The sequence below is a fragment of the Mytilus trossulus genome, chromosome 3 (genome assembly GCF_036588685.1).
Source record: "Mytilus trossulus isolate FHL-02 chromosome 3, PNRI_Mtr1.1.1.hap1, whole genome shotgun sequence".
Taxonomy (NCBI): domain Eukaryota; kingdom Metazoa; phylum Mollusca; class Bivalvia; order Mytilida; family Mytilidae; genus Mytilus; species Mytilus trossulus.
Window position 1 is genome coordinate 12611550 of NC_086375.1, and position 68623 is coordinate 12680172.

The 68623-nt window shown below is 31.9% G+C and overlaps 1 protein-coding gene across 1 annotated transcript; it reads left to right on the forward strand.

Annotated features, from left to right (window-relative positions):
* Nucleotides 1-47401: 47401 nt before the first annotated feature.
* On the forward strand, nucleotides 47402-60679 carry LOC134710385 (uncharacterized). Its single transcript, XM_063570740.1, has 3 exons — nucleotides 47402-47470; nucleotides 52049-52880; nucleotides 60337-60679. Exons 1-3 carry the CDS (start codon nucleotides 47446-47448, stop codon nucleotides 60677-60679), a joined length of 1200 nt encoding a protein of 399 aa, XP_063426810.1. The 5' UTR covers nucleotides 47402-47445.
* The last annotated feature ends 7944 nt before the right edge of the window (nucleotides 60680-68623 follow it).

Below are 68623 nucleotides of genomic sequence, written 5' to 3' on the forward strand. Positions count from 1 at the left end.
AATCAATATGTGACACTATAATAAACAATTTTATTCTTCATTCTTAAGATGACCCCATAATCCCTAATGTTATTTTAGTCAAATGTTGGAGAAACGTGACCACACCTATCAATGTAATGATCTTTTAATCATAACACTTCCATGTCCTCATCAAGCAATATCTTGCACAACATTAGCTCCTGTCGAAATACTTTTTACAATTGCTGTTTTCAGACCAGAAGATTCAGACTAATTGACAAAACATTAAAATAACTAATTATTATCAAATGCAACTCTTAAACTATGCTTACATGAATATTTTACGCATGCATTATATAAACATGTAAAATATTGTTAAAAAATATCATGATGAAATGTAATGTGTAATTTAATTAATTACTTTATTTAAGTAATTGTAATTTAATTAATTACATTTTAAAAACTGTGTAATGTGTAATTAGTGTAATTAACCATTTTTGCAATGTAATGTGTAATTTAATTAATTACATTCCAATGTAATTGACCCCAAGTCTGTTTGCAGGTAACAAATCATCGTCGGTGATAAACCTTCATTGTTTATAAATGACAAATTACATTTTAGTTATTATTAAGGAAAGGTCGGGTTGTTGATACAGAATTACTATTGATCATAACCCCATTTCTTTCTTTTTAATACATACATACAAATGTTTACAAAATATGTAAGTTAATGTCACGCAACCTGTTGCTATGTATTCATGGTATTCAACGTTGCACTTCATCACAATTTTTTGTTTTTTTTTTATTTTCAAAGATCTCTTTGCAGGATACAAAAAATGAAGTTATTTGAAAAATAGGTCAAAAGACGCTGACCATACCTTAAGAAAGGGGTCTTACTTTCAAACATTCAAATTCACAGATTTCTTATTTCATAGTGTGCCAAATAATGTATAACCTGAATAATATGGGAAATATACTAATTTAAGGTTCTGTTCATTTTGTCACTTGTAATTTTAAATATAATTGCTTATATAATTTCTAAATCTTTACAGATACGATCGCAAATTTGGTAAAAACATGGATAAAAGATGACAATTTTTTTTACGAGACGAAGGGAGGTAAATATGTTTATGATACAGTAAAAGATTGTACTTGTATTTTGGTAACATCAAATTCAGGATTAGGAAAGACAGCAACCATCCGACATATCGCATTAAAACTTAAAATGCAGGGTTTTGAAATTGTTCCAGTAGAGAACCCGGATGAAATAATCAAATACAAAACAAACAAGAAACAAGTGTTTCTTGTTGATGACGTCCTCGGGAAATATGATTTAAGTCCTACCCTGTTGGAGGAATGGGAAAGAAAAAACGAAAAGCTAACTAGCTTCTTGGAGGCAGAAATAGGTTCAACCAAAATATTGTGTACACTGAGATTACACATAGCACTCAATAAAAGATTTAAAAATGCATCAACAATTCTAAACAAAAGAGTCATAAATTTAGAAAGCGAATCAAATGCTCTTTCAAAGGAGGAAAAAATGAAAATATTGATGAAACACCTAAAGTCGAGTAATTTCAGCAGAATAATTGAAACAGAGGAGTTTAAGATAATGTGTGAAAATAATTATGCATTTCCGCTTCTTTGCAAATTAGTTTCAAACTCTGAGGAAAGATTCAAAAAAAGGATTGCCTTCTTTAAACATCCGATATCACTGTTGAGTGAAGAACTCGATAAAATTAGCATTAAAAATAAGGAGCTGTATTGCATTTTGGTGATATGTATGTTGTATAATGGTTCTTTTAGCAGCAGTATATTTGACATTTACTCAGAAAAACACGATAAGAAAATATGGAGAATAATGCAAACATGCGGACTGCAAGGAAATAAGAAACAACTTGAGTATAGCGCGTTTAGTGCTATAGGATCGTATTTCACTAAGGACGGTTACAATTTCAGGTTTATTCACGATGCTCTAGAAGAAACTGTCGGTTGCCATTTCTTTACATTTAATCCTACAACAATGTTATCGGAATGTGATATCTTGTTTATTAGAGATCGGATTACAATTCATTCTAATTACGCCAATCCTAACATGGTTGATGAAAATATTGTGATTATTAAGGAAGATGAATTGAGTGGGAAACATCTCAAACCATTATATAATAGATTTTGTGAAGAATTAACAAGTGGGAGGTTTTCTAGTTTGCTGATGAGCCAAATGTTTAGGAATAGAAACTTCGTCCGTGAATTTGGAAGCACCTTTGATAATAAATATTGCACACTGAAATCAAAATATGCTTTATTGATAAATTCTTGTTTCAAGGAGAGAAACAGGATTTATAGATCTATCACCAAAAAGGCTTTAGAGATGCCACCCAAGGATGAATTTCAAGAAAGCAAAGATGCCATTAGTCGAATAATGAAGGCAAAAGATGGCAGACGAACCCTTATGTACTGGATTGTAGCCTTCGGTTGCCATGCATTCTTTGAGTATGCATGGAATAAGATGTCATTTGTGGAGCGTAAATGGATTCTAGGTAGAGATTGTACTTCTGACACCTTAGTGAAGTCCTTTTTCCCCTTAGCTGTTCTAGGGGGTTGCTTAGACATTGTAACAACATTAATTCGTTCTGGTGCAGATGTCAATAGCTTTTCAGAATTTTCGGAAACGCCATTATATATAGCAGTTAAGTCTGGTCGCTGTGATATGGTACGCTTGTTAGTGGAAAATGGAGCACTAATCAACCTCCGATACAAATTTTCAATGAATATACCAATTTCGGTAATTTCAAATAAACACGAAATGGCTAGTTTGATTCTAGAATATGATTTAAACCAGACAGAACTTCATAAAGCAGTTCGACGTGATGACTTAAGAAGTTTGAAATATAATGTTCGGTCAGAGAATATTGATTGTAAAACAAAGAATGGATGGACAGTCTTACATTACGCCGTAATGTTGAATAATTTAGAAGCCGTTAAAGTTTTATTCCATAAAGATTTTTCCAAACACGATGAGTTCAATTTTGAATATACCCCAGAATTGTACATAACTCCAAAAGTAAACATGGCTGACAAAAACGGACTGACTGCCGTCCACCTTGCAGTTATAAACAATAATATCGAGATACTATCTCTTCTGCTTTGTAATAAAGCTGACGTGAAGATTCGTGATGATTTTGATAGAACACTTTTACATTACGCAATGAGTGAAAGTGCAATAAAAGTATTACTCACTCATAATTCTCGGGTGCAATGTTTACAGGATAATCGAAATCCAGAACAGAGGAGAGAGTATGGAAAAACGCAGATGCCAGCCTTCAGTAATAAGTGTTTTAACATAATTCTAAATACTTCTTTGCGAAAAATGTGTCATGACTTTGTAAACATGCCAGACAGAGAGGGTAATACACCCTTACATTCAAATGTAAAGAGGCGCTTATTACAAGAGAAAAGCAGGGATTGTATAGAAACATTACTAGAAAATGGGGCTTCTCCTTATGTAGTTAATGACAATTTCATTCCAGCATATGAGTTAATTGAAAGTAGTTATGGTAAAGTCAAATACATAGGCAATACTTCAAACTATAGAAAATTAATCATGAGGTCTCGGGGTATTTCTGCTTTAATCGTGTTCTCTTTAGCGGTAGTGACTCTCGGTATAGCAATTTACTCATTTTTCAGAAAGGAAAGTCAAAATTCATTTGTTTGCATTGGACGAATTTCAGAATCGGGTAATATTACTTTGATTAAGCAGCTACGATCTAAATTTGTTGTTCCACTCGTTATACCAATTTTGGGGCTATCATCTTATATAATAAAGTTATCAGTTTTCTTTTGGCGTATGGTTTTGCCCTGGCAATTAAACGCATTTTGGTCTGTCGTAATACTTAGTACATCCATATTCATTCCATTCATATATGTATTTATGATTTTACTGATTCTTGTAGCACATATATGGGATGGGTTGATGTTTATCATAGAGTGTGCAATACAAATTGGTTGCACTGCCTTGATTGTATGTTCTGTCTTATGTAGTATTGTAATGATAACTTATAATTTGCTATATACTGCTATAGGATATTCTCAATACTCCTTACATTTTGATTCCAAGCACGATTTATATACACTGAACATAACAGCTTTAAATTGTACAGAATTTAATTACGATATCTCATGTACAAGTTTAGCCAATAATATTACTTATAACAGTGGTACAGAATTCTCTGCACAGTGTCATACTGACCCCAATATTACAAGATATAATTGTACAGTAACAATCGAATCAGGATTAATAGACTGGTCAGAAATAGGCCTCGTATCTTTATTTTGTATTTACTTTTGGTTAAACGTTGTTTGTGCCTACATTTTTCTATACTGTATGTTTGCCATACTGATTTTCAAATTCGGCAAAAGTCCCTTTTTTTATATTATGTATTATAGTTTGTTCAATATTCCAATGTTCATTCTTTGGTTATTTATCATGTTTTTTATGATACCAGAAGAATTTGTTTAGTTGTAAGATAATTAAGTCAACATATATTTAATAATTGTTTTTCCTTTTAAAACTAGTGAATTGATGTTTTTTTTCTCCTCAATAAAATGTTGTTTTTGAAACTACAGTTATTAGTAATATCATTAGATATTTGATAAAAGTATATTTGTTTAGTATCTGATAGAAGGTTTAATTCATTACCACGTATAGCTTCGTGAATCTTAAATCTGCGTATAATGGGCATTTACTTTGAAATAATACAAATTACATCTCCAATGATATAGTAACCAGTTAAAACATGTTCTTTCGTGAACTCTTTTTCTTTCATATCTTCAAGTTTCTAATCTGAAGCGAGTATAACCACATTTACACCGTAGGTTTTTTTGTCGTGCAAAAGCATTTCTGTGCTAATTTGATAGAATGTTTTTTCGACGTAGTCGGTATAGTTTCGGTGTGTGCCCTTTGAACTATGGCAACAGAATACGCATGCTCGAAAATCCTTTATGTGATTGGACAAAATGTTGTCATGGTGGGTGATTTGGTTGTGTTTGAAAAAACGTCTCGAAAATTATATCGTGATGGAAAGCAAGTGAAAAACTATAAATATTTGAACTACTAGTAGATGTTACAAAGATTTTTTTTTTTATTAAAGTAATTGTTTCTCCAATACTGTAGGGACTCTGTGGGATTTTTATAGGAGTATTTCGTAATTAATATCAATGTATTATTTGAATGTACCGTATGGCAGAAGAAATTTAACGTACATGGTTTCAGAAAATCATTTGACCTTTGACCCCTAGGATGTGTCGGAATTTGATGACAATACAATTTTTTTCTGCCAAAATTTCTTCATCCTTAATGCCAACTGAATATACATGTACAAAAAGTGTAAAAAATGTTGATAGCTTAGATACATTGTTTTTAAAAGTATTTTTTCTGTTTTCTAAAGCTTATGTTGTCGTTATCAGCTTTTTCAAATGATTAAAAAAGGAAATAAACAGCGATAATAGTATTGAGATTGTAAAACTGGAAAAAATAAATTTTGACTAAAATTGAACATATTTAGCAGGACAATTTTTATTTTATTACTTAAAGTTTGTTTATGTTTGTAACTGATTTAGTGGAAATGACAAAACAAATAAGCATTTAAAACTGGAGAACAGAAAGGAGAAAAGGGGGAGGGGAAAAAAAAGGGGGGGTCGGACCCCTTTTTTTACTTCTGATTTCGGAAACGAAATATATCATCATAGGGATTTTGTGATTTAATGTAATTAATTCTGGATTAATGTGTATATACGTCCAGTAAATCAGGGTTTTCATTCATTGGGTATTAGTATTGTTATAATAGAAACCCTCCCAATTTGCTTTAAGCTTCTGCCTTTAATCCCCAAAAATGTGTTTGATTTCGGCGTTACACAATCTTGTTTCAAAGCACTCCACAAAGTTATATACAGAAAAATGTCAGTTACTGTTCGCCATGCATGCAGGGGCGGACCCAGTAATTTAAAAAGATGGGTTCCCAAACTAGGACAAGGGAGGGGATGAGAATTCCAACTATATGTCCCCATTCAAATGCATTGATCGTCCAAAAGGAGGGGGTTCCAACCCCCAGAACCCTCCGCTTGGATCCGTCACTGCGGTGATAAACGATAACACAGAGCTAAATAGACTTTATATAAAAAAAAAATTGGCACTCATACCACATCATCCTATATCTATTGACATTGTATCCTGGCTACAGACTAGTTCAACAAAAGTTGCAGAGTTATGAAGAGTAATAACGTGTACAATGCACTATCAAGTAACCGACGAACATGTTTTACCTTCTTTTTTTTTTTTAGCTCAAACTGGACAACTTATTTAAGATACAGGGAATCTGCACAACAGACACTCAGACTGGTTGCTTTGAACAGTGCACATTCATCAATCAATGTATTTTCCAAAAATATAAAAACATGTAATTTTATCGGGATTTTGAGATGGGATATTGTCAAATAAGGCCCTGGAAATCGAGATGGACAAAAGTTAACTCGGAATTTAGGAATTGGACCCCTCTGAACCCCAACCCATCATAATGTAGTAGCTAGGTCTCATAGCAGTGCAAAAGGAAAGAATTTAATATAAATGCAATTTTAAATGGTTTTATATTAGTCATATTTTATGGCCTTTTAAAGAAGAGGGGCGAAAAATACCAGAGGAACAGTCAAGGATAAACAGACAAACAATCGTACACATGACACAACATAAAAAACGAAAGAATAAGCAACACGAACACCATCAAAAACTTGGGGTCTCAGGTGCTCAGGAATAGTAAGTATATCCTGTTCCACATGTGGCACCCATCGTGTTGCTCATGCTATTACAAATCCAGCGAATAGTAAAATTATGTAGGTCACATCCATTAAAGGGATTGAAGCTTACTGTTCAATGTTAGCCTACTTCGGCTCCGTGTTAAAGACAGTACTTAGATCTATAATGGTTTTTCTTTTTTGCAAATTGTGACTTGGATGGAAGGTTGTCTCATTGGCACTCATACAACATCTTCTTATATCTATAGATCGTGAATGCCATGTTAGCCAAGAAAAGATTAAATCATAATAAAAGATCAAGAATAAAATGCTTTATTTTTTTTTATTTTTTTTTGGCTTTATATAACAAGTACAAAGACAATTAAAACTAATTTTTCTAATTGTTCTAAATTAAGTCTGAATAAAAAAAATTCCTTCATCAAACATCATCAAACATCTATAGTTCCATCTAATTGCTCAGCAGTTGTTTCACAGCCTGAAAGTATAAAATAGTAGAAATAAAAACCATTTGTTCTATACCTATATAAACTCTTTTTTATTTTATAATATTAAAAAAAAAAGGCAAGGAGAATCTTCCTTGTAAAGAATATGAGATCGGTTGATGAATGCCCAGTGGCAAGTATTTCATTATAGTCAGGAGGATCAAAGATATAGATTGGTTAACTAATGTCCAGTCACAAATATTACATTATATTCAGGATGATCAAAGATATATATTGGTTAATTAATCCCAGTGGCAAATATTTCATTATATTCAGGAGGACCAAAGATATAGATTGGTTAATTAATGCCCAGTTTCAAATATTTCATTATGTTCAGGAGGATTAAAGATATAGATTAGTTTATTATTGTCAAGTGGCAAATATTTCATTATATTCAGGAGGATACAAAGCAAATATATCAAATACTGTTTAGATCTGATGAATACAAAATTTAAAACTATCTCCAGTATAGTTTTCTAAAGTTGCAAACTGATATGATGTAACATTGTCAATATAATGTATTTAAAATTAACCTACTTTCATAAAAATGTTAAAATACTAAACATATTTCCGACATTTAAAAATCCTATTTACATGTACCTTGTAGAATTATGATTTTTTTTTGCTTATATGCCTGGCTTTAACCATGTGTGGTTGGGTACATGCTGATGTTATGTTGTCAATTGGCCTGAGGTTTGCTTGTTAGAGAACAACAAAATGTCTTTCATGAGTCATTGCAAGGATTTTTGGAAATTCAGAAAGCAAATCAGTTTCAATCTAATGCATTATAATTAAACTAAGTCTCCATCCCCACTGGTCGTTACTGCGTATTTATACACCCAACAAAGGCAGAAGACACCTCACTTTCTATAGTGGGTTTTAATACTAATGGAACGATTGAAGTCAAGGTTATACAAACTTATTGAAAGGAGAAATAAAGTTTGTGTCATGCATATTTTTAATTTACATATGTGCAATTTCTTTGATTTGATCCTTTACAAATGTTCTTTAAAGTAAATGTATTTACGGAAAAGGTTGCTGCTTTTAATTAATAAGTTTGTAATTTTGGTGGTCACTGTTGTTCTTCAAATATAAATCTATGCAACATAGGTATCAAATGATTACCAGCAATTGCCATTGTAAATTTGGTAACATTTATTTATCAATAATTTATCATACTCAAATATATTGAGACATATTATATATTTTTTCAATAAATTATCGATATCAAATGGCAGCAAATGGACCTAAGATCCCGCTAACATATTTCACACCGCCACATTCTGTATGTATATGCCTGTCCCAAGTCAGGAGCATGTTATTCAGTAGTTGTCGTTTGTCTATGACATACATGTTTGAATTTGTTCATTATGTACACAAATTAGGTCGTTAGTTTTCTCGTTTAATTACATTGTCTTTTCAATGCCCTTTATAGCTTTCTATGCCGAGGTAAATTCTATTAATAATTAAAGGGCCCTTCGGTATATATATATTAATTACAAACAAGAAAATAATAATAAAAAAAAATACTGCTTTATATTAAATTGTTATTTGACAATTTTCATAATTATATTCTTTTCTCTGATTTGCCTGGCAAATAATAAAAACATTACATCCCACTGCATGAACGCATGCGTTTACTAACATTTAATTTTTCAATAAATTTCTTTCTACTTAAGTTTAGAAATATACTTGAAATTTAAGGCAAATTATACTACAAGTTTGTCAGAAATTACTGAATTGCTTCGATTTGAAAATTAATTCACATTGAAGTAAATTTACAATACAATATATTTCAAGTTTATCAGAATTTATAAAAAGTTTTTTAGTTGGAATTGAATAACGAATAATGAGAATTTAAAATATTTTCTACTTCTAATTTATGAGAATTTAATCTGTTATGTTTTTTGCAATTTAAAGTCTAGTTAAATTACATTTGACCCCATCTTTAATGAGAGTTATTTTTATAGTATACATATAGTTAGGAGTGGTTTAAAGCAAATTAGCACAATATAGCATTTATTTTATATTCAAGTTATTCTATTCTTTTTTCTTCTTTGCATTTGTTCACTGAATTATCGGATAACGAGGAAAGTTGCTATACATTACTTTTGTGCAGACATTTGAGACAACAGTTATTTAATCTTATAGGTTGGATATATCGGCTAATAAATCATTTATTAAAAAAGACTATGTTTTGGGGTCAAAGTTGCTACTAATTCTTTACTCCCCTTTCCATTATTATATAACTTCTTCAAGTTACATTGCAAATTCTAATTTTCCTCGTACATAATTTAACAATTTTGGGGTTATTAAGAAATATGGCTTTTAGTTTTCTCAATTTAATTGTTTCATAGTTTTTATGTCGGGGCTTATTGTAGCCGACTATACGGTATAGGGTTTTTCTCATCGTTGAAGGACGTTCTGTACGGTTGCCTATAACTTAAATCCACTTCATCTGAATTTTGGTGGATATACATATATATATATATAACAAGTCAAAAAGGGTACAACATCACCATAAAATAACTATAAAATATACAAATATTAGATATTTCGGATAACAGATATCCTTCTTCAATAATAGCACGATGTCAAATGAAACATGTCAATTCAAATTGAGACTCTATCAAAATCTTGATTTATACAATTTAAGCGAACGCTGGAACAATTTTAAAATTTCCAAACACACCGCAAAGACTACAGAAATATGCCAAAAATAAAAATAGTTATTTACGATGTGAAATGGCACAACTTTAGATTTCCAAAGGATCCCGGTATGCAGAATTTTTAAATTCTATGCGTATGGATGCTTTGAACTTTACTTTGAAACTGATTATTTTATTAGTTAGAGGCTTGGGATACCTGATGAGGAAAAGCCTTGGTAGTTAAACCTTAACCGAAACACCTTAAAAAACAACAAATATTTATGATAAAATATTGAATTGAACAAAATAGATTATGAAATAAAGTCAAATACTAAGAATATGTATTGGTATATATAGGATTGGTTCTGGACTCGTTATATCTCATTCAAATTGAATTCTGTGTCCACACTAGTAGAAAAATAAATTAAATTAAATTTCAAAATGCTCAATATATATATATATATATATATATATATATATATGAAATGACTGAATAAATAGTCAACGGACACTTTTGATTATTTTGATTTTTTTGTTTGAGGACTGCCCTCAATGCAGTTATTACATCTCAACTGTCACATCCTTTGGAAATCTAAAGTTGTGCCATTTCACATCGTAAATAACTATTTTTATTTTTGGCATATTTCTGTAGTCTTTGCGGTGTGTTTGGAAATTTTAAAATTGTTCCAGCGTTCGCTTAAATTGTATAAATCAAGATTTTGATAGAGTCTCAATTTGAATTGACATGTTTCATTTGACATCGTGCTATTATTGAAGAAGGATATCTGTTATCCGAAATATCTAATATTTGTATATTTTATAGTTATTTTATGGTGATGTTGTACCCTTTTTGACTTGTTATATATATATATATGTATATCCACCAAAATTCAGATGAAGTGGATTTAAGTTATAGGCAACCGTACAGAACGTCCTTCAACGATGAGAAAAACCCTATACCGTATAGTCGGCTACAATAAGCCCCGACATAAAAACTATGAAACAATTAAATTGAGAAAACTAAAAGCCATATTTCTTAATAACCCCAAAATTGTTAAATTATGTACGAGGAAAATTAGAATTTGCAATGTAACTTGAAGAAGTTATATAATAATGGAAAGGGGAGTAAAGAATTAGTAGCAACTTTGACCCCAAAACATAGTCTTTTTTAATAAATGATTTATTAGCCGATATATCCAACCTATAAGATTAAATAACTGTTGTCTCAAATGTCTGCACAAAAGTAATGTATAGCAACTTTCCTCGTTATCCGATAATTCAGTGAACAAATGCAAAGAAGAAAAAAGAATAGAATAACTTGAATATAAAATAAATGCTATATTGTGCTAATTTGCTTTAAACCACTCCTAACTATATGTATACTATAAAAATAACTCTCATTAAAGATGGGGTCAAATGTAATTTAACTAGACTTTAAATTGCAAAAAAAACATAACAGATTAAATTCTCATAAATTAGAAGTAGAAAATATTTTAAATTCTCATTATTCGTTATTCAATTCCAACTAAAAAACTTTTTATAAATTCTGATAAACTTGAAATATATTGTATTGTAAATTTACTTCAATGTGAATTAATTTTCAAATCGAAGCAATTCAGTAATTTCTGACAAACTTGTAGTATAATTTGCCTTAAATTTCAAGTATATTTCTAAACTTAAGTAGAAAGAAATTTATTGAAAAATTAAATGTTAGTAAACGCATGCGTTCATGCAGTGTGCCTTTACATGACATTTTTAAAGAGTTCGGAAAAACTGTTGAAGGTTCAGAGAAATAGGAAACAGGAAATATTTTCAAATATGCCAAATTAACAAAGAAAAGAGATATAAGTCATGATTTATTTTCAATTTTCCCATGTAGAAAATGCAAATATCTCCAGGTGAGAATCATCGCTTATTAGATCCTCTGCGTGTTTTGTCATGTAATGATGACCTCTTTCACGACTGTTTGGAATTTTGGGTCCCCAATGCTCTTCAGCTTTGTACGTGTTTGGCTTTCTTACTTTTTTTTTATCTGAGCGTCACTGATGAGTCGTATGTAGATGAAACGTGCGTCTGGCGTATTGAATTATAATCCTGGTATCTTTGATAACATATACATAAATTTTAAAATAAAGTATTAATTTCTAGGTTTACCCTTAGAGGTTAGACAACTCGACAAAAAATCAGCTGGCGTATTTGCGAGTTTATTAGGGGAAGAAGGATACTCTCATTATGAAGCTCGTGTTATGTTAGCAGGAGAACAAGGTACTGGTAAAACTACAATTGCAAGATATCTTGTTGGCAAAGGTCCAACCAAAATCAGACTATCAACTGATGGGATTGATTTATACAATGGTTTGTCATTTATTGATCGTGAGGCTAAAGAATGGATGCATGGGAAACAAGGTAATGATTTTATTTTAAGTCTGTGAATTATTTCTTAGATTTGAACATACCATGGTGACTGTGTCCAGGAAGTCTTAATATTTCATCTGCATCAATTACTAGTTTGTGAAAAATTAGGTTGTGGGTTTGAACTCCGCACTTGGTATGTTCGTTCGACCCTTTTTTTGATTGACTAGGGTTGACAGTTTTCCTGCCATAGGTCTTTTTCTTTCCAGAGACAGTGGCTTCTTTCACCTACAATTGTGTGTGTGTCGTTATTAATACCAATATATGAATTTTATCTTAAAACCATTAAATTTGGTGTTTTTTCTAATCTAAACCCTGAGTGAGAATTTACAATATGTGTAAAAAAAAAAAGTCATTTTTATCTTTGATATGATGCAAGATGACATTATACTATTTCTAAGAATCCTATCTTATTATTGGATTATGGACAATGTATTTCGTAAAGATCACGGAACGCAGAATGAAATACCAGTGCAATATTACTGAAAACAATCATAAGCGTAAAACTATAAATTCCTTTTTTTTAGAACGATATGGTTATAAGAAATATACTTTCCGCTAAATTTAAATTCATATGAAACCTCAAATTAAAAACAATGATATGTATTGGTTTTTTTTCTTACCAAATGGATAGTTTTCATTATCAAACTTATGTACATATACTTTTTTCTGAAGAAAATTCTTAAATTTGACAACATTTAGAAGAAGTTTACTTTTTTTTAATTGCTTGATTCCAGGAAGAAATTCGACGACAGATTTTCCGTATGCAAAGTGACCTTATCATGACCCTTCTCGTAAAAATCCGGTGATCGTAATACACATGGATCTATCATTAAAATAATCAATGATCTGATTGTACATGTTAAACAAGGGCAATATCCATGCTTCTTTGTTGATTGTTTACTATAATGTGGCAGTCGGTTTACTACGGCTACAAAACACGACAATTAAGTAGCTGCCATCTTTTCCATCGCATGCCAGACAGAGAGAGAAAAAAGAATTACGATTACTAGTATACGATATATTTGCGTAAAAAATTATAAAATCGTACTCAGAAGACAAGTTTATGATATATACATGCATTAGTTCAAGAATTGGATAAACATTGTTTTCACCAGTCACTCCTTTCATATGACTTTAAATCATCGAATAAACTCAAAAGTATCACATGACTTATGTTTAGTTGTAAACAAGTATTGATTTGTGGTACATAACAGAAATTCATTGACATTAACTGCTCGCTAGTCCTATTTGGTCGGTTACAAATTATTTGAGTTCTTTTTTTTTAATTATTTGAGTCATCGGTGACATTTTTGGCTAAGCTTTAAGGATATGTTTTTAAACAGACAATCCACACATTTCATTGCATAGAATATGTCCGTTATAGTAGATAAGAATTAAATTTAATTGAAGATTTGTTTTTGAAATCGGGTAATATGAACTAAAAAATAGATCATGAACGATTTTGACAGTATCTGTTGAAAAATAAAATGTGTAAATGTGGTAAAATTACCTAGAGAGACAACTGTTTTACCGTGTTCAAAGAAAATGAATTCAAGCAAATAATGGCCATCCTATTGTCTTCAACAATGAGAGAAACAAATTCTGTATATTCAGCTTAATCAGGCCATTACAGATCACACACAATTGGAAACTGTTCGTCTAAAATCTCTTATGTTTGAACATAAAACACAATTAAAGGTAATTAACAAAATCAAAGTTTTTTGGTTTCTAATCTTTTCTCCGAAAGTTGTAAGGTGAAAGGGTGAATTATATTAGAGAATAACTATATAAAAAAATATTCGTAAAATACTATTGAAAACTAAGATCTACGTTTAAATTCTGGTGATTTCTCCCTAGTATCTCATCTTTTTCAAGCACCTTGCATTAATCGTGGTATGCGTTGTAAACTGTCAAAAATATGTCTTCTAAAACTACTGGGCCAAATGTTACCGAACTTGGTTTATATATTCCATAGGTAATCTACAACAATGTTGTATAGCTGACATAAACAAAAAGGACTGACAACTCTATATAGTCAAAAGTATGTCACTTTCTGGTTGTTTCAACACTACAAAATACCAAATACCGAATAAGACCTATTAACAGGTTTGTACTAACACGAGAAACACGACGGGTGCCACATTTGGAACAGGATCGGTTTTTCTTTCCAGAGCCCTTGAGATTGCCCCCAATTTTTGGTGGGGTTCGTGTGGCTTAGTCTTTATTTTTCTATGTTATGATTTGTGTACTATTGTTTGTCTGACATTTGATTTCTTTTTAGCCATGGTATTGTCAGTTTATTTAAAATTTATGAGTTTCAATGTTCTTCTTGTATCTTTCCGACCTATATTACATGTTTTTTTTCTTTTAAAAAGTGCATTGCCCATATGTTTTGTTAATGTTAGTGCCATGTAGGTGATTAGTTCTCATCTGCTTTATAATTTTGGGCTTTTTGTCATGTCTGTCTTGATCATACCTAATAATGAAATTGAGAATGGGGCTAATAAACTTGCTAGAACAAGCTAAATGTGCACGTAATCAATACCATACAATGAACCTTTTTTAGATTGGTAGACACTGATCAACAACATCATAGTCAGGACATAAACTGAGGCGCTTTGCAATGGATTCCATGCTTTTTTGTCGAGCCTTCTATTTAGTCGAAAAAGCGAGACATAGCAATCCTACGTTCGTCTTCGTCCTCGGCGGCGGAGTCCACAAATATTCACTCTTTAGTTCTAAATTTGGACAGACGCCTTTTTTCGTTTTTGATGTGTTTTGTTATTTTATTTTGCCATGTGATTATGGACTTTCCGATTAGATTTTCCTCTAAGTTCAGTATTTTTGTGATTTTACTTTTTGTTTATGATTATAATTAGTTATCAATGGTACCAGGATTATAATTTAGTACGCCAGACGCGCTTTTCGTCTACAAAAGTCTCATCAGTGACGTTCATATCAAAATATTTATAAGCCAAATAAGTACATAGTTATATAAGATAGTATACAGAAGTATTTTTTTTTTAAATTAGAATTCCTGTTTTTCAGTATTTTACTTATAAATATACTTAGTTTTCTGCCGGGAAACATTACATTCACTCTGTGGTTAAAGTTTTTAAAATTTTGATAACTTTCTGAAACTATTCGAGATTTGTACAAAACTCGGACAGAATCTTGTTTATGATCATAAGATAGTATCAAGAAGTAAATTTTGTATTTTTTGTATTTTTTATTTCCGTATTTTTGGACATAGTTTTTCTTCCAGGAAACAATACTAATACATTGACTCTGGTTAATTTTTTTATTTTTTTTATTAATTTTGTTGAAGAGACATGTATTGTCAAAATGCGCATCTGGTGCAGAAAAATTGGCACCGTTAATGTTATTACTTCCACTGGGTCGATGCCTCTGCTGGTGGACTGTTAGTCCCCGAGGGTATCATCAGCCCAGTAGCCAGTACTCCGGTACTGGCATGAACATACGAATGTTTGTGTTATTAAAATTTGCTGCTACAAAATGTTAGAAATTATTATTAATTAAGGATTGTATCTCCTTCATGCAAAGCTCTGATTCCTTTCACGGATTTGGCTATACTTTTCGGAACTTTTGGATTATAGCTCTTCATCTTTAATATTAGCTTTGGATTTCAAATATTTTAGCCACGAGCATCACTGAAGAGACATGTATTGTCAAAATGCGCATCTGGTGCAGAAAAATTGGTACCGTTAATGTTATTTCTACCACTGGGTCGATGCCTCTGCTGGTGGACTGCTAGTCCCCGAGGGTATCATCAGCCCAGTAGCAAGTACTCCGGTACTGGCATGAACATACGGATGTTTTTGTTATTAAAATTTGGTGCTACAAAATGTTAGAAATTGTTATAAATTAAGGAAAGTATTTCCCTCGTGCAAAGCTCTGATTCCTTTCATAGATTTGGCTATACTTTTCGGAACTTTTGGATTATAGCTCTTCATCTTTTATATAAGCTTTGGATTTCAAATATTTTGTCCACGGGCATCACTGAAGAGAAAAATTGGTACCGTTAATGTTATTTCTTGTACAATCCTGGATTTGTACCAAGCTTGGACAGAAGCTTCTTAGCGATCAAAAGCTTGTATCTAGAAGGAAATGCTATTTAAATTTTGTACCTGTTTTTCCGTATTTTACTGGACTTACTTTTTTCTTCCAGTTAACATTACATACAGTCTGCATGCAGTTGGAGAGTTTAAAACATTTAATAGATTCATAAACTATCCTGGATTGATTTTTTTCCTCATTTTTGTTAAGCCTTGCTTAACAGCAAAAGTAGGAGAGACACTAGGTTCCGCGGAACCTTTACAAAACTTTGTTAACAGTTGACAACAAACAGGTGTTAGTTATTAAGAATAATTTTGATTTTGACTTTCTATTTAGAAGCACTAAATTTCTGTTTACATGCACAAATATTCCACAATTTTTGTCAATATATCTTTAGATTTCACATTATCAGAACTAGCTATCTGTAGATCATTACCTCAAAGTGAAGATGCCTTGACACAACGGAAAGTGGAAGATCAGCATTCAGATCAAGATAAAATTGTTCCTGGCGGAATGTCCAAGAGCTCGTTAACATCAGAGAGTATTTCACCAGTGGCTGATGATATTGAATACCATGACGATAAGAATGCAACTGTGAGGGGTTTATTGCGTAGTGATGAAAAATATCCAAGAAAAGAATCGATCATTATTAGTGAAGAAAGTTATCAATTACATGTTCAGAGTGAAAAATTGCAACACCAATTCAGTAGTAACGAAAAGGATATTGGGCAGCCCTCAACTGATAGAAAAACAGTTGACGAAATTCAAACTTTAACTAAAGCAACAGTAGAGCCTTTTATCTTTCAACAATCCAACGACGAACCCATACAAGGAGGAAGTATAGATATGAATCCTTTGTCAATCCTTAATGAAACTACACAAGAGTTAATGAAATTGCAGTTCCGTCAAATGTATTTTCTGGCCCTGCACAAAAAAACGAAGTATTAACTTATGCAGGTTTGTCGTTAACACACAATTTACAATATTAAATGTCTTACGGTCAATTTAAACCAAAATCGGTATAACAACTTATATAAATGAAAATAATACTTTAAACATTTCTTGCTTCAAGAGCGCTTTTCTTGATTGATGCTCATGTATGCAGACATGTAGTAGTAATAAATTAATCGAATGCAAGTTCTTTAATCACTTTAACATATATTTTATAAATGCTACAATGAATAATGGTATAATATTATAAAATAATTCAAGTTTTGTGTAAAACATTTTTAAAGATATTATTCTCAAGATAGGTTATTGGAGATCTTGAGAAAAAATTATTTCACAATTGTTTTCGCTTTTAATAAGTCATACTTTCAAAGTTATATTGAGAATGGAAATGGGGAATATGTCAAATAGACAACAGTCCAACAAAAGAGCAGAAAACAGCAGAAGGCCACCAATGGATCTTCAACTCAACGAGAAAATTCCGCACCCGGAGTCGTACTTCAGCTGGCCTCTAAACAAAAAAGTGTACACGTTCAGTAATAATCAGAGTGGAAGTTTCAAAATCATACTGCTGTAAAATAAAACAGTTCAATGTTCTTTGAATCCCAAAATGCAAAAAAATCAGACAAGGGTTACAATCCTATAGTGTTTGCAGTTTGCTGTATTAGAGAATTTAATTTATAATGACGCTAAAACATTTACATTTATGTGACAATATTGAAACACTTTTCAGCGACATGCAAAAGTTTTTTTTTTCTTTTTCTGAAAGACAATTTCAAAAATACATTAAAGGTGTTTCATTAAACAAATAAATGTTAAGTAACTCGTAATTCTTTATGGCTGTATATGTAAACGATAGCTCCCCTTTTTAATTCCAAACATAAGAATACATTCTATTGAAGAGCTTATTCGAAAATAGTTTGCGCATGAACACATCAATTTTCATTATTAATGCAGAAAATTACTCGTCACCTGTCCAGAGTAACAATTATCAAAACAGTAGTTGCGTGATTGACGTGCAGCAGCCCATTATTGGCAGTCAGCGAGTTGAAAAGGGGCACATTGAAATCAAAGCATCAAAAGAACCATATCCAGAGGGTTCAGTAAAAGAAGACAACTTATTAAGTGGAAATAAAGTTATTCACCCCATGCCAGTCATTTGTGAAACTACACCAGGTATTTGTCATGATAAAGGTGTTCTTATAATCGATTCATTTGTCCTTGCAGCAGGAAACAAAATGTTCTAATGAAGTATACAACTACACTGTGTCTGGTGTCCTGGATAACGTTCATGAGTTTCTTCACAGATTAAGATAATATTAAAACGAAATTGTAAGCCATAACGTAATAACAATTATGGCAAGTATACAGAAGAATAAATTACATTTTACTGCAAATATTTTCGTATTACCTATATTTGTCTTATTCATGGACAATTCTATATTAGTGAATATCATATGAAAATAAACGCATCATAGATACCAGGACTAAATTTAGAATATACGCCAGACGCCCGTTTCGTCTACAAAAGACTGATCAGTGACGCTCGAATCCAAAAAAAAGTTAAAAAGGCCAAATAAAGTACGAAGTTGAAGAGCATTGAGGACCAAAATTCCTAACAAATACAGCTAAGGTAGTCTATGTCTGAGGTAGAAAAGCCTTAGTATTTCAAAAAATTCAAAATTTTGTAAACAGTAAATTTTTAAATATAACCATATCAATGACAATTCATGTCAGCACAAAACGATTTTTACTACAAGAAAATACTAAGCAGAAACATATAAAATGTATGAGTATCAGTTTAATTATATGCTTATCAATTATTAGCGATAGGAAAAACAATTTTTTTTCTACGTATATATCTAACTGATGATTTCAAATGACAGGATATCGAATGATGCAAATATTAGAAAAGGTTTGGAAAATCTAAAACATCGTCAGTTTCGAAATACACAATTACACGCTTCATCAATATAAGTTTGTTTTATATATAATCAGCTTAGTCGTATACAGTGTGATATTACTGATATACCCAAATGAATTACTAATGGGTTCCAAAATTTTAAAATATTTACAATTTTATGTAATGCAGAGACAGATATAAAGTCGTCAGAAAAAACTTGCACTACAGAAGTAGTAAGAAACCCAGGCATCATTGGTAAGTTAAAGAAGTTATTTGGTGTTCATAGACATGTTGATGAAATAAAGGTGTTTATGACAAAAGAGAAACTTTGGGAGGAAACAGTTAAAACTGGGAAAAAGATGCTTCATCGCAAGAATATAGCTCCTGTAATCATTTGGGACTTCGGAGGGCAAGATGTGTTCTATAGTACTCACCAAACATTTTTGACATATCGAGCTATTTACTTGTTAGTATTGGATGGTAGTAGAAACCTTGATGATCCTTGTCTGTTCGAACAGTATCTACCTGGAAAGAGTGGGCATAAAACAGCTCGAGGTAATATATAAAAAGAACTTCTTGAATGTATATTACCCTAACACCTATAAATATCGAATGAGACCCCTGTTATGCTTGTTATGAAATGTAGTCCCTTGGTAATGTAAATGATAAAGGAAATCTTAATTCAACACTTCTTTAATAAAATTTATATCAACGGTTGATATCAGTATTTTTCTGGATAAGTTCCAAATACATTTTTTTTTGTACAGAAATTATGTCGATTTGAAATTGTATAGATCTTTTTAATTGTAAACACGTTCAGACTTGCATTTTATGTCGGATAGGTATGACAGTTATAGGGATCAATCGTTTTATCATGAATCTATTATATAGTCATTTTATAAAATTTACTATTTGCAAAAGTATGAATTATTCAAAATAATAAGGATGTACTTATCCCAGAAAACCCTAGCCGTATAAGTCACAATTTTTTTTAGAACTTTTGGTCCTCAGTGCTCTTCAACTTTTTTCTTGTTTTGGTTTTCAAACCTTTTTCATCTGAGTGTCACTGGTTAGTCCTGTGTAGACGAAACGCGCGTATATCGTATTACATTTTAAACCTTGTACCTTTTGTTAAGCTATTATTCGTGTGTTTCTCTGTCCTATATGTTCTCCCGTTTATTTTTATTGTAGTCCTGTCATGTTATGTTGTCATTTTAATGTGATATTCAACATTGCCATAAAAGAGGTTTGGCATGCCACACAACCAGGTTAAACCCACCATTTCTTTCTCAAAATGTCCTTTACCGAGTAAGGAAAATGGCTCTCCTCTAATATTTGATGCGTTTCTCTCAGTTTTAGTTTGAAAACCGGATTTGTTTTTATGCCCCACCTACGATAGAAGAGGGGCATATGTTTTCTTGTCTATGCGTCTGTCCGTCCATCCGTTTGATCGTTCGTCTGTTCATCCTTCCGTTCGTCCGTCACTCCTGCTTCAGGTTTCCTTTTTCGGTCAAGGTATTTTTGGCTTAAGTTTTGAAGTTCACTCAACTTTAAACTTAGTACACATGTTCCCTATGATATGATCTTTCTTATTTTAATGCCAACTTAGAGTTTTGATCCCAATCTAATGGTCCTCTAAACACAGAAAATGATAATGCAATTTTCAGGTTAAAGTTTTCGGTTACGGTATTTTTGGATTAAGTTAAAGTCCAATCAACTTGAAACTTAGTATACATGTTCCCTATGATATGATCTGTCTAATTTTAGGGCCAAATTAACTTAACATAGAAATGATAGTGCGAGTTGGACATCCGTGTACTATGGACACATTCTTGTTTCTCAATTGATTAATGAACTTCGAACAGCGGTATATTACTGTTGCATTTATTTATATCTGCCAGCTCATAGATTTTTTTTAAAAATAAACAATTTTACAGGTGTGTTTCCTTTACAAATAGGAAATATATTTGCTATAACATTGTTACGCTCGTACATGTTTACAGTATACAGACTTTATTAACAGGGGTGTGCTCCCTACAAAAACTGCCATAACATAGTTGTGAACATGAACTCGACCCTTCATAAAGTGTACTGTCATCACCAGGGAATTGATTGAGCGTTACCATGTGTCGGTGTCTCAACTCATTTGCAACATCTTTGCAGTCTAAGATCTTGAAAAACCAGTATAGCTGTCTGAGCTGTAATTTTACAAAGTGTCCTATTTCCGATTGTGTCATGTTTACTGAGTATTAATTTGCAGGGCAGATAATGCATGCATAGTGGGAGACCAAATGTCGCCCCTTTTTAAAGTTCGTGTAATTCCCTAAGTTTCTGTTTGTTACCTTGACTTGTTTCTTCCTTTAAGTTATCGATTTACCTTATGCCAGAAAAAATATGTGTTGCTTAGTCACGATACAATTTTGATCTCAAAATTAGTTTTTAACGAACATTTGCAAACACTCTTGTTTTCACCTAAGCAATTCAAATATGAAATAAGAAATATACCTGTGTGCGCTACTTAAAGAGATGGTCGAACGTTTAGACGTTTACTCAAAATTTCTTTTTTTTTTATATTTCTCAAATGAATTGTTTCACATTTGGGGCGTCTACGGTATGTTTTTTTTCTTACTGCTGAAGGCCGTATGTTTGCGCTATAATTACACACGTCTATTTCATTTGAACGTTTGCAGATAGTTGTCTTATTGGCAGTCGTAACACATCTCCTTAATGTTTCATATATCCGACATTCACTCTACGTAACCATATAGAATTCAAATTGCTGCAAGACCCCTTCCCCTTCTTCATTATTAGAGCCATGGTGAAAATAAGGAACTCTATCTGATGAACTCTTTTGTGTGTTTCTTTTAGGATATAACATTGTTCTAGTTGTTGATAACATATATATGCAAACAATAATTAGTTTCAAAATAAATTTCCATCTTTGAATACATGATAAGCAAATTCCAGGTCTGTAGTAAATAAAATTGAGAAAAGAATTAAAGAATACATAAAATAATAGGATTGTTTTTGTTATTGTATTTCTTTTCAATGATAATTTTATTTAGATATTGAAATAAAGATATAATTTAGAATTAATCCTAAACAAATTCAAATTGACTTCATATGTCATAAAAAGTATTCGCAAAATTTCCTAATTATAACATTGAGAATGGAAATGGGGAATGTGTCAAACAGACAACAACCCGACCATAGAAAAATCAACAGCAGAAGGTCTCCAACAGGTCTTCGATGTAGCGAGAAATTCCCGCACCCGGAGGCGTCCTTCAGATGGCCCCTAAACAAATATATACTAGTTCAGTGATAATGAAAGCCATATTAATTTCCAAATTGTACACAAGAAACTAAAATTAAAATAATACAAGACTAATAAAGGCCAGAGGCTCCTGACTTGGGACAGGCGCAAAAATGCGGCTGGGTTAAACATGTTTATGAAATATCTACCCTCCCCCTATACCTCTAGCCAATGTATAAAAGTAAATGCATAACAATACGCACATTTAAAATTCAGTTCAAGAGAAGTCCGAGTCTGATGTCAGAAGATGAAACCAAAGAAAATAAACAAAATGACAATAATACATAAATAACAACAGACTACTAGCAGTTAACTGACATGCCAGCTCCAGGTTCAATTAAACTGATTGAAAGATTATGCTTTCATCATATGAATATCAGGCACAATCATTCCCGTTAGGGGTTTAGTATCATACCATCATAACATTTATGAGAAGAACATAATCCGTGTCATGCCAACAACTGGTTTTTGAGTAAATGTGTTTTAGTTCCGATGCATAGACCCTATAAGTGAATCAATATTAACGCCAAAATATGCAATCTTTAATGACCTGACAACATTATACATGTTTTACATGCATATAATTCTTTATTTGCAAAACACACAGAAACCTATTTTGGTTATGCCAAATACATAGACAAAAACAAACATAATGAAATCTCGACAGAATTATAAAAGATATGATAAAAACAGTTATTGGTCTCAATTCCTACGTTCTGAAATATGATTCTTTTAGCAAGATAAGATGATGAATTCTAAAGAAGTCAAATGTTTATTATCGGATCATGTTGATTTTATAACTTTAATCAAATGTGAAATGGGAAACTATTTAGATAAAAAAATAAAGAACTTGCTGTAACGCACATCATGTTAAGACATACATAAAATATCTACGTTATCAAAAGAGCAGTTACGATTGAATTTACCAAATACAGCTTAGGATGAACCGTTAACAATTCAGTTGATTTAGATCTAAACGAGCAGAGATCGTATTTCGAGGTAAATTTGACAAATGATTGAAATAAAAAAACAACTATACTAAAATACTTTTACTCGAACAAAAAATTATTTCACTTTTTTTTTTATATATTTAGATAGATCGGTCTTATAATTATACATGTAATATGAAAACAACATTCTTTATTACATATTGAAATCTTTATCATGTCTTCGACTCTCGTTAGTTACACCTCACATTGCACGTTCTTTTAATAATTGCTGGTATTTATGCAAAATGGTTTATTTTCTAGACTACCTCAGATTTTGGATAAACACCATAGTCACATACTGTAAAGGAAGTGGACCAGGATTACCAAAAATCATGATTGTCTTAACACACAAGGATAAATTGAAAGCTGTAAGTTTGTAAAATCACAAATCTATTCTGTTTTTGACCCGCTGCCTCATTTACATTTTTTCTAATAAAACTGCAATGCTTATAAGGAAAACATTTCGTTGCCGTCTCTTATATAACAAACACATATATAAGGTATGGTCCTGAAACCAGCACCACATGCCTTTCATGCAATTTGTTTGAAACATTGAAAGACGGTCTATTGCTCAATAAAACGTATGAAATCTTTTAAATAAGTATCTTAATATAGCCTGAGGTACAACGTATAAATGTTTGTTCGAATGAAAATCCAAAACACACTACATCAAAAAAGCGTGAAAGTTTTTTTATATAACAAACAACACATTAGAGATTTTAAAATGAAATTACGGTATGTTACTACAAAATTGTGAAATAGTAAAAGAAACTGATATGTTAAAATCAAAGTACTGCTGTGTCTGCTATATATATTTTGTGAGGAGAATGACATTTGAACAGAAGTGTGATAAAGTTCTTATCCATAGCATTCATGATGAGATAATTATTTACAGGTGGAAGTTGAACCCAGACGTAAACAACTGTTTCATGCTATAGAAGATATGTTTTCTAATAGTCCCTTGTTTTCCCATTTAGTCATTAAAGATAAAATTTTTGTTAATGCAAGGGACAATCGTGATCCAGAAATGGCGAAGATTAAACAGAGCATTATTGAACAAGCCATGGAGCAACCAACATGGGGTCAAGCACTTCCTAAATGCTTTATTCCTCTGGGACTAGAATTTGACTCACTTTTAAGTCGCAACATTCCTTTGATAAGCTTCGACCATATGATGAAGATAAACTCCGTTCAACCTGTCCGACCACTGACAGAAGAGGAATTGAAAATAATTCTTAAATTTCAACATTCTGTTGGTCGAATCTTATACTTTGACGAATCCGGTTTGGATCAACACATCATTCTTTCACCGACACACCTGATTGATGCCTTTAAGTCAATCGTTACTGATAGAAGATTTTGCAAAGGCGACAGACTTAGACAGGTATCATGGGATTTAATGAGTCAGAAAGGTGTAATGGCGAAAGAGTCGATAGACGAAATCTGGCAGAAGAGGAAATACAAGTCTTTTAAGAAACATAAGGAATATTTATTGGGAGTCATGACACATCTTGATATACTCGTTGAACCAAGGCGATATGATAAAGCGCACAAACGTATACCAGCTGATTTCTACTACGTTGCTAGCATGGTACGACCCAATGACACAACTGGTTATCTCACGTCGACTAATTTCGTTCAGAGAAACATCGCAATAGAATTTAGTCCATCTTCGTCAATGATACCACCAGCTTTGTCATTTAGATTTATCAGCTACTGCTTGAGCATATTGGCAGTGAAAACATACGGACAGCAAAACGATGAAATGTTGTTTCATAGGTCAGCTGTTTTTAATATAGACCCATATCTAGATATGTGTGTTAACTGTGATGATGAGATCATTGTTGTCCGCCTTGTCCATCTTACAAATCGGACACTTATACTGAGAGATCTTTCGTCTTGTATAAGGGAATGTTTAGCAGTTGCACTCGAGAAAATTAGCCAGCTTTACGTCAAAACAAGTAGTACCGTATCTGTTACAAATGAAAGCTCATTTAATATGAGTTTGTGTTGCAGTTCGCCAGTAAATCCTTGTCTCCTGCCAATGTCAAAACTTCAAGAACAAAATGGATCGTGGATATGTCCAAAGCACAAGATTGAGCATACAAAAGAGATGTTATCTTCCTGGGCCTTACAAAAGGTAAATATCAATACCAGTAAAGGACAAGAAGTTTTATATGTCATATATAAAAAGTTGTACTTTTATTTTATGATCTCATCATTGATTTTGTGTTGCATTTCTCCTATAACATTTATGTCGTCTACAGTTAAAATACAAAATAAAATAATAAAATGGTAGCTATGTAGGTATAACTACATGTATGATACAATTTTGAAGAGTATTTAATCTTTTTTTTATACAGTTTAATATATAAAGCATGCTAAGAACATGTTGTTGCCTTTTTCATTCATTTAAGACAGGGTCGAAAGATACCAGAGGGAGAGTCAAACTTATAGATAGAAAATAAACTGACAATGCCATGGCTAAAAATTAAAAAAAAAACCAGACAAATAATAGATATAGGAAGATGTGGTGTGAGTGCCAATGAGACAAAATAATAGTACAGAAGACTATACATATTATAATATAATATATGGTATCTAACATCCGGCACACAGACGGAACGTCAATAGACAAAAGAAAGGTAGGTTTTTCCTTATCTTTTAAATTTATTTTATGATATCGAAGAATATATACATAAACAACTATTTTCTATTGTGAGATGCAATATTTTCTACAACCGATCTATATTAACGGAGAAATAAGTAAAAATGCACGTCAAAATGACCAATTGAATGAACCTTGCCTCGAAATTGTTTAATTTCTCGTTAAATTGTTCACATTTTACGGAAAGAAAGGTATGGGAAGATATATACTGACACGGAGATTGCAAAACAAGTCATTAGGAGCATCTCAATACTTGTATTTATGTGTATGGAACGAAAGAAATGGGTCATGTCAAAATGGAACTGGCCGGTTTTGTCAATGTTTACCACCCGGTTTTGTCATAGATTTCACAATGCATAACCCGGTTTGGTCAAATATAAAAAAAAAATATAATCGCATTACATTATAATTGATTATTTAACTTCAGCGTAAAAAAGGAGTTTTGTGGGTCGTTGGAAAACAAGATCGTTCACAGCGGCTTATTATTTATATGAGTCTCAGATTTAAAAAAAAAAAAAATAATAATAAGCATACACTTGAATTATAGAACATAAATCATTTTAATATTACTTTGCATTCCAAAACTTTTCAACAGCAGAATAGATAGAAATGACGGTTATAACGCAAATTGAGGTTAAAGCTCTCTAAATATGCGTTTTCTATATGAATTATGGAAAATATGTTTAAACTTGAAAGTAGAGTTTACGGTCATAAAAAACGAAACACATACTTGATATGTGATTTTCTCGCACAATAGGATGGGCACCTTTATAAGTATTCTTATCATTCTATGTATGTAATATCTTCTTTGATCGTTAAAAATGAATCTTCTTAAGGATAAATGTTGATAATAAGACAAATATATATGCATGAATAATCGACATAGAAAATGAATGTTTATCTAGAAAGAAAAGGATTACAACTACCATGCATTAAAAGATAAAACGTATTTATCACTAATTGTAACTATACTACTATGTATAAATTAATATCATAGTCTCAGGTCATCGACAAAATTCAATAATAATTATTTTGTTAATATTACTATAAAAAAAACCCGGGTCTGTACTGTCACCATTGTGTTTAATGCTCGTACACTGACGTTGGTCAATATATTTTGATAATATATACGGACAGACGGATTCAGTTTATTTCAAAGTGGACGTAATGCGAACAGATTTTACATACCGCCGAGCGTATCGTGTCGAACAATATTTTCACTATTTTTTGCTTTAAAAATTGTTAAATACATGAATCAATATAGTTTGGGTCGGGGCGTGCAACCTATACGTCTTCTAGATTCGCCACTTATCTCATAAAGTGTATACAGAATTAAAATATTGTAAGAAATAAGAAAACAGGGACACCCGCGAAATCAGATTATGTGAGTTGGATTATGTTTATTATAAACATTCTCATTGATATTTTTAAACAAGCGAGACCAAGTGATTCGAATTCATAGCGTTTTGAACTATTTATATTAAGCTGCATATGTCAAAAGTAAGAAGGTTTCACTGCAACATATACAAGTATTGAACACAGATCTAACGATTTTATTTCTATTTTCCATATGGCCATTGTCCTTGCCCTTGACGTCATTTCTATATTATTTTCCCTTTGGCCACATGACGATTTATGTGACCGTGAACTTATTTCCTTGATTAATTGGTAAATGTTAAGGGTTTTGTGTTGTGGGTTTAATAATTAGAATGTGTTCATGTCCGTCTGGCAGGATTCCTTAGACCTCGACATAAATGGTTCCATAAACAATCGGTTAAGTTTCTGTGACTATTTTTTTTTATCTTGCAGACCATCAAAATGAACTGAATTGCGATCATTTAAGCATTTGTGACATGTCAGTGCGTACACTTAAATATAAATAATTTGTCTTTAGTTATTTATTTTTGTTGAAAAAAACCGCCAGTGAATTTGTTTGCTTTGTCCGATCAAGTTATCTCGTTCGTGAAATTTGAAATTTTCAGTTGTTACACAATTTTTTTTTAAAATTCAAGAACGGTGCAATTTTGTTTGGAATTCTCAGTTGGTTTATCTCACTTGACCAAACAGGAAAAGTTATTTCTTTTTCATCACTTGGCACCGGTCGACCGTCGTTCATTGTCTTTCAGTATATACTTTTATGTAAATTTTCACATCTAAAATTACTAGGCTGCATTTAACAAACCTTATCTAAAATCATATGTCTTTTTTAATTATTATTAGAGTATCTAGTTTTAAAAAGTTAACTGTGACCCCGCTTGTAAACCAAGATGGCCATAATGGCTAAAAAATAAACATAGGAGGACATGCAAGTGCATGATGTCAATAATTTGAAAACAGAAAATTCGAAGGGCCAGATGATTATCTTCGAAATGTTGAGCTCAACAATTTGTCCATTTACTTCAAAATTCTCACACACTTCTAAAAGAAGTTATTGCATTGCCCTTAAATGACGAATTTCAAGTTCTTCAATTTCTCTGTATTATTTTCAAATATATAATAATATGGCAAAAATGATAAGGAAGACAAGATATACAAATAAGTTGACTTTGCCGATATCCTTATAAAACTTATTGACCTTTAATTGCGTTTTTTTCTTCTTCATTTCTTTGCGTTTTTACACGCCCGTCACAATTCTGACAGGACATATTATTGTATACATCGGTCTGCCCGTCTGTTCGTCCTGGCTATCGTCCGTTCCTCCATCCGTCAGTCATTCTGTCCGTCCGTCCGTCTATCTATCCGTTTGTCCAGCGTAAACATGTCGCACCTTAACTTGAGAACAGCTTTTAGTTTTCACGAAACTTAAAATAGTTATTTCTTTTAATGGTCAGGCGATCTGTAAACCTTTTAGTGAAAATCAAATTAAATCTTTTTGAGTTACAGGACTTAGTAAGTAAAACAAAAGTGTGTGTTTTTTTAACATGTTGCGCCATATCTCAAAAACGATTCATTATAATTGCATCAAACTTTACACACTTCTTAGTTATATAAATCTTAACTTCTGTATAATGTTTGGTGATGTTCTAAATTTTGCTTAATCGTTATTGCGTTTGCTTTTTGTAAAAAAAAAAGGAGGGTCACAGATTGCGTTCTATCTCAAAACCTATCTGAAAAATTAGTTTGAAGTTAAGTGAAAAAAATACCATAATTACCTATGCCAAAAAGTGCCCGTTTAAAATAAATTTTAACGCGCCAAGTTTACTTTACAATAAATATATATTTTAATTCTTCCGAAAGACAGTGTTCAGATCCATGTTAACGTTGCTTTCAAAAAATTGTTGGTTTTGAAAAAAAAATAAAAAAATACGGGTGATATATATAGACAACACCGGGTGATTGTGTAGTATACAACATTGACAATACCGGCCAGTTCCATTTTGACATGACCCATTTCTATCGATCCATACTTAGAAATACAAGTATTGAGATGCTCCTAATGACTAGTTTTGCAATCTCCGTGTCAGTATCTATCTTCCTGTACATTTCTTTCCGTAAAATGTGAACAAAATTACACAATTTCGAGGCAAGGTTCACTCAGTTCGTCATTTTGACGTGCACTTTTACTTATTTCTCCGTTAATATATACTAGTCAACAAAAGAAACGATACAAGACTCAGGAATAAAATTTATTAAAAAATATTAAGTTATAATGTAAAACTTATTGTTAAATGTAAAACAAAATGAGATACACTATTTTTTAAGAGATTTTATTTGCAATGTATTCACATATGATAATGAAAATCAAAACCTGTCGGAAAGTAACAAAATTCCTTGTAAACGATCATAGGGTGCAAATTATTTCCGTAAAGTTGGATAAAATATCGATACACAATGTTCTAAGTACTAAATGAATTTTCAAATTTGTCTAAAACTATTCAATATGCTAATCAAGTTATGTTCATATTGTAACTCATGGGTTGAGGTATTTTTTTTTTTTTAATTTTTGGTAAAAAAAAAACGCATTTTGAAATCTCAAAAAAGGAAAAAAAGGAAAAAATGTTTTCGTTTCAAATCAATACTTAAGATATGAAAACAACACACTGTTAATTTGGAACCTTTCGGATAAGTTTTCAGATTTCACTTTACACATACTGTCTATGGTAAATCAATGGATAATGCATTCATTTTAACGTTTTCTTGTGGCGCCAGACTTTGCTTTACAAATAAACAAAGAAACTGTGCGATTTTCAAAAAGGAATTGATGGCAAACATGATCTTAAATTTCAAATGAGATGGCATCATTAGTTGGAACTTCTGTTTTTAAAATTGTCGTTTTATTTAAATTTTGTCAAAAACTCAAATTTAGTCAAATGAAGTCATGAAAGCAAAACCTATTTTTTTCTAAACGAATTTATATTTCCATGGTTATTAAGTATTACTACCTTCAATATTGGTCCTCTGAACGGAAAACTTCATCTTGAAATTTGAAAAAAAGTCGTGTATCGTTTCTTTTATTGACTAGTATAGAACGGTTGTAGAAAATATTCATCTCACAATAGAAAATAGTTGTATACATATATATATGTTCTTCGATATCATAAAACAAATAAGGAGAAACCTACCTTTCTTCTGTCTATTGATGATCTGTCATTGTGCCGGATGTTAGATACCATTGCGTCCGAACAATTTTTGCCGGTGTGATTTAGATACATTGATATAATAGTCAATTCAACAGTATTTGTTTTTGATAGATTGAATCTGTTTAGACATTAAACTTAGTCACCAATAAATGGAATCCAACAATGAAATGTTTACATAATAAAAAGGTGAAATGGCAGATCTATATGATTATTCATTTTTCACTGAATTCGATGTCTCTAAGCTATAAGGGATGATAAAGGATATTAACAATTCCAGTGTTCATTTAACTTATCATTAACATAATATATAATATTTTTCAGACAGAAATCCAATGTGGCGTAGCATGTCCTGGTAATGTATCTGTTATAATATGTTCATCCGATTACAGCTTTCATGCATAAATAACATCAATAGTTTAAATTCCTACTTCAATGGCCATAAACCAAACAATATATCGTTACACCATCGCCGCGATAAATCCTTTGTGCGGCATAAAGCAAACACCAATCAATCGTTACACCATTATTTAACACACCATTATACAATACACCATTACACTACACACCATAACACAATACACCATTAGGCCATATATCATTTCAGTTTTAAAAACAGCTTTTGATTCCTCAAACTTTAAACTGGAATAGTTTGAAGAATTTGTTTTCCAAAAACTTGTGTCTTTTCGGAAACATGCAACATTTTTAATAAAGTACCATTAGCCCCAAGAAAATTAAGAAGCTTCCAAATGATCCTAAAGAAAACAGATATAATATTTTCTTAAGTTTTGGTAACATGTACATATGATCAAAATTCGCCATTTTTAAAACGTGTATCGTAATAAATTAAAGGCTTTAAATGTAATAGGTAATTGAAAATATAAGATGGGTATGAAAAATGAAGATTTATTTTGCCTAAAACGTATGCTTATTTAACCCACACATACTACTTTTACTATACAGTTAGCCTAAAAGAGAGGCATAATAGACCATAAGACGTTCAAACTCATAAGTCAAAAATAAACTGACGACGCCATGGCAAACAAAGACAAAGACCAGAAGACAAACAAAAGTACAAAAAACTAGACTTAGTTAGCATTAAACCACCAAAAAAAATCTAAGGTGCTCCGGAAATGTATGCACATTCAGCTCCACATGCTTTCAAATGACATCAAAATTCATAAATTTGACTGCACATTTTAAACTGCTTAACCATGCAATTAACATGACTTAATTCTTTCTGAGTTCTTACGATTTTTCAGCTTGTGTCGGTTTAAGTATTGTATTTGTTATTCTTATTCGATTTATTCGATTTGAAAATCAGTAAATGTCTTCTACATACAATGTATATTACCAAAGTTTTAGGTTGTTATCTCAAATAAGTAGTTTTTTAAACTTTAGAATGAAAAAAACATTGTAACGGTATCGCAACTTACCTTAAACTTTGTAAGTTGCTTATTTGATTAAAAATCTCTGGAAAGCAGAGAGAAATTAGATAATTTAGGTACTCAGGGACAGTTTACCTTTGATAAATTTAGGAAGACTGCAATTTTGCTGTTTTTTTATTTATTATTTATTTATTTATTTTGACCACCGCGCCAAATGATAGATTCTGAGAAGGGCCAGGCTATGTTTTGACACACTTGCAACAAGTCTAAATTAGAGAAAAATTGATTCACAACATATCGAAAGGCGTTATATTTGATTACATAATTTTCTTTTACCCAAAATGAAAAGTTTCAGTATTCAATATTGGAATATCAAACAATGTTTTTAGGCTCTTTTTTGTTTTTAGATAGAACACAATTTTTTACATGTTAAGTGTTTGATGCTCTCACACCTTCTGCCATCCAACTGATATGCTTTGAGTATTCAAAAAATACACCTGGAATGGGTTTTTTCGTGTATGCTCGCGAAACGAGATATGGTTAACATTTGTGGGGCAAAAACCCCCAAAAAACAAAGGGGAATAGGCAAGTTAGAGGTCGATTTTCTATAATAGAGTTGCGACTTGTTTTAGCCTATTTAATGAATGGCAATAGTTAGAATTTTAGAATTGATATGATAATTCGATCCTTTAAAAATATGTGGTGAATGGTTATATGATTGCAGACTCGGCGACTATTGGTGATAATCGAATATTGATAATGATAACCCACCGGAAACGATACTGAACACTATGATGAAAAACAAACATGATATACGTGGGGACAAAACATGTTTCTTGTATAATATTAATAGCTAGAAAGTAATAAGATTCTAACAAATTTGAGGATAATTCTGAAACTTATTGTTTTATAAATATTTCAGTGACCGACAATGAATTTTTAAAGCAGATTTCAACAGATATTCACCTCCGTCGGTTATCAATGCAATACAACATACACGAAACCAAAGAGTTGGCTATTTATCTTGGAATGAAGTTTAACATATGGGAGAGTTTGCATGATACACTAGGGGAAGAACCAGAAAAATTAAATTTTGAAGTTCTACATAGGCGTTACATTTGATGACATCAGGAAAGCTGCTGAAAGGGGCAACATACAGAACTCACACACTCTTTGCAAAGTAAGTGGGATTCTAATTGCAAATTACAAGTACTGTTTTTACACTTGTTTAAGTATTGATACGAGACAATATAATTCATACTCATAGTTGTTACTCGTTTCTCGTTTTTATATAGATTAGACCTTTGGTTTTCTCGTTTGAATGGTTTTACACTAGTCATTTTTAGGCACTTTATATCTTGCTGTTCGGTTTTAGCCAAGGCTCCGTGTTGAAGGCCGTACTTTGACCTATAGTGGTTTACTTTTATAAATTGTTACTTGGATGGAGAGTTGTCTTATTGGCACTCATACCAATCTTCCTATATATATCTTTATCTAGCTTGTTTGTAATCAGTTTTTTTCGATTTGATATTTTTTTCTATTTTTATATTATTGATAGAACTCCGTCCAAAATGTACAAAAGCATATGCTTTATTTTCAATCATTTATGCTTTGTCTTTGTTCATTATAGATGGTGAGGGACAAGCCAATTGACTTCGGTAAGTAAAATAGTATCATATTATATATTCATATTGAATTTCTACTACTGCGAGTGTGATACGATTTCACTCACTCGAGACATTCAATTTTTCAAACGTAAAACGCGAAGATTGAATATTAGAATGTAACTGCCGATAGTCTTGAAACATCCCATTACATGAGATGTGGTAAAGAAATCAGTTTTTCTAGACGATATGCCGAGAAATGTAATTCTTCTTTATTGGTCACAATGGGAAATCCAGAGGAAAGCCAGAAACGTTGCCGTCAGTATTGAATTTTGACGAATGAAGACCTGAGATCGAACAATCATAGAGCAGAAAAAAAACTCTAATTGAACAACATAAACATGTCAAGACATGGGTATGACTAATTTGAAGGCTTTTAAACGTTAGTCCACATATATAACAACTTTCATATAAAAAAGCTTTTCAGTTTAAACGAAAATGATGTGGTGACTAATTAAGTTTTGTTTTGCATTAGACCAGGAACCAGAAAAATGGGACATGGAACCTTCAGAAGAACACTTTGACAGACTCGCTCCTCTAGTGGGAAACAACTCGCTGCCATTTCTTGTTGAGCTTGGTATGGAATTCGAATCCTGGGAACAGATTAGATTCAGACAAAAGAAAAGAGATTTGGTGAAACTGAACAGAGACATTCTGCAAGAGTGGAAGTCTACATTTTGTAATGTTCATACTATCAGACCATCTCTAAGACACATTGGTCAGGCATTCAACAACATTGGTAAAAATATAAAAATCATTGAAACTGTTCTGGACGACTTCTTTTGAATCATGTAGCTAGTTTAGTGTTTTTGAAGTTTGACAAATATGTCAAGTAGATTAATGAAATATTAAACAAATAGAACATTTGCATTAATATATGTTACATAAACTTTTAAAAAGGATATGATCACATGTAAGTGGCCCGTTTTTCAGGACAAAGTTAGATTATAATAATTTAAATATTTGACACTGCTTAGTTTAACAAACTACTAAACAAAATGGCTGCGCAATGCATGATATTTATTGCGTAGCATTCTTAAAATTACCCATCCGATTTTTTTTTATGAAAGAGTAATCCTAACTACGTCTAAACAGATTTCTAAATATTTCAGATTACATTATTTCTATTTTTGTATATAATTTTATTCAAATATTAAGGCTACTTAATAGATGTGTATTTATCTTTTATATTGGCAGCCTCAGTTTAGCAGGCAAATGTTGTTTAGATTTTGAAACATGGGGAAAATAATGCGTTCACGGTACAATGTTTTTCTCTCAATTATTTTTGAATTGTATGTCTTAAAAATAAGTTATTTAATAGGTATGCTATTGTAATTTGCTTGGTTGCCTTACAAATAAATATGCAAAAGAGAGGATTTTGTAATGTTTTGCCTTTATAAAACTACCATAAAGGGAAACTAAATCATGCTGAATAGTAGTCTGTTAAATGGATAATCAGGAATTTTTACTGTTCCACATATGGTTCCGTCTTCTTCAAATTACAAAAAGTCTGTTAGAATACCAATTTTATAATTTTGCAATACAACTACGAGTATACTGCAGACATCTGAATCTTTTTCAAAAGCCTTTTTGTCCAATACAATATATGTACATGCTTTTAATGAACCCGAGGATTCAGCCCTTATAATCATCTAACATGAGGTTGCTATGATATTAAGAGATAATATATTGTTGCTTCTTTCCTTCTTACCAAACATAAAAGTTGAAATGATCTCTTTTGAAATATTTTTCTTTGTAACTGTTAAAGGAGTAGGTTCAGTAAGACCCCTTTTTGGCCCAAAAATATAGCAGTTTTACAAAATTGTTTAAATGTAAACTTTTAGATAATTTTTGGAAGGTATAATGCCTCTGCTACATAAAATTGGCTTATTTTGGCTTTACAATGCACATATATCGGGTTCTTGCATCATTAATTCATGCTTAATTACTGAAATCTTCTCAATTTCAGCATTTTAGTTAAATTTTAGACGGTTTCTATTTTCAATGAAAGTGGTTGCATTCGTGTTCATTCTTGATATTGAAATGTAAGTTGTGCTTAATGATAATAAACATAACATATATAAAGGTCGAGGATGAACACGGATGCGGCCACTCTCATTTTTAAAAAAAAAACATATGAAAAGTGACAGATTTTGGCATATTTGATAGATATTTCATATATAAGCTTGAATCGGAGCGTTTTTAATAAGTGAATCAGTTAAAATCTTTCACAAAAAAATGTTTGAATAAATTGAAATAGACATACAAGTGTGTAAAAAGTGTCCAAAATCTTTCGTCAGATAAACTTGAAATTTGAGGCCAAAACCGGCCCTTACCGGGCCTAATCCTTTCTCTCCTGCATGCTTGGTTCATCCATCATTTGCTTAAGTTTGTCTGCTTTTTTACTTATCAGTTCTTCCATCTGTTTAGTCCCATGAAACACTTGACAATCTGTACCTATCAGCTTTAACTGTGATAAATTGTCTTTGTAATCAGAAATTATTTTTCTTTTTTTCAATAAGCTCCTTTAAAATGCTATGTATTTCCATTAGCTGTTGCCGATGAAAAATTGCATATTTAGTTTTAAGTTTGATTCCAAGATTATTTAAATACTTATGAACTTCTGTTTTAATTTCCACCATATTCAAATTGCTTTAAGGCCATTCAATTTCATCCAAATTACTTTCTCGATTTTCAATCAATCAAAGTGTCAATGTTATCCAATAGAGTTCCAATATTATTCCAAAAGATGTACCCATATTTTGACTATTTTATTAATTGTGACTATTTATTTAACGCATCATGTAAATGTAGCGGAATTTGATGAGACTGTTATTAAAGTGAGAGGGTTAGCGCTATAGAACCAGGTTTAATCCACCATTTTCTACATTTGAAAATGCCTGTACCAAGTCAGGAATATGACAGTTCTTGTCCATTCGTTTTTGATGAGTTTTGTTATTTGATTTTGCCATGTGATTATGGACTTTCCAAATTGATTTTCCTCTGAGTTCAGTATTTTTGTGATTTTACTTTTTATTATTGTCAAGATAGGTAAGCTTATCTATGATGATCAAATTGAGAAAGGAAGGTTTCTTAACCAACTTATGGAAGAGAGTGATGCCTATACAGTTCGGATGACATAAGGCAACATATTTGATGCAGCAAGGTTCTTCATGACATGGACAGCAAAGTTCTAAAGGACTGTCATGGACTGAACAATCTGTTTTGAAAGATGAAATAAATGGCTGCAATGGTTTGAAGTTTTCAAACGGAACAGTTGAATGATTTCTTGATGACTTTATTGCTCTGTGATGGTCATAACATTCTGCACATAGACCTTCTTCACAGGACCTACACCAGTAAAGTGGCTGGTTCTTCTTCTCTCTTACATCACAGGTTCTAGACTTTGAATCTGATAATAAAGAAGACGCTGTAAATTGACAACTTATATATAATTTGAAGCAAAATTGAACTTGAAGGAAAAATAAACAAACTTTTCTGTCTCTCTCTCTCTATATATATATGCAGTCAAATATAAGCACATCAAGCTTTTTATGGTTATATTATTCATAAAGCTATCTAGTTTAGAAATTGTCCTTTAAATCTCGTCGTTTAGGTATAACAAATAATAGATAATGGTTATACAAAAGGCTGATACTTTTGTTGTAGAGTCATTGTGTATGGTATGTAAAGGGTGCACATCAATTTGATAATTTATAGTTTGAAGCATGTCTAATATAATTATATAAATTGTATGAAGTACATGAGCAAGCAATATTTGAGTTTAAGACAGCAAAATTCCATAACAGCAGGTTTAGTACTTTGAGCTTTCTTTCAGAAATATATTACATTCTTCGATACAGTATACATATTGGTTATTGTTTCTTTATTTTCACTTATCTTTTTGTTCTCTATTATATCTAAGTTCAGTTATTCAAACTTGCTGGTGTTTGTTTTAATTATAAACAAAAGAGCACATGCTGAAATGTCTCCCCTGCTTAACTTATAATGAAAGTGTGTAATATGAAGGTTTTACTATCAGTTTCAAATATAATTAAAATTATCAATAATCAATGTAAATGAGGTCAGGGTCATGCAGATGAACCCTGCCAGACAGACATGTACACCTTACTATCATATCATACACCAAGTACAGTTAACCTATTGCTTTAGGTATCAGACAAACAGACCTTATTATGAAAATTGAACATTGACCAATGAACCAAGAAAATTATGCAAGGTCAGATGAACCATGCCAGACAACATGTACACTATGCTATCATTCCATTCACCAAATATAGGTGATCTATTGCGTATAGTATCTAAAATCAAACATAATCATGCCAACTGTCTATTAACTAATGTACCATAAAAATTAGGTCAAGGTCAGATGAACCCTGCCAGACAGACATGTTCACCTAACAATCATTCCATGCACTAAATATAGTTGACCTACTGCTTATAGTATTTGATTAACAGACAAAACCACGAAAACTTCAAAATTGACCAATGAACCATGAAAATAAGTTCACGGTCATATGAATTCTACCAGATGGAAATATAGATGTAACTATCATTCTATACACCAAATATGGATGAACTATCTATCGCTTATAGTAATTGAAAAATAGACAAAACCATGAAAAATTAACATTGACCTCTGAACCATTAAAATGAGGTTAAGGTCATATGAAACGCTGCCAGTATGCATATATATGTTATATCTTTCCATACACCGAATAAAATTGACATATTGCTTCTAGGTTATATCTTAGTTAAGACTTGACCACATAAACTTAACCTTGATCACTGATCCATGAAATGAGGCGAGGTCAGGTGAGCCCTGTGTGATGGACATGTAGACTTTGCAAGGAACCCATATACTCAATATAGTTATCCTTTTACTCATTATAAGGGGGAAAAAATTGAAGCAGTCGCTGAGAATGAAAATGAGGTCAAGGACAATGGACATATGCAATACGGTAACTTCGTAAAATGAGACAAATACCCACAATAAATAAAAAGAGCAAGAATATGACCAACTACAACCTTCCACAATGAGCCAAACTCATTATCATATATTAAGATGAAAAGGCATTATGTGAAACATTTCAAACTAGAAAACCAACTGCTTGACTTACCTGAATATCAAATCATTGAATTAAGTATGCAGACTGCTTTTTGATGACCTTCTTTTAATCAACTGATCAATCAATTACATGCTGCAGGCTCTTTGCATCCTATATTAACTATAACCAATACAATTTTGCATTAAAATCAACATTAGAATATAGAAAAGTGCTCTCAACCAATGAAATCGTAGGATTTGGTGTTTCTTAATTGTGAAGAATGAATAAAATCATGTTCTTAGCAAGGGATTATCCTATTGTTTAGACCTACTTAAATTCAAAACAAAGAACTTCTATAAATGAGTTACAAATGCCCTGAAGCACATTTATCAGTACTTATAGGTTGCACTTTGTAAATACAGCTGTCTCTCAAAACACGCCTCTTTTAGGTAATATTCATAGAAAATTAATTTTGTTTACATACTGCTTTCCAGATATTCTCTTTGTGTTCCATCTAAAAAAAGTGTTTGGTTTATTCCTCCTATTCCTACATTTTAAAATATGGTATGTCATTTAAAAAAAATCATGTAGGAATAAGAGGAATATCTTAATAAAAAAGGCATTTAATCAGATTAGGATGAAAAAACATAAAGCTAATTAACTTCAGGTAAATATCAATAAAGTTAATTGAGTTTATTATGAATGTTCAATTTGAAAATATTCATAGTAGAAAATGCTTTTAAAAATTTCTAACAAATGCATTTTATTGTCTCATTGAAATTATCTTATATACTTATTTTGTTCTATTTTATTTTCATTTTTTTTTTCAATTTAAACACTTATGGTTATTTCCTTGTATAATGAAAAGTTTTTGCCATAAAGTGAACCCATCAAATATAAATTTAAAAAAATTGGTACAACGTCCAAAAAGAATATAGTTTACTAACACTATTTAAAAAAGTTTTTAAGCACCATATTATACATTAAGCACTTGGTCTCCTATGAAAAAAATATATTTTCCTTTACATGAGAGAAAAATGTGAAAATTACTAGACATTATGATATGTTTAGATAAGAGAATTTATCATAAAATTACTCCACATAAAGCAATAATTGAAGGTCTACAAGAAACTTGGTACAGATCTGTACATGATAAGCAAAATGAACAAAATACAGAATATTTTTTAAAATACAAAATATCAAAATTTATCACAAAATCAGTCTATATATAGAAAGTCATTGTGATCTTGGACTTGTACATGACCTGGTCATAGGTGTAATGCATGCGATGCTCTGGTACTGTAAATGATTTTACTTTGAGTGCTATGAAGTGTAGTTTATATTTGATTTTGCCTATTTAACTTTATACTTTTGAAGCATTGATCCCAGCATCAAGACTGTTAATAGTTAAGATTACAGTTCACATTTTAAACGAATGTGTACTTTGTCTACTTCAATTTGAATTTTTCATTTCTGTCTTAAGTCTTTGTTTTATCCATATTTTTTCATATTTTTCATATACAGAATTTCCATTAATGTAAATTCAAAGTGCAATTGTTTATTTATTTATTTCTATTTCATTCTCTGCTACATGTATGCATTCCCGTTTTTATTATCTTTATTATCATTATTCTTCGTAAATAAGTAAAAAAAAGAATGTATTTTTTGGCACTTACTTACCTGTAAATCAATTAAATATTAATTGCAAAAACAAGAAATTACCTTATAACAACAGCTATTGTACTATTTTTGTAGGAATAGAAGGAATAGGAATTTGTAAAATGTAGGTATAGCAGGAAGACACCTTTAGTTTACTGGTGCAGTAACATTGGTACCGTTACCTTTATTATGAGAATATTAATAATAACTTCAAATTACTATAAACAAAAAAAGAACAATATCAATGCAATGCAATGCAAAAAGCAAAAAAAAAAAAGGTTTTTAAAATTAAATATTACCTAGTAGTCCGGCTGCTTTGTGAAAAATTGTGCACATCCTGTTACAAGCATGAAATTTGGCATAGACCTTCCTCAACTATTACTCTTTTATTTCAGATAGGGAGGCATTTGAAAAAAATGTCTCACTTCCGGTAAAATCCAAAATGGCGGACGTTATACTTAAATCAGCCCAATATCTAAGGCTAGCGTGTAAAAATGTGTTATTATCATGCTACTATCGTAATATTTGGTAGAGACCTTTGTATTTTACTACTTTTGGATAAATTAAATAGATAAGATGTCTTCATAAACCCCGCTTCCGGTTAAAATCCAACATGGCGGACATTGTACTTAGATAAGCTCATTTTTAGGGAAGGTAATTGAAATGTGTTTTAACGTATTGCTACTATCATTACATTGTGTAGGAACCTTTCGTTGGTGGTTCTGATGGATACAATGTATAAGACATATGTCTTAAAAACCCTTACTTCTTTAAATACCCAAAATGGCGGACATAGAAATATCATTTTTTTATTCAAATTTTTAACTTTTTTCAAAATGCAAAGAAAAGGATTTTATTTTGTGCTGGCCATTAAACTTTTGGCTTAAAGTTATCACCAAAACCACTTATTCTAGCATGTTGTAAATGTTTAGATATAAAGTTGACACTTCCGGTAAAAATATGACGTAAATTTCAAAGATGAGTCCTCAATCTATTTCTCCGATGTAGAGTTTTGGATAGATTGATTAAAACAAAACAAAATCACTATAGTATTAAAAAATACTTAAAATTACTACTATTTGGCCAAGAATACATGTTTATTCAGAGTCGCCACCACATGCAGATAAGGCAGCGCACGGAGACTCGGTTTTCAACATTAAAAATAACCGCGGCATCCTTTCTTACATCCATAATGTACAAGCTTCTGAAAAAATGATGAGGTTTCAGAAAGAGTTTTTTTTTAAAGGGACCCTCTTTGTCCCTTCGCAATCCTTTAATGACTAGACTAGGTAGCATAAGAGTCAATCCCAAGCTCGTCTCACTAAACACCTGCATTAGTATATTGCACGTTTTACATGCTTGAAAAGACTAGGCCAAGTCGTGGGAATAGCCTCACTTATAATGAGCTTTCCATTTTTTGCAAAAATTGACTTTCTTGATTCGTTAATCATGTTAGCTCCATCTGATAAGTTTGTACGATCTTACAATAAAAACCACGGTGAGTAAGGCTGATCAATCATCATTCTTTATGTTAACGTCACATCTTCAAATACCATCAATGTCTCCCACACAGTCTTTTTTTCCTTTAAAACCAAAGAGAGAACATGATCTGAGTGATCTGACCCACTTATTGTTATCCATGCCTTTACCTGTTGTGATATGGTTCTCTCTTTGCTTGAAAGGGGAAAAAGACTATGTGGGAAACATAGATTGCATTTGAAGATATGACTTTAACAAAAAGAATGATGATTAATCAGACTAAATCATCGGGGTTTTACTGTAAGCTCGCACAAACTTAACAGATCGGTATAACATTGTTAACGAAGCAAGAAAATAACTATTTGCGCAAAAGGGAAGGCTTTTTGATGCTATCCCTCAACTTGGTCATGTCTTTTCCAGCATGTAAATCATGCAATATACTTAGGTAGGTGTTTAGGGAGACGAGCTTGTGATTGGCTCTTATGCTACCCACTCAAGGCGAGGACAAAGAGGATAGCTTTTTAAAAACTCTTTTTGAGACCTCATCATTTTGTCAGAATTTTGTACAATGGTGATGTAAGAAAGGATACCGCGGTTATTTTTAATGTTGAAAATCGGGTATCCCGTGCACTGCGATGTGTGCATGTCATGGTGACTGTGAATAAAAAATGTATTCTTGGCTAAAAAGTAGTAACTTTAAATATTTTTTAGTAATAAGGTAATTTTATTTTGTTTTAATCAATCTATCCAAAACTCTACATCGAAGAAATAGATTGAGGACTTGAAATTTACGTCATATTTTTACCGGAAGTGTCAACTTTATATCTAAACATTTACAACATGCTAGAATAAGTGGTTTTGGTGATAACTTTAAGCAAAAAGTTTAATGGCCAGCACAAAATAAAATCCTTTTCTTTACATTTTGAAAAAAGTTAAAAATTTGAATAAAAAAATGATATTTCTGTGTCCGCCATTTTGGGTATTTAAAGAAGTAAGGGTTTTTAAGACATATGTCTTATACATTGTATCCATCAGAAGCACCAAAGAAAGGTTCCTTTACAATTTAATGATAGTAGCAATACGTTAAAACACATTTCAAATACCCTCCCTAAAAAATAAGCTTATTTAAGTACAATGTCCGCCATGTTGGATTTTAACCGGAAGTGGGATTTCTGAAGACATCTTATCTATTTAATTTATCCAAAAGTAGTAAACTACAAAGGTCTCTACCAAATATTATGATAGTAGCATGATAATAACACATTTTTACACGCTAGCCTTCGATATTTGGCTGATTTAAGTATGACGTCCGCCATTTTGGATTTTACAGGAAGTGAGACATTTTTTTCAAATGCCTCCCTATCTGAAATAAAAGAGTAATAGTTGAGGAAGGTCTATGCCAAATTTCATGCTTGTAACAGGATGTGCACAATTCGTCTGAAATATGGTTGTAGCCGCCGGACTATGTCCTCTAATGTTTAAAACACAATTAATAAATTTTCCAGAAAAAGTCCTTACATTACTCAAACTAATCCATATATGAAATGCCAAAAAAGGAAGTCATGCATGAATTACAAACATTGCACTGACAATAAAACTAATTCTTGAATACAACCAATCAAGAGATCATTTGTATCATTCTCTATCATAGAACTAGTATATTTGTATAGAATGGAATCTGTATGGGGCAAATCTTGCCTTCCTGATTTTGTATACTAGATCAAGTTTCTGTAGATTCATTATGGCTTAAAGGTGGTACTGTAAAACAGACATTTTTGCGCGCATTTAACTTTTTTGTTGAATAATGAACTAAAATACCAGATTAATTATTGCGATTTTAGTAGACAGAGCAAACAGAATGCTATCTAAGTTATCTAGTCAGTCGCTATTTTCACCATGCTAAGCAAAATCGGAAAACAAATTGTATAAAATTGTGATTAATGTGGAACAAATCATAAAATGAATTGACTGACAATTTTGGTCTCTTTACTTTTCAGTTATTTTGCTTTAACACAGAACAAACTAGTTGATGAGCATGACAATATCTACGAAATACAATATAGTCAAAATCGAAATTATTGCCATTGAAAGGCAATGTTTATCCTTTTTTTTTGTATTTTTGGGGAGACTATACTAACAGCTTTATATCCAAATAATAAAAAGTGAAAAAAGAAACAATTGACAATGCATAGACTTGTTAATTATATGCGAATTTCATCTATATTTTAGACTAGACGCTATCTAAACAGACTGCAATTGCGTCTTTGTTTACTTATATTGATATCTATCTTTATATCGGATTATATGCCCATGATATCTTTCCAGGTCTGTTTGGTTTCATGTTAGAGATAAAAAAAAAAAATATATGTCAATCGTTATGTTTTCCTGTATAAGAATGACATTTTGTACCCCAATCTGTTAATATAATGGTTATTCTTGGTTTACTTTTTAATGTATGCATTCTTTTCATTTTAATGAATAAACATGCTGACCATGTCCAACCCATATCAATTAATGTTCAACTTAAGGGTTGCATGAATACCGATTCAATTGAGGTAGACATATTGACTTGCAAGTCAATAATACAATAGCCATGCTCCTTTGAGGTTCATCAAACGATATTGAAAAAGGTATACTACACTCCTTTCGAAGTAGTCTAGTCTTACAGACAGATGGATTGGTTATCTGTCGGACTAGTCTACTCTTAAAGGATGGTAGTTTACCTAACCTAAAAATGACTCCACGCTTCAGCTAACAAGCAAGCTAACCAAGGATTCTACCTTTTCCTACACACTCAATGAAATCGGCTGTAATACAGACTGAAAATGTCCACAGCACATGTTATCCATTTGTTTAAGTACAGCATGTACACCTGAATAACTTTATTTTATTAAGCATTTGTATAGATTTTTACATAAGTACTAGTAGATTACTGGATTTATCCAATCAAGATATTCAAATGATCGAATCTTAGAGTCCAAGCCTCGGCGAGGATATTCGAGATCGAATAAAACCGATAATGAATGAGTGACTAGGTACGACTGTGTTACTCTTATGATCATCAAATAACTTTTCATATTTTATTGACCAAAATCCCCTTCGAGTGCTTCTTGACATTCCTGATATCTAAGTCATACATTTCAATAATTCCAAATACATTTATGGCCCCAGTTCCACTATTATAACAGGAGACGATTACATCGTCCAGGACCAAGAGTTGAATTCATTCCTTAGTAAAGGACACAAATGCACCCGTCAATTAGTAATTGAAATGATTTTCGTTATATCATCAACAACTCACTCCATTACTATTGTAGAAATGGAATAAAACGAGAAAAAGCTGACAAACAATGCAATCCTTAGATATTTTTTTTAGAATCAGTAATTTAATTATCTGATATTCGTATGAAACATTTTGAAGAATATTTTACTCTTAACAACAACCATACTAGCACTATATCTCGTCTCAAACATAAGTTGTAAGAATTCCACAAGGAGTTTGATTTTTGTCCCGGCTGATAATGTTGCCAAAAATATCATATTGTTTGACGTAAATTTTATATTGAGGTTCTGAAAAAGGGAATCACAAATTCACCAACATTCAAATTGACTTAATTATTGAAAAATGGAATCGTTAATAAGCATAAACTTTTTACTACCTCTTAACAAGCAGAACTGAATAACATAAACATTCCAATTATGTACTGGCCTCCGAAGCTGCACAAAGCATATTACAAACATAAGTTTATTTCGTCTTCAACCCAATGTTCCACGACTGAGCTTTCTATTTTACTAACGAGTACACTAAGTTCAATCGAAAACCTTGTAACAATTTTTTCAAGTAAGGTATACGAAAATAATGGGATTATGTTTTACACTTGGAGTGGTAAAATTTTGTTGGATGTACTTGATAAACTGCATGCTCATATTGGTGCTTTCGAATCTATTCTAAGTAAGGATTTTTCTACCCTATATAACATTTTTCATAATCTCAATAAGAAAAAAAATCACAGACCTAATTAAATGTATGGAATAGGGATAAATATATATTTACGGTTTTAAGTCATATTTTAGTAAAAGCAAACACAAGAACTGTGTTTATTGGACCTGCTTTGATATGATAAATGTAATTGAATTGTACTGTAAAACATTTTTGAGAATTCGTATATCGCCAAATTATCGAAAGTCCAATGGGGACTAAGTGTGCACAACTAATTGCGGACCTGATTATGTATTGTAACGAATCTCAATTTATGTCTATAATAACAAAGAATCATCAAAAAATATTTGATACAAAAACATGAAAAACTAAATCACACTTTTAGATATTTGAATGAATTTTTTTGCTCTCAATAATGAAGACTTAAGTATGAGTATGAAAACTAAATAGATTTATCCTGTTGAATTCCTTTAAATAAAGCTAATACTAACATAAAATTATCAATATCTCTAACGGGAAACTTAATACCAAAATGTATGATAAAAGAGATGATTTTTCATTTCCTATTGTTAATCATTCGTTTTTAGAGGATGACGTTACCTTGGCACCATCGTATGGTGCTTATACATCTAAAAATTTTCGATTCGCTCGTGGATGTATCAACGTGTTTGGTTTTTACGAAAGAAATCTCTGTATTACTGAAAAATTAAGACACCCGAGTTTTCGATATCACAAACTTTTATTATATATTTAATGCTTGTTATAGGGATTTCGAATATTTGATAAAGATGGAAACTCTAGACCTGTATCATGTGTATCGCGCACCCTATATCACACCCTTTTGGAAACATCTCGGGAATATTTTTTGAACTTCTCAGTTGTTGTCTGCTTGCAATTTCACCTGCTGGAGGGACACATGTGCCCATTTATTTAATTCATACAAGCACTTGTTCATTGCTGCATGATTATAAAAAAAAACCACCGACGATTATACAAAGTAATCTTTTTCTTCAACAGTTCTACAAAATAGATGATTGTAACGTCATCAGGGTATGACTTCAAATATCGAACCCATTGAAGAAAAGTATTACAATATAGAATCTTCGGTATTTTATTTAAAAGAGATACAGCATGAAAAGGGCAGTCAAACAACCTCCATAACCCATGGCATTGTCCAAAATACGGAAGTCGAACTCAATATTTGTATTAAAAGTGGTTAAATATAAGATCATTATTTATTTTATTTCGTTAACCAATTTGTAACAATTTCATTGATTTTTTCCCTTTGATTCGTTGATTTGATTGGTTTTTTTTTGTATCTTTCAGTCTTTTCGGTTTTTTTTTGTGGGAAGATTTCTTTTTGTTTCGTTTTATTTATATTTCGTTTCGATATTTATATGCACCCATTTAGAATAACCATGAGTGGTGTACAACCACTGACGTAGTTGCATTGTACAGATAATGGCGTGTGCATCGGAAGTACAAAGTAAGATTATAATATAAATATAGTTATACACAAAACTACTATAACATGTGTAATATAGTAGTCTCAGTTTTACTTTCAGTTTGAGAGGGCAGGGGTAGTGGTTGCTTAGGCAGAGACATCATATCAGTATTTTTTTAAATGGTTTCCCAGTTTCAATTATATTGAGTTGAATTGCTCAGAATGTCAAGATCATGATCTATTTTCTTCCATTTTGCACCAAGACTATCAGATGATTCCGTAGGTAAAGAAAAAAATATATATGTGGTTCGGGTTTATTTATTGACCCTATCCAAAACCCGACCACAGCACTTTTTCCCCTTTTTGATAAAAAAAAGTATCTGTTCGTTAATTACCGGAAGAGAAATATAAAAGTATCCTTGATAAAACCATTATCGAAATGATCCCTTAATAAATAGTTTATATTTATAGCAGTATTAACTTTCGATTTTCTTCCCAGTTGTGTATTTAAGATAAATACCTGTGTGTTCAGGTATATTTTGCAGTCATGACCTAGATTCTCCAAGTTAAATATACATTCTTATTTATATCGATTCTTTCTATCAATGCAATATATGCTTGACTGTACATCAAATTGAACACATTTCAGAATTTAATTAATAAAAGTAGTAATCTTGCAAACACACCCATGATCACATGTTATAATTTGTGTATTTACTTGTGTTGACAACCTTTTGCTTTTTGGCGAGGAAATAGGGGCTAACCCCTATTACTGACAAAATAGACGAAAAATACCAAAGGAACATCCAAACTTAATAGTCATAAATAAACTGACAATGCCATGACAAAAAACTGAGAAAATGACTAAAAGACAAACAACAGTATACAAAACAATGATCACTGAACAATACTAACCAAAAGGAAAAAAATGGTGATAATCCCAGGTGCATCAAAAAGGTAGACAGATCCTCCTCCACTTGTGGCTCCCGTCGTGTTGTACAATCACGTTAACAAGTTAAATTCGGTCGGTCACATTCGAGGAAAAAAGGTTGTTATTGTGGGAACGACAGTTGGAACATATCCGTTTTCAGATAATCCACAACGTTGAACCAACTCGTGATGGCGTTGATTTTTTTAAGTGGAGTCGCGTAACGAGAAATCTACAATGTACATGTGTGCAACTATAACCAGTCGCCTGGTATGAAAATTTGAATCCACATGTTTTACATAAACCGGATGTAAAGGTGAACCATAATTTAAATAGAAGTTCACAGAGACAATTTAGTGTTTAGTGTTTTACAAATAGTGTTTTACAAATACACCGGATGCAAAACTGAACACACTCCATAGGGAAGTTTTCCTCGACACATAAGTGTTTTAGATATACCTTGGTTAAGACTTAAAACTTAAAGCTTAATACAAAAAATTATGAGAAAAGAGACGTTTTTTTTATTTCCTATTGTTAATTATCCATTTTTAGATGGTGACGTTCCCTTGTCACCATCTTATGGTATTTATATATCTCAACTTGTCCGATTTGCTCGTGTATGTTACAACGCATTTGATTTCAACGAAAGAAATCTCTGTATTACACCAGAGTTTTCGATATCACAAACTAATCAAAACATTTACTAAATTTTATCATCGGTACAAGGACATCATTCGTAAATATGAATCAACATGCAAACATCTTATACGTTCAGGTATTTCACATCCAATATTTTATGGTAATATTCTTTACTAAGCACAAAAATGTCGGCATTCACCTCAAAAGCTAACCAAACCTTTGAACAGACGTATTCGGAAAGGATATAGTTACGATACTGTTGTCAGGTCATTAAGGATTGCATATTTTGGTATTAATATTCATTCACTCATTGGGTCTTTGCATCGGAAATAAACACTATCATTTTAAAACCATCTGTTGGCATGATACGGGTTATGTTCTTCTCATATATTATATGATGGTATGATACTAAACCCCTAACGGGTGGGGTTTTTCTTGATTTTCATATGATGAAGACATAATCTTTCAATCAGTTTAATTGAGGTCTGGAGTTGGCATGTCAGAAACTGCTAGTAGTCCTTTGTTAATTTATGTATCATTGTCATTTTGCTTAGTTTCTTTTGTTACCTATTCTGACATCGGACTCGGACTTCTTTTAAACTGAGTTTTACTGTGCGTATTGCTATGTGCTTCTTTATTCTACATTGGTTAGAGGTATAGGGGGAGGGTTGAGATCTTACAAAACATGTTTAACCCCGCCGCATTTTTGCGCCTGTCCCAAGTCAGGAGCCTCTGGCCTTTGTTAGTCTTGTGTGTTTTTTAATGTCAGTTCTTTTTAATGTTTTGGAGTTAAGTGTGACGCCCATTTTCACTGAACTAGTACAATCATTTTTTAGGGGCCAGCTGAGGACCACCTTCGGGTGCGGGATTTTCTAGCTGCGTAGAAGACCTATTGGTGGCTTTCATCTGTTGTCTGCTCTTTGGTCAGGTTCTTGTCTCTTTGACATATTCCCCATTTCCATTCTCAATTTTATTAACGTCATAAGTTCATATCAAGACAGATATGCTTCCATAAAACGGGCTCTTTCTTAATGAAGATTCACAGGAACAAAGTGTTAAACATTAGTAAATTAAGGGAATCTTTTTTTCCCAGTTTTATTTAATGGTCAAAACAGACTATAATTCAGTGGATGTCGATGGTTCATCTCTGTCATATTTGTATTTCGTAAATTGTTTTGTTATAAATTAGGCCGCTCAATTTATCTGAATTTTTAACATCACATACTTGTGTGGAATAGATTTATACCTAATCTCAGTTTAATTGTTTCATATTTTTCATGTTTGGGTCTTTTATAGCCGACCATACAGTTTTGGTTTTCTCATTGGTAAAGGCTGTACGTTTGTCTATAATTGTTTACATACACTCCATTTGAACTATGGTGGATAGTTGTCTCATTGACAGTCCTATCACATCTTCTTATTTTCATATCATATGTTGAAAAACGAAATAATAATTTTTATCGAGTATGTCTCGGACGAAAGACATACCGATCCTGTTGACAACATCAACGTATAAGTTAAGACAGTAGTTTAAAAAAAAAAACCAAGAGTGCACACGCTGAAATGTCTCGCATTCTTTATCAACCATTGATATTATCTTGACAGTCCTAAATATAAAGCTTTACTAAAACTATCACATAAACTTAACATGATCCAAAAAAATTAGGTCAAGGTCATATAAACCAAACGAGAAATACATGTACAGCTTACAATCCCTCCATTCAACAAATATAAATGACCTATTACATATAGTTTAAGAAAAACAGACCAAAACACAAAAAAATAACACTGAGCAATGAACCGTGAAAATGAAGTCAAGGTCAAATAAAACATATGAGACTGACAGGTACATCATAATATATTTTTATACACCAAATATAGTTGACCTATTGCATATAGTATTAGAAAAAAAGACCAAAACTCAAAAACTTTACTTTGACCACAGAACCATGAAAATGATGTCAAGGTCAGATGACACCTGCCAGTTAGACATGTACACCTTTCAATCCTTCAATACATCAAGTATACTAGACCTATTGCTCATAGTATCCGAGATATGGACTTGACCACCAAAATTTTACCTTGTTCACTGATCCATGAAATGAGGTCGAGGTCAAGTGAAAACTGTCGGACGGGCATGAGGACCCTGCAAGGTACGCACACACCAAATATAGTTATCCTATTACTCATAATAAGAGAGAAATTAACATTACAAAAAATCTTAACTATTTTTTCTATGTTGAGCTTTCTGTGACAAGTCGCAGGCTCGACAAAAATTAAGGTTTTTTTAGACATCAATAACGTCAATGAAATTCGGACGGAATATTTTGTACGACCTAACGACAGTATCAAAGATAAATTTTCTAAATAATTATTTTCAATTTTTTTGTGTATTTTTTGGTCGTTAAAAACATAGTCTTTCAGACATCAATAGCTTTGTAAAATCTTAGAAAATTACACCTACGCTTTCACTAACTTTAACGGTACCAATATATCTGTACCAGGTGTGCCGTTCGACAATTAATGCCTCTTCAGTGATGCTCGATGCCAAAATATTTCAACAGATTTATAAACAAATTGTATCCAGACTAAAATTATTGTTTTTACAATCGTGAATCATAACTTTTTTCATCTTTTGTTTTTTATTCGTATTTTACTGATAAATGGACTTTTTTTGTAGTGCACGATAACTACAATCTGTGATTATGATTACGCTACTTACGTTGGTAAACCTATATTGATGTTTAAAAACTTGCGAAAAAAGTAATTTTTAGGATCTGGAAAAAAATCTTTCTGTATCTAGCTGACTAAATGATAAATGATATATGGATGAACCGTAAATGATAACGGACTTAGTTTTTGTCAGTCAAAATTACATTTTACACTGACAGCAGGAATCGCAATCAAGATAATAGGTGCCCTTTGCACACGTTAGTAGTAATTCGTTATTGATAATTTGTCGTACATGTAAAGAGGCTATACACATGTAGTTACAAACTTTATAATCCTGTTTTAATTTTATAAACAAATCAACTTGCATTATATACTTTTAGATATATCTGGATTAACAAACACTAAATGTGGCCCTTGTCAAGTAAGAGAGAGGGATAGGCCACCACAGTATTGGTGTATGTCTTGTGAAGAGGGTCTTTGTGATGAATGTTATGAGAACCACAAGGCAATAAAAGTATCGAGACATCATTCTGTTGTCCCTGTTGAGTCATCTGAAACATTTCATAATTTGATCTCCACATTCCAGACAGAATGTCATATCCATGACAGTCCGTTTGAGTTGTATTGCCCAAGTCATGAAACACCTTGCTGTTCCGAATGTGCTGCCATGAACCACGCTAGCTGTTTGGGTATAACTCTATTCCATACATTTGTTAGTGATATTAAGTATTCAGATAAATTGGACGACCTCGATAAGAATATAGGAACTGCTTTGGAAAACATAGAAAAACTGATAGAAATTCATAGAAATAATTTGCAGCAACTGGAAAGTCAATATAAGGGAGAGTTTAAATTGTGTGATATTGATGGAAATTTAAATGCTTCTAAATTTAAACTTCAAACAAAATTTCAACAGTCGCTCCAGAAGCAGAAAATTGAAATAGAAAAAGTTATGTCAGAACTTAATAGAAAAAGAAAAATGATAGTAGAAAATCGAAATAATCTAACCCAGCTGAAACTTTGTGGCACTGATACACAAGTGTTTCTTTTGATAAAACGAATAGAAGAAATTTTGGTAGACGATTTGAATGCACCTAATGCTATGTTAAATGCACAGTCTAGGAAACAGACATATTCACCAAAGGAAGAGAAGGAACATTTGAAAAAAATATTCACAGTAAAGAGATTGAACAAGGAGTTTACCAATTATAGGTAAGTTGAAATCGATAACAAAATAAATCAAGAAAGACAAAATATGAAGTAAAAAAGAGTCGAAATATACCAAACTCATAAGTCGAAAAATTAACTAACAACGCTATGGCTAATAAGAACATTATTAACAGACAAATAATAGTACATAAAAAATCAACATAAAAAACACGAACCCCAACACAAACTGGGGGTGGTCTCAGGTGATTTGGTAGGGTAAGCAGATCCTACTCTACCTATAGCATAGTCATGTTACATTATAGTAACATATTTGTCTCCGAAATCAGGGAGGCCACTTCAATTATTTTGTGGTGAAGGTGAGCAGCTGAGACCATTCAGTTCACCGAAATGATTTGCCAAAAGCATCTATGGTTATCTATTCATGGCGTAGAAAATCCTAAGTAAGTAACTTTGTATGTGTTTTGTCTTAAATAAGCTGATTAAAGCTTTCTTTAATGACTGTTTCTATATATATAGAATGAAAGCTTCCCCTAAAATTATTGGAAATCAACAATACAAAACCCTTGTTATGCTTGTAAAACAGCGCAATGAAGTCATAAAATTTCACTTATTCCACTAAGTTTGTGACTTAAAAATTCAATCATGTTTTGATTGTGCTGACATGGATTTTTTTGGTCTATATAGTTAGCTTATATAAAAATAAGGAGATGTGGTAGGATTGTTGGTGAATACCTTTGACATTGTTTTAATTAACCCAATACGACTGTTTTGCTGCCAAAAATGTCTTTAAAGTATTAAAGTTGTCAAGAAGATACCAAAAGGGATAGTCACACTCATAGGTCGAAAAAGAACCAAAAAGCCACGGCAAAAACGAAATAAAACAGGACAAACAACAGTAAAGAAAACACAACTTAGAAAACTAGCTAAGTACTAAGCGATACGAATTCCACAGCAAACCGGGGATGATAGGAAATACAACCAATGAAATATCAACTGGCTGATATATACTCCGTATGCATGCGCTGCTAGAATGTTGCTTTATAGAATTGGAAAGATAATTATTGGGAAACTAAAATCACTTCTTTTTTCATCAAGTATTGTCCTAAATGGACATTCATTGTAAATTTCTGGATGTATGTCAAGATATGAGGCAGACACACCTGTATATGTTGTGTCTTTTCTTTCAAGTTCGATTGATATGTGTTCACCACACTTTGTATTATTAAGTGAGAGGGCATCATCAATGTCACGGATGGAAATGCCGATTATGTGTGGTCTCTTTTATTTTTTTGTTCCAGTAAGTGGTCTTAAAGTTGATATTAATTGCATCGATGGTATTATGGTATCGTATTTGCGGGAGTTCGTTGGTTCGAATTCATATTTGCTACTCTTCACAGAAAACACTGCATGAGGGAGTAAGACGGGAGAATGGACGTCACGTAGTCAAGAGTAATGTGTTCGGGTAGGGTGAAATGTTTTCTTGCAGACTGTTACCTTGTGAGCCACTACTTTAGAAGTACAGCTTAACGTGTCGGTCTTGTAGTGATAAAACTCATATTGCATTTACATGATCTCGTCCTGTTTGTGCACCAAGACCCTGTTGATTCAGAAATTCTGCTAATATCCTTACAGAGTTGCAGAAGGTGAACTTCACATTTTTATAAAACGTTCATAATGACGTTTATTTTCTTTCTTAACTTTTAAACATACGTATAAACTATAAACAGTTTAAATGATGAACAAAACCAGACCTACACAAATGTTACTTAATAAGATTAACAAATACTCAAACATAATTAATTAGAATAAAGGTAGAAAATAAATATTTAACATATTTTTTACCAGGTGAGAGATTCAGGATCATTCGCTCCTTTTGTTTTTAGCTCACCTGGCCCGAAGAGCCGAGTGAGCTTTTCTCATCACTTGGCATCCGTCTTCCGTCGTTGTCCGTCGCGGTCTTCGTCGTGATTTTTTTACATTTTGAACTTCATCTAGAGAACCACAAAATGGAATGACACCAAACATGGCATGAATGTTCCTTATGAGGTGCTGACCAAGTGTTGTAACTTTAAAGCCGATTCAACAGCAAAGATGTCCGCCAGCAGGGGACTTAGTTTAACCTAGGACCCTATGGGAAATACAAACAAAGACTTCTTTTAGAGACCCACTAAATGGAATGAAACCAAACATGGCATGAATGTTTCTTATGAGGTGCTGACCAAGTGCTGTTACTTTGAAGCCGATCCATCATCCAAGATGGCCACCAGAGGGGGGACTTCGTTAAACATAGGACCCAGACCGTCCCCAGTTTTTGGTTGGGTTCGTGTTGCTCAGTCTTTAGTTTTTTATGTTGTGTTTTGTGTACTATCGTTTGCCAGTTGGTCTTTTTCTTTTTCAGCAATAGCGTTGTCAGTTTATTTTCGACCTATGATTTTGAATGTCTCTCTGGTATTTTTCGCCTCTCTTTTACTGAGATAGGGGAGTAAAGAAAGTACAACTAAACCGATTATCATGTGTTCAATAGTACTATTTATAGATTAGAAATGATGTAAGAACCACTTATGAGCCCATATTTTATCAGGCTAGACTGGTAAACAGCATACAATTCGTTGATTCTTTAAAATTTTTACTATTGCCCAGTAATTTTACACTACTGTAGCGAAGAAAAAATTAAAGAAATAGGTTTTAGATTTATCAATGAAGATTATGACAGTTCATACAAAAAACTTATAGAAAAAACAACATTTCCTATATTCAAAATTAGAAGAAAAAATCATTTTGCAACTGTAACATTTAATACAATTCATAGAAAGTTCTAGTTATCTACATGATTGAATTTAAAAATTAAAATTCAGAAATATTATTCTAGATCACAAGAAACAGCAGTACACCCTAATGTCAGAACTGCCAGGTATGAAATCGTTTCGTTATACCGCTGCATAAATCTTGAATGAGCTGCAAACCACATGAAACAATTTTTTGACGAATTTTAAAAACTGGAACCAAACAAGGATCAAAATTGCTGCTCATTCTGGTGCTGTGCGTGTACAGTGTGATTGACTGTTGGGCTCTTTTTCTTTTATTTTGTTTGACTGCTTGCTTTGTAAATCTTTTCTGTTACGTTACTATTATTTGCTATGCTTGTTACTTTAAGTTATGCTATGTTTTAAGATATACTTTCTTTTGCATGCATAATTCGAAAATATGAACGGAACTATCCTTTGAATATGTTAAACGTTTTTATCTAATGATGTTATCTATATTATCTTACCACTCGTTTTATGTTTAAAATTGTGTTTTTATGACTTTTCAATGTGTGTATATATTATATTATTTAGTTGATTTAAAATGCTAACTAGAGCTTGTATTTATGTAGTTCATTAAATGTCGACTAAGAATAACTCGTTGAATTGAATGTAGTTATTTTCATATATGATTTAGGAAGCATCGTTAATTTCTATGCAGTTTGGATTCTAGTTTTAAAATATTCAATTATGTTCAGTTGGATTGGTTGTGAGTTGAATAGATATTGTAGAAAAGCGATCACTTTCAACAAGATGATTTGTCACAGTGAAAAAGGACAGATGATAAAATACAAATAGATTCTATCCCTGCAACCAGAGTGTTACGGTATTTTTCCATTCGAGATAGTTAAATTTTTATATTTAAAGCGAGAGGCTTGCCGAGCTTTTTAAATAATTAAAATTTAACTGTTGAGAGTGGGAAAATATCGTAATTCACGAGTTATAGTGGTGGAATCTGTTTCTCTAATGGTTTTTATCCGGGTTTTTTTTCACAGACGGTTGTGTTCTATATATGTGACGTCATCATACATGGTCGAGTTTTTTTCAGGACGTCACAATAGGAAATTCAGAAAAAATCAAGAAAATTCAACGTCATAATTAAATTTCGATTAATCATTTGCTGAGAACAGATAATTCACTAGTGACTAGAATTAAATTTTTTTCACACCGTTCAAGAAATGTGAAAATAGCACAAAAATTAGAGAATTACGTTCTATATCATCAAGCTGACAGTTTTTATAAACTTTGAGAATAAATTCAATACGCTGTTTTTGATATAGATTCCTGTTTTGTTTTATATAGGATATCCTTGAATCAACGATATACAAATCGATTGTGTGCTACGAATAAGTAAAGTAAATGTAGTAAATGTCATTAGCAACATATTTACTATAATGATGACTTGGCTTTCAGGAATTCATCATTTTTATATTTATTGATATTCACCTTATTTCTCTTCCAATTCTGCATTTAAAGGAGTTGTTAGTTTTCTCATTTAAAATAATTATTAGGTATGCATTTGGTAACCTTCATCTTTATTGTATATTTATTTATTGATATTGTTTGTTTCTTTGGTAAACTTGGACTTCGATTTTAGAGAATAAAGAAAGGTTAAAGTAAGAAGGAAACGCGGTTATGAAAGTATGGTGAAGGAAAAAAAATTGATTACATTACATTAGTAATAGAACTTTTAACTTTTCACTTTAACTATGAAATATTAAGGTTATCTTGAAGAATAGTTATAGAAATGACAAGATCATATAAATTGAGATAGGGGAGTACAAAGTGCAATTTAAAACCGATTATCATGACATGACATTCCATAGTACTATCAATAGATAAGAACTGATGTTAAGACCAATTATCGGGCTTGGTGACAGCATACTGTCGGTTCTTTCCTTCAAATGATTTTATCTTAACTTTAATAATTGTCCATTAATTTGACAATACTGTAGCGGATGAAATCTTTTAAGATTGACATATTAAAAAAAAAGATCCATTAGATTTAGCTATGAAGATTATGATAGATCTTACGAAAGCTGATTAAATAATCAAAATTTACTATATTCAAAATAAGGAGAATAACATATTTTGCAACAGAGACATTTAATACAATTCATAAAAAGTTCTAGTTATCTATATGATTGAATTTAAAAATTGATATTAAAATTCAGAAGTATTATTCTAGGTCACAGGAAACAGCAGTACTCCCTAATGTCAGAACTGCCAGTTATGAAATCGTTTCGCTATACCGCTGCACAAATCTTGAATGAGCTGCCTAACCACATGAAAATAATCTTTTGACGGATTAAAAAAATGGAACAGGAAAGGGATCAAAATAGCTGCTCATACTGGTGCTGTGCATGCACACTGTGCTTTAATGCTGGGCTGTTTTTTTCTTTTGTTTGACTGCTTCATTTTTTTTTAAATATTTAATTTGCCGTTGCTATTAACTTTTATGCTTGTTAATCTAAGTCATGATATGTCTTAATATGAACGTTTGTTGCGTGCATAATTCCAAAATATGACTGAAACTACCATTATAACGTTTACATATTATCTATATTATCTTACCATTATATTATTCAAAACGCTCCAAAACGCTCATTTGAACTTGTATTGATGTACTAACTATATGTCGACTTAAAACAAATTGTTGAATTGAATTGAATTGAATGTAGATATTTTCATATATGATTTGGGAAGCATCGTAAATGTATATGCCGTTTGGAATTTAGTTTTAAAACATTCAAATATGTTCAGTTGGATTGGTTGTGAGTTGAATAGATATAGTAGAAAACCAATCACTTTAAACTATAAGATTTTTCACAGTGAGGAAAGAGCAGATAATAAAATACATATCGTTCTTCATCACCAAGCTGACAATTTTCATAAACTGTGAGAATCAAATCAAAACGACGTTATGACCATTATTCCTGTTTTATATTTTATTGGATATCCTCAAATCAACGATATACAAATCGATTGTGTGCTAGCTAAAGTATAAGTAACTGCAGTAAATGTCATTTGCCACATATATATTACTTATAATAAATTGGCTTTAAGGGATTCATCATTTTCTATGTTAGTTGATATTCATCTTATTTTTCTTCCAATTCTGGATTTTATGCTATGGGTTTTTTTAAATTTCATATTATTTTAAGTATGTCGTTGTGTTTGTAATCATTTTGATTTATATTTGTCACAACAAGAATGTTATAATCTATGCTCTTCATCATTTCAATTGAGTTTGATAGCGAAGAATAAAACAAGATCACAAGCAAAATGTTGCAATATGTCACTAAGCTTTAAGTTTTATAGTGTGCAAATAAATTATTTACTGGCAAAATATCAGCATGGTAACTAGTTAGAAATGTTTCTGCCATTGAGACAAATAAGAAATGGTCTGTCACAATCAAGCTCATAAAATGAAGGGAAAAAAAACACCCACAAAAAATCGATTTAAATTCTCATTTTATGGTTAAATATTGACTGATAGCATAGACTTGAGTATTTATACGTAGCCATAATGTAAATATAAATTATTCATGTTTTTTTAATAAGACATTTATTGTCGAAAGGTTCATCTGATGCAGAAAAATTAGTACCGAGTTAGCCATGTTAGTGTTATAATCAATTGTTTAACCACATGAAAATGGTGCATTTGATGATATAATGCCATTTTCAATCTTTAACAATGAAATGTAAATAATTGACATTTTTTAGTTTATATGCATATAAAAAAGCTTTTTTTATCATGGGTTATTGCAACAATTACTGTTTTATGAAAACCATGAATCTCATATTGGACATTTCTAAATGATATTACAATATTGGTGCTTAGTGGGTTTGGGGTCATCAGGAAAAAATACAACAGCCTTTTTGTTGTGAAACATGTCGCTTGTTATCTGCTGATTTATGGTTATTCTTGCCAATAGTAAACGTGAGAGAATGAGAATTTGATGTGGAGTTTTAAGTGTTGTATTGTGTTTCTTATTACATAGCTATACTTTGCACTCACTAGATGCTTCATTAAATATCCTTATTGTACACACGGAATGAATCGTCAACGTATGTCTAAATAAAAATATGTATTAATGTTGTACAATTTATAAAGGCAAATTTCTAGAAAACAAATTATTGAGCATGTAATGAAATCAAAATTATTTAGGACACTATTGATTTATAAAGTAAAGATACGTTTGTGGTTGATATATTAACGTAGAACCTTCATAAATTTATCTTGCGTGTTCTAAAAAAAGACGGACTCGGATAATGAAAAGTGTGTTTAATAAATACGTTCCCTTTCATGAGGAGGGAAGATCGCTGTTATAGCGAAATGAAACAAATGAGAAAATCATTCATTCCCCCACCTTTCGTGCTTAGTAAGAAGGCATTTTCCAAATATAAAGTTCAGAGCGTATACGAATTACTATCTATTTTATTTGATATTGTAGGTGTTTTTCCTTTATATTCTGCACTTTTAGTACAGCACATATTAATGTAGCCCGCTATAATGAACTAGCAAGTTTACAAGTTTACACGGCTTGTGTCTTCCATAAAAAGGGAAAAAATGATCGAGATAGCTGTTTGGCATATTTTTGAAAAATAGTTTTGTTGGAAATAACTTGTTGTCAGTTTCACAGAGGGTCACCCTTACTAAGGTTTTCTTTATATCTATATCTCATTTTCAGAAAATTCCTCAGTTCTGTAATTGACTACCAAGAATCTGACAAACCGAGGAGCGTGAGGTTAACTTGGAGTATGAAGATCACAAGTTCTATGGACCCAAACGATATGATGAAAGAAATAAAGAAAGTTTTAGACGTCAATAACTATGATTATGAACAAAGAGGAAAATATTTACTTTTATGTGTCCGTGGTGACCGGAATACAGACAGTTTAGTAGAATGGGAAATGGAAGTGTGCGTATTACCTAGACTTGCGCTTAATGGTGTACGCTTTGATATAATTTCGGGCCCTTCAATAGAATACAAGAACACGGTTTCAAAAATCACCAATGAATTGAAACTTTGATGATAGTATGAATTTAGAGTATACAAGGTGGCACAATGCAGTCCTGGTTATGATAATACTTATTATCACTGACTGACAATTGATTTTGGTAATGTTAATGCTCAAACAGAAACCTTATCATACAGAAACTTGCAAATATCTTATGGTGTTTTGTCTTTCATTAATTAGGATCTTCCAAATGTTTTAGGCCGGCCAGACAAGTTTTCTTTCATGTTTTTAACCCTTTTTACTTTAAGCATAAGAAGTAACCACTGGGTAACATTATGCAGGATTTAGTCAAAGTATGAATACATCAATTTTACTTGAAAAATACTCTTTCATATGTCAATCATTATTGCAATGAGTACCTTGTCATAATTAAATAACAGATAATTGAACATTGTCACAAAACACTTGTTAGTTTGTTTTACTATCAACAACATTTGGTCATAAATTAAGTTCTGTGTTTATTTTTATAATTAGGAAAGACTTTCTCAGTAAATATTTTGATTGAAATTAAAAAAACAAAAAACAAATGTATATTTATATCGGAAAAGTTAACATTAAGTTAAAATGAAGACTAAACTTCATTTCTGTCACTTCTTTTTAGAGAAAAACATAGATGTATTATATATTGAAACTTTAAAATCAAAGATAGAAGAGCAACCAACTTTGATAAGTTTTGTGAAACAGTCAGGTAGTCCGAAATATCATTGGGATGATCCTAAGCAAAAGGCTACTGATGCAATAATTCAGTTTATTGTTGGTAATTTACTTCTGTTTGCTACAATTGATAGCCAAAACTTCAAGAACGTTGTTAAAAACTTGATCCAAAATTTAACATTCCAAGCAGAAAACATCTTTCGTCTAAACTTATTCATACTAAAGCCAAGGATATGCTAGAATCTTTTGTGATTTAGTAAGGTGGGATTTCCCTTACTGCCTTTGGTATGAATTTTCTTATGTATTAATCTTAATAATATGACTAATTTTCTTTTGTAAAATCCTTTAAAATGTTTTAATTCATTTACCCTGTACCATTATTAAAACAGCAATTTTTTTTCAAGAAATGTCACCTTTAAATTTCTGTAAGAAAAAACAAATAAAGTGTTATTTTTCTTTAAAATTTATACTTGTACAAATGCCATATCAGTATCTAATAGAAGGTAATTACCATTACTTACGTGATGAAGCCATACACAAATTCTTTTGTAGTTTTCTTTTGATCCCATTATCATCAAAATCCTATTTATTGATTATTCAAATAAAGTACGTGAATATATATAAATGCAGCCTTTTGCAGAGGTTCTTATTGGGAAATATTGATGTATTTAGATAAAGCATACATTATAAAGTTTTAAAACATTGTTTGTCATGTTTCATTTCTTTGTATAGCACTTGTGTGCTTCAATGTGAGGATATAATTATCCATGTATAATTCCTAGTTGTGTTTTTTTAATTATTTTTATGTACTCTACTTAGTCAACCGAAATAGCCCCTTCATGTCAGTTAATATTTACCATTTTTCAGCATGAAAAACTTTCATATAACACTTGATGATTAATAGTTAGTAACTGTGTAGAAAAGTGGTAAATTAACAAAATAAATCTTGAAATTTGTACATAGCAATAAATAAACACACGTCAAAAAGCTGATATTTTATAACAAAAATACATGTATTTTCATAACTGGAAATCTTTAGCCAACATACAATTCTGTATATATTAAATTTTCATATGGTTCAGTAGAATATCATGTACAACTTGATTATTTTCTCCATATAATGATTATTTGGTCACGTGTAGGCTATAAAAGCTGTTCTGCATGCGGGATGGAATCATTTTTTTAAGACCACAACCATTTATTAAATTACAATGATAATTTTTCTTATTATTCTTACAAAATTCGAATAAAAATGCTACCACCCATATTGAATAAATTTGAATGCCTCTCATCCACCCACCCTATATATTTTGGAATAGTTTTAAGAAAACGTTGCATTTTTATTTTAGAATTGAAGGTTTTTTAAACTCATTTTTTTGCTTATTCTTATTCTAACTTATTATCCACCTTGAAAATCTAATTATTGAATATGTTTTATTTTTTAGTTGTGTTTTTAATAACATAATTGCATTTATAACTTGCTGTTTTATTGTTAACTTTTAGGTAACATTGAAAAAAAACATTCAGAGATATCTAAACAAAAAAAAAGTTTTGAATAAAAAAAGGTATAAAAATTCCTTGTTATTTGACAAATTCACATCATTTCAGTTCATTCAATGTTCATTGATAAAGTTTTCACCACTTTATCACAGGATTAATTAATACAGGTCACCAGTCAGTAACGTGTGTGTCCTCAACCAGCGTTGATTATGGCCCGGCATCTTATTTACATAGAATGAATCAGACGGTTGATAAAATGCATATGAATCCTAGTTCACACCTGCAAAAAAGAGGCCTGAAGTTCCACAGCAGTTGTCGGTCTCAGATGGACGTCATTCAGTTTTCTCTGAATATCGTCCCATAGATGTTCTATGGGATTTAAGGCCGGACTGAGAGCGGGCTAAGGCATAATTGTAATGTTGTTTTGCTGTAAAAATCCCTTACAGCTCTTGCAGTATGCGCACGTGCATTGTCATACTGGAAAGTTTTGTTTTGATAGCGTGCAAAATGTGGCACAACATGTGGTCGTAGAACTTGATCGGTATACAGGGCTGAATTGACATTGATTTGAATGTTGCTACACAGAAATGGAAAGTTCACAATAAGGAAGCTGAAATCATCTCTCGTGTCGTAAAGTTTTGTTTTCAACCGACCCTCATTGTCAATTTCTAGATGAAATTCAAGATATGAGCCAGAATTAACTGTATCTTTATCTCTAGTTCGATGGGCTAGATGCGTTCAAGATAGTCACCAATTTTTGTATTATGTAATGAGAGAACATCATCTATATAGCCGAAAGTAAAGTTAAAGGATATTGCTAACAAGAAGAGGGGCACAGTTTGGTTCCCATGGAAATGCCGATAGTTTGTTGAAAAACACGTCCTCCAAACATAACAAATATGTTGTCAATCAAGAAATCAAGCATCTTGATAATGTCAGTTTCAGAGAATGTTTTGTTTGAATTGTTTACAAAGTAGGATTTATCCCTCCCTGAGACAAGATACTTGTATCCACGTTGGCCATTTTTTTATGAAACAAAGCAATGCAAAACTCTTTCAATTTGTCTTTTAGTTTGGAATGGGGAATACTTGTGTAAAGTGTAGAAGAGTCCAATATTTTAATAATATTGCAAGATGAAAGAGTCTTAGATTGTATGTTCTCTAAAAGATTTTTGGAATTTTGGAGTATCCACATCTGATTCATGACACCTCTAGAATAGGCAGTTTAACAATAACTTTGCCCGGCTTTGATTGCTGATAAAGTTGATGTGAATAATTTAGAAAGAGGTTTCGTAAAGCACTTGGAAGACCCAGCAATATATCATTGTTTGTAAGGACACTTATGCAGTTTAGGTATCCAATAAAATGATGAAAGATCCAGTTCTTCATCTTTGGTTAAAATTAAAAATGAACATAGAATAGACCTATGATTATCCGGGATTTTCTCTTTAGTAAGTGTCGTGGGGTATTTGTTGAGTTTCCAAGTGAATTTTCAATACCTTATTCATTTATCAAGCAGTTTATGTAATGTGATTTACACACAAAAACGATGTTGTTTGGGGCTTTATCTGTACAGACAACACCATATTTGTCATTGAGGTAGGACAAGTGTTTTGCAACATTTGGGTCTTTAAAGATTGACGTAGCATGGGTATTGATAGACCAATTCAGTTTCTTACTGATTTGTATCAACGATCTCACAGCCTTACTCCAATCGGAAAGAGTACGTCATCTTTCTCGCGTTTAACCCATTGCCTGGAATGGTTTTGGCTTTTAACTAGCTGTCGGTAACTGCGAGTATTCGACCTGTTGATACTGTTTATTATTTGTAATATCTTCATCTATTTACTGCAGGGTTTGTTACTCGTGCTGTGGGGATGCAGTAGAATGTGTCCCCGTGCTTGTAGTGTATGCCCTTATATATTTCAGTTATTGTTTAGTCTCTGATGCATGATTTTTTACTATTAATTGGTATTGGCTTTTAACTAGCTGTCAGTAACTGCGAGTATTCGACCATAATCCTCGACTGAATCCATCAGTATTTTGTTGTGTTTCCATCTGATGGATTTAGGCTCACGATATTTCGGACCTTTAGATGACACATTTCGCAGAGAAGTGTTGAGGTCACCGGTAATAACGTGGTCAGTCGAATTATATATGAATGGGGAACTAGCACAGGTGCAATCAGGAGGTTTATACTTGAAGTCGTCAATATTGAGATCCTGCAAAACGTGTTTGTTATTGGTTTGGTATAGGTATAAGAAATGATTGGTACAGACTGATCTTTAAAATATGGAGGTATTTTTGATTGAACTGATTTATGATGAAGGATATTGCCGAAGTTGACGGCATCGAGACCTTTGTTGGTAAAAGAAAGTTTAAGAAAGTATCTAATCTCTTTTTTATCTTTTTCATCTTTTCCAATGCCAACTGGTTTGAGAATTCTGTGACTTGCAATATCCGGAATGATAGCTGTAAGTTTGTATTGAATGAGAGTTTATAACAGTGGTTTCCCAACATTCATTGAACAGAGAATGAAGTTTCGAAAGGAGACAGAAGACAACAGGCCTTAATTTATGGTTCAAACCGATTCCTCCCCATACCATAATGTTTGGACCTCCCCATGGATCTCTTTCCATCATGCAGTTATCTGCATATCTTTCGCCCTGTCTTATCTAGATTCGTGTCCTGCCATCTGCAATTGAAATGCAGTAACGGATTTCGACTGAAAATATAACCGTCTTCCACTGCTGATGTCGCCAATTTTGTCGATGGGTGGCCCACTGTAGTCGTTCACTGCGATAACGTGATAATGAGAATAGAACCTGTGTCAGGCGACAACAACGCAGGTTACGAAAATGCAATCGACGCCGGACTGTATCATGACTAATTGGTCTCTGGAGAATGCCTATTGTCTGACAAGCAGTATGAGTTGCGCAGAGGAACCGGTTCTGCAGATGTTTTCGTTAGATATATCGATCCTAGCGCAATGTTGTGACTCCTTGAGGACCAGTACGTGGATTGTCATTTGTACTGTTTGTTGCATTGTAGCATTAACGTAGACGTTGGATGGTGCGTACATTGCAATTAAAGCATTTGCAACACGTTGAGGCCGCTGTCAAGCATTCCAACGTGCTTTTGTCTGTTCTCTTTGTCGTGGATTCAGTCGTGGCATCAGTACTGTATCAAACAGATAATGACGATACAAAAATTTTGCACCTCTCAAATACCCTTAATGAGGACCGGATTCAACGTGCATATCATCATCATGAAATTTGACTTCGGGAAGTGTCACACTGACCCAGTGAAACCAATATTAGGACTGCCGAATCATTGAACGCAGTCAGCCGTACCGGAGATTTAAACATAATCCTAGCATAATTTAAAGGTAATTTACCTAAACACAAAATAAATTGAAAAAAATGTTCAATTTATTTGAAAATTTGTTTTGAGTTTTCGAAAAATTAGACGTTTCTTTTGCGGTTTAGTATATCTAGATTTCTACATATTGTTGGAAATCAAGTTGCTTTGTTGGTTTACCAGTGCTGTGTCACATCTGAGTTTTGAATTTTTTCATTAGCTTCTGTATTTTGCAGTGACCTTTTAGGAGAAAAGAGAATAAAACTAAAATAACTTGTTTAATAGATGAATGAAGTATGTTGTGTAACACTTCTTTGTGATTTGCAATATTAAGCGAGAAAAAAATGCATTTGAATTAAATGATATGTTTAAAAGATCAAGTGTCATGACAAAGTAATCGATCGAACAAAATGAAAAATTTATGAGAAATTGAAAATTTGATTTATAATCACTAAAATTTTGTTTCCGTTTTCCATTTTATTGTTTTCTTCTTTATTCCTCTTAAATCCTTTAAAGTCGTACGAATCTTGGACACGTTGGATGTTCCTTAGACTGAGATTTTACTACAAATACATGGGTCAAAGGAGAAGTGTGTTTTTTAAAATTCATACAATTCATACTTATATTGGTTTAAGGTAATGCGCACATTTAGAATGCGTAATTCTATTAATAATTATAGAACCATGGCTAAACTCATTTTCTTAAGAAAAATGCTTTGCCAAGTCAGATATAATTATGTCTTCCATTTGTTTTATTTTGTCAGGTGTAATTGTCTCGACTGGGACCACAGTTGCAGAAATTGAGACATATGAACACAGAGCACAATAACACAATGACGGAATGTATAAGTACAAAGCCCAGTCAAATGGACATCACCAAAAATAGACTAAACAATAAAATATATTCACAAAGACAAATAAAAGAATACTATAACACGTTTTTAAGACGATAGAGTACGTCACATCAGTAAAAAGAATCTATACTCTAAGACCATCTAGTATTATTTGTGAAAGTGATACGGAATATTTATCAACTTTTTTTTAGATTTTTAGAAAAAGGACCAGACGTTATTTGACATACCCCTGCTATATTAACTTTCTACTCGGACACTAATGACCTTTTACAAAGTCTGAGTAGCAGCTGCAAGCTCTTGAATACCGAAAAAGTTGGAAAATATATATCCCATATGCAGGTTAGTTGGTATATTGCTCCTAATGTTGGGGAAATTGATAATTTCAAAAATTAAAATCAATTTTCATAATAAATAAATTTTTGTTTGGATGGAGAGTTGTCTCATTTGCACTCACACCACATTTTCCTATAATTTATAATCAAATGCATGTAATTGCATAACCCTCAGGCTATTTTTTATATTGAGGAATGTATCTCCCTCATGCAAAGCTCTGATTCCTTTCAGGGATTTGGCTATACTTTTTGGACCTTTTGGATTATAGCTCTTCATCTTTAATATAAGCTTTGGATTTCAAATATTTTGGCCACGAGCATCACTGAAGAGACATGTATTGTCGAAATACCAACAAATTCTAAACTGAAAGTCCGTAAGTAAATGGCTAAATCAAAGGCTCAAACACATCAAACAAATGTATAACAAATGTCATATTCCTGAATTGGTAAAGGCATTTTCTTAAGTAGAAAATGGTGATTTAACTTGATTTTATAGCTATATTAACCTCTCACTTGTATCACAGTCGCATAAAATTCCATCATATTGCCAACTATGTGTTAACAAAACAAACAGACATAATAGGTAAAAATGTCAAAAATAGGAATACAGCAGTCAACATTGTGTTATAATGTTAATCATTATAAAAACAGACAAATATGTAACAGAAAAACACTAAAAGGCTTAATGACAAAGCACATATTAAGCAAAAAGAAAGACACGAATACAACAATTTACCAGAGCACAATAACACAATGACGGAATGTATAAGTACAAAGCCCAGTCAAATGGACATCACCAAAAATAGACTAAACAATAAAATATATTCACAAAGACAAATAAAAGAATACTATAACACGTTTTTAAGATGATAAAGTACGTCACATCAGTAAAAAGAATCTATACTCTAAGACCATCGTGTATTATTTGTGAAGTTGATACGGAATATTTATCAACTTTTTTTAGATTTTTAGAAAAAGGACCAGACGTTATTTGACATACCCCTGCTATATTAACTTTCTACTCGGACACTACTGACCTTTTACAAAGTCTGAGTAGCAGCTGCAAGCTCTTGAATACCGAAAAAGTTGGAAAATATATATCCCATATGCAGGTTTAGTTGGTATATTGCTCCTAATGTTTGGGAAATTGATAATTTCTAAAATTAAAATCGTTTAGTTTGTCACAGATTCTGGAACTCAGATGACCGCGTATGTCAAATTCGAGGTAAATGAAAACATAATCAGAAACGTTTCGATT

Excerpts from the sequence above, each read along its gene's own strand:
- LOC134710385 (XM_063570740.1), top strand. The coding sequence starts at position 47,446 with ATGGCGTGTGCATCGGAAGTACAAA. Across the intron at positions 47,471-52,048 it reads GTGTGCATCGGAAGTACAAA|ATATATCTGGATTAACAAAC; the intron begins GTAAGATTATAA and ends ATATACTTTTAG. Across the intron at positions 52,881-60,336 it reads AAGGAGTTTACCAATTATAG|AAAATTCCTCAGTTCTGTAA; the intron begins GTAAGTTGAAAT and ends TCTCATTTTCAG.